Source organism: Dermacentor andersoni, chromosome 8, assembly GCF_023375885.2.
Source record: "Dermacentor andersoni chromosome 8, qqDerAnde1_hic_scaffold, whole genome shotgun sequence".
NCBI classification, from domain to species: Eukaryota; Metazoa; Arthropoda; class Arachnida; order Ixodida; family Ixodidae; genus Dermacentor; species Dermacentor andersoni.
Genome location: NC_092821.1, coordinates 125,153,308 through 125,224,788, shown reverse-complemented (window position 1 = coordinate 125,224,788; position 71,481 = coordinate 125,153,308). Strand labels below are relative to the sequence as shown.

Below are 71,481 nucleotides of genomic sequence, written 5' to 3'. Positions count from 1 at the left end.
TGCTCTTGCCTTACCGCTACTAGAGTCACCCATGCTAAAGCTTTTCCACTTGCTAGTTCCTGTCCATGTGCAATGTGTTCGTTTGATTTGGGTGCCTGGTCATAAAGGTCTGTATTGTAATGAAACTGCCGATTCACTGGCAAAGATATCACTTTCCGGCCCTGTTCTTTCTATTCTACCAGTGACAGCACAGATCACGGCGGCAAGATTTCGGATGCGATCAATTAGATTAGCCTTATCAAACCCAGATCTGACTGCTTCTCCAGATTATCAGCACCTGGAATTTCCCTGGCGTAGCGAATGCTGTTAAACAAAGATGCTTGAGGTCTCTCTCACCAAATTACGTTGCCGCATTTCCTCCCTGAATTTCTACTTAAATAGGTCGGGTTTGGTTCCCTCCCCCCTGTGTTCATTTTGTAATGAAGAGTAGACGATACAGCACTTTCTTTTACCTTGTCACCGCTTTACTGCGGCAAGAAAAAGATTGTTGGAAATACCTTTTCGAAGAATTGGCCTGGACTTGACAGAACCTGCTATTCTTTTGTTCGGGGCGTCCACTTTGGGATTCAGCCACAGGGATGCTTGCTTCGCTGTCCAATCATTTCTTAGAGAATCTAAACGAATGTCCTGCTGAATTTTTTTGTTACTATTAAATTTATTATTACTCATTCCATATGACCTTCCTGATTTTATTTTAACAGGTAATTCTACGCTATTCAATGCTAATTCCATAGATATGAGGAAATTTATTTGATTGATTGATTGAGTAACTTTTATTTTACAGTCCTGCAGAACGCGTATTAGCACGTCGCGGGCCGCTCCCACGTCGGGACCGACAGGCCTAGCCTGCCAGCCGCATCGTGGGCCTGCTGGACAGCCCAACGTTGCTCAGCCAGGAGTGGGTTGCAGAGGGCCGCCTCCCACCTAGCTGAGCTGAGGTCAGGGCTTGCTATAGAGATACATCCCCAGAGCATGTGCGAAAGTGTTGATCTATCCCCGCAAGCAGGGCACGCGTCATCAGTGTAAATCTCCGGATATATCGCATGTAACGTGAACAGGTTGGGATAGGTTTCTGTCTGCAACAGTCTGAATGTCAGTGCCTGAGGCCTAGTGAGCTTGGGGTGAGGAGGAGGGTATTGTCGCCGCGAGAGATAGAAGTGTTTAAGAAGTTCATTATATGTGGCAGGCGCGTCCCTACCATGCGTAACTCTCTCTTCGGCCGTTACAGCGCCAGCGCGGTCAGTCAGTGCGCGCGCGGCAGCGTGCGCCGTCTCATTGAGGTTCGTGGGGACACCCGCCATGTGCCCAACGTGGGCTGGGAACCAAGTAAGCAAGTGATACTTGATTCTATCCGGACCTGCCTTACGAAGCAGCCCAAAAGCCTGTTCTGAGATCACTCCACACTGCCCATTTGTTGGGCAGTGTGGACAATCACGTTAGGTTGCTGGCATACACCACAGAACTCTAAGTGTCGTTTACACAGCCTCGACCCATCACTGAAACTTACATTACCAGCGAACCTTCCACGACGCGACGCAACACTGCTGTGTCGGCTGTGGGTAGGAGCAGCATTCACCAACTCCTACAGCTATCGTATTGGAATGGCGGATTCACCAATGTGCGCTAAGTGCAAGTGTGAAGAGACCATCAGTCACCTTCTGTGCCACTGTTCTCGCTTCGATAATCAACGCGAGACTCTCCAGTGTGCCTTAAATAGACTGGATGACAGGCCATTTACGGAAGCGAAGATCTTGGGAGCCTGGCCTCACAGTTCATTGGCCCAGAAAGCAGTTCGAGCGCGTTTTCGCGACCTGAGGGCAACAGACTTGAGTGCCCGACTATAGACATCCTACACCTAAGTTCTCTCTCTCCCTCTTTCACTCCCCATTCCCCTCCCCACGTGTAGGGTAGCAAACTAGACTCAGTCTGGTTAACCCCCCTGCCTTTCCGTCTTCCCTTCTCTCTCTCCTCCCCCCCCCCACTCCACACTGAAATGCCCTAATGGCCAACCGTGAGTTGTAGATGACGTCGCTGCTGTCATCAAGCATCGCCAAGGCAATGGCCACCTGCTCGGCTATCGCCGGATCTCCGGTTCGTACAGATGCACAGTTCGTGAGTCGCTGTTTGGAATCCACCACTACTGCAGAAAAGGAGCACCCCTTCCGATATGCGGCCGCGTCAACAAAGCAGGCTCTACGCCCCTCTGTCTGGATATGTTTGAGTATGGTTGAAGCTCTTGTTTTCCTTCTACCCTTGTTATATTCAGGGTGTACATTTCTTGGTATCGGCGATACGGAGATCAAATCTCGTATGTCCCGTGGTAACTGGCATTTTCTTGGTGCTTCTGCAGATGGTGGGTAGCCGAGCTCTTGTAATATCCTCCTACCGGCGGCGGTCGTGGAGAGTCTGGCAAGTTGCGCTCTTTCCTGAGCCTCTGCAATCTCCTCCAGAGTGTTATGCACACCTAGCTGGAGGAGGCGATTGGTGTTGGTGAAGATCGGTGTACCCAGGGCTCGCTTAGTTATTTTCCTGAGCAACGTGTTGAGTTTGTTCCTCTCTGCTCTTTGCCATATGTGCATAGCCGCCACGTAGGCAAAGTGGCAAAGCACAAAGGCGCTATCAACCGTAACAGATTATCTTCTTTAAGGCCATGATGGCGGTTAGCCACCCTTCGGATGAGACGTACTGCGTTGTCCGTCTTGGTCGTGAGCTTCATTATCGTTTGCGCGTTAGAGCCAGTAGATTCGACTACCATGCCGAGTATTCTTATTGCGTCGACCCTAGGAATCTTGTCTCCCTTGCCCGTGCGAAGACAAATGGTGCTGTCAGAATTAATTTGGAGCATAAATTTCCTCTAGCCCATCTACTAGAGGAAATTTATGCTCCAAATTAATTCGGAATAGTCCACCCATTTCTTGGTCAATCCCCCATCGTGGGTAGGAGCCACACATGTGACAGGCTACCACAACCCGTGAGGGAGCACAGCGAAGCGTCGTCAGGGCAGACGGAGTGGAAAGTGAAGGACGATAGAGAAAGAGGGAGGATGTGGCCTAATAGACTCCACTGTGCGCGACAGGTGACAGTACTCAGTAAAGTTGCCAGCGTTGCAGCGAGTGCTTACAGAGTGTCTATTCCAGTGGAATTGATAAACTCCAGCAGGCTTCGCAGTGCAGGGAGCTGGGGACACACGGGGAACAGCAGGTCAGTCAGTCTCTGTGGCCGCTGGAAGGCCATGACGTCCGTGAGTGTAGATCACTATGAAGCGTTCCTGCGCCAAGGATGTGCAGGCACAGAGAAGATGCTCCAGAGTCTCGGGGTCCCCGCACATCTTGCAGGCAGGTGACCTGGCGCGGCCCTTGGCGTACAGCCGGGCCGTAGTCCAGGTGCAGCCAGTCCGCAAGCGCAGGAGTGTGGAACGGTCTCTTCTGGAGAGGCCGTTCTCTGGAAGAGGCTTGGGAGCCCTGCCACTAGCAACTCAGGGGTCAAGGTGAATGGAGGTGAGCAAGCACCGTAGCCGATATCTCGTGTAGTCTGAAGCCACTACCACTCGGTAACCCGGACTAGATCATGATGGGCAGCTTTGGCGTAGGTATCCGCCTCCTCGTTACCGGCTACCCCGACCTGTGAGGGCAGCCAGTGGAAGGATATTGGGATTCCGGCGGTGGCTAGAGCCGTTAACTTGGCAAGCAGCAGCACCCCTGTAGGTCCTGCCTGTCGTGGGTTGACGAGGGCTTGGAGCGCTCGCTTAGCCACTGGCTACTGGGGAGGATGCTCACTCAGCAAGGAGGTCGGCAGCCAGGTGCGGCCCCGCGAGCTCAGCTGCAGTAGAACTTGCTGAAAACGGGAGCTGCCTGTGACAGGCGAGAGCTGTAACTGTGCACGCCGCTGCTGCCGACCCGCTGGGGAGGACTGAACCGTCCGTGAACACCTGCAGGTGTCCTTTTAACTCCTCCTGGAGCTTGCCGGCTGCCGTCTGTTGCAGGGCTGCGGCTGGTGAATTTTAACGCGACAGTGTTAAGGAGGTCGTGTCTCAGAAAAGCAGGCGTCGGCGGCGTTGGCCGTGAGCAAAAAATGGCGGAAGGCAATTCATAAATAAAATTGGAGGACGCTTAAGCTTCGCCTTCAAGAGTGCAACGCGATAGCGTTATCGCACCCCGTTCGCACCGCCTACTCAAACGCGCTATGCCAGCCAAACGTCGTGATCGGCAGAGATAGCCGGGCCCCGACGCGACATGATGGCGGACGCGGTCATGGGGCGAGTGGCGCGTCACGTGTCGGGGCAGCGCCGTACATTGCGAGGCGGGGGTCTTCTGCGTTTACCGCAAGATGGCTCTGCGTGTGCGCAGAGCGCAGAAGAAATTTAGCGGAAACGTACTTCGCTACTCGTGAAACTGCGACTTCTGTAAGTTACATGGTCATAATTACCGATATACACCGCAGTATAACTTTCTACGGCACGTTTCTAAGGCAACACCGCATTCACTAGAGGCGATTTTGTCCCGTTTCGAAAGAACGAACTCGTGTCTGAGTGGTAGCGTCTCCCGTCTCACACTCCGGAGACCCTGGTTCGATTCCTGCCAGCCCATGTTGAAAAATATTTTTTATTTATGAAGTGCCTTCTGGGATTTAGCGCTCACGGCCAAGGCCGCTGACGCCACCGGCTTTTCTGCGACACGAGCTCCTTAACGCTGTCGCGTTAAAAACACCTTGCAAGATAGACTGGGTGGGTATCGAACCAGGGTCTGTCGGGTGTGAGATGGAGACGCTACCACTCAGCCATGAGTTCGATAGTCATTTGACATAGGGCCTCAAATGTCTTGCAAAAAATAAAAATTTTCCTATCCCAGGTACTGTGGGGATCGATGTTATGCGAAGCATTCCGCAGGTACCTGGTTACCTAACGCTGTTTGGAGTTCCGCAAGGCAGTACGAGGTGGATCAATGTGTTTGTGTAAATTGAGTAGTTGTATGCATAGAGTTTCCTACAATAATAACTGCTGGTGCTGCAAACGCTCAGCCACCATGGGAATGGTGGCTAGCACATGCATTTTTCCGATATCCTTGCTCGTAGCTTCAGACGCTCTTGTGGCTTTCTTTACTACACTCCATCTCACAAGTACTGCTGAAGGTACGAGGCGTACACAGGCAATATCCTCGCGCAGTGGAATATAGTTCCGGGTGTAACTGGCTGATTACTCGCTGCACTAGAGAGGTTTATTTTGGCTCCCCACATGATACGGTTCAGGGATATGTGACATGTTAGGATCTTTGCACATGCACGTCGTGTACCGCGAATTACTGTGGCAGTTACCGCCTCTAACCGTAATAGCCACCTTAACCGTGATCACCTAGCAAACTGCAATCCCCATACAGGGCCGACCGCCCGCTTCGATACGAATTCCTGCTTGTTACTGGCTCTGCGCCCTGTCAGCAGGAAACAAGCTGCAAAATCTGTCACTGCTAATTCTCACCTTAAGCTGAGGTCAAAGAATTAGATAAGCTTTGCCGTAATTATTGAAATCGACTGTTTGTTTTCACGCTGCTGGACTACAGACATGGTGCCGAGCCTTAAACCTGGTTTGATTTCTAGTTAGCAGATGGCGCCACAGCATTAGCACTGGCGATGCGCTGATGATGCGGAACTCTATAAAGCCTAGTTATTCACTGCATCATTAATTTGATAGCTAGCATGATGCGCGATTAAAGCAGCTAGCAAACGCTAAGTAGACGCCTCGCACACGCTTATAAAGCAAGGAATGCTTTATAAGAGCATTCGCCCTTACTGCTTGCTAAGGAGGCTGCAAGGTAACTGCAGGAAAAGTGTACAGGTGAAGCGAAGCGCCGCTGTCGCATGCATATAAACGCAGTTAAGGTTACGGTGCCAAACATTTTCTGCGTTAATCCACCAACCATCGTAAAGCACGCAAAACCCCAGGATTTAATTTTTAGTTTAGCTTTATTTCCAGCGTCTTTTGGAGCGGAGCGTAACTGTGACGGGCGCAGGGCTATTCTTACAGTCCATGTTCTGATTAGCTGCTGATCCAAAGAGTCGACAGCATGCCACAATAACCATCTAAGTCGCATTTTGGCGCTTTCTGAATCACGAATTTCTCTTTTCCTATGACAGAAACATCCCCCATGGCACAAACTTTACGGTGCGTTGTTCTTTGACGAAATGAGTGTCACAACGTGTCACTAGCACAGTTTCTACTACCCTCCACGTCTCCAGTAGCCCTGTATTCCATGAAGGGCAACACGAACAAAATGAAAATCTGTAAGGCACAATCACTATAACTTAGAGATTGGAGCTAGTTCAGAGCCACTGAAATGGGTGCATTCGTTAGTTTTTCACCTCAATTTGTAATAGCATTCTAATTCAGGTCCCAGAACGTAAATTACGAAAGTTACCAAGCTGAGAAACCGTATACAAAATGCATTCATGCCTCCCTCCAGTGTAATTGCGTGCGACAGGTCTTCATATCAGTTCTGGCTTTGTTTGCATTTCAATTATTGCTAATTGTGCGTCTGGTTGATTAGGCGAATACACGCAGGTACACACACAGGTGCACAAGAGGCATTTCGTTCGCAAGTCATTATTGTCCATCATTAATTTATGTAGTCGGTGTTTTTCACGTGCCTGAAGGTCTCAGCGCGGAATGCGATCCCCAATCACACGCTGTTCCATGCCTTTGAACCCGGAGTTCGGCGGTCCTTTGATCTTTCCGAAATCCCAAGTGTATTGGCATGTTTCACTCAGCAATGGCTAGCAGCATATGTTGCAACACTGTCGCCTCGAAATGCGCGAGAAGCAGATGCTCGCAGAATCTCCATCCCAACGATCCATATGGCATCGCCGGTGCTCGATATACTGCTCAACAAGTGTATGTTTAACGAGTGGGGTCCGGTGCACAAAGTGCTTCGCACGATTTCTCAGGTGAGCTTCTTGAACTCACATAGGCTTAGCGCTCCTGAAAGATCTTTGCGAGAGCGATGGGGAAACTGTCTTGAGGGGTTTGCAAAAGAACAAGGCGACCTGGAATAAGGTTTCTCACATAAACTGCCACTGAGACACGTGGCGTTACTATCTGTTAGTCAGTTAAATTGGATTTAGTGGCGCAAAAGTGACTAAGACTATGCTGTTATGTGGTGCTATAATATCAAATTTAAGAACAGCAAAATCTGTGTTGCTTTATAGCCTGCCAAAAATTGACACTCACCTTATATAGCATACGCCAAAGAAGGTGAAGGCGAGAGCCTGCGCGCTGAAGAGGCATTCATTAAATTACTTAACATTCACATTCGAATGCGTTGTTACTTATTACTTGTCTTCTCCCACCAAAGCTTGTGGGTTCGAGTGCCTTAATTAGGTTCCTCCTAATTAACACCAAAGATCATGGGTTCAGCTTCCATATAAGGTCGAGGGTTGGAGTGCATGAATTAACTGTATCTTAATTAACTTTGCATTTTTTTGTATGATGAGCGGCATCGGAGGCAGCTGTTGAAGGAGATGACACCCGCCGTGGTTGCTCAGTGGCTTTGGTGTGCGGCTGCAGAGCACGAGGTCACGGGATCGAATCCCGGCCACGGCGGCCGCATTTTGATGGGGGAGAAATGCGAAAACACCCGTGTACTTAGATTTAGGTGCACGTTAAGGAACCCCAGGTGGTCGAAATTTCCGGAGTCCTACACTACGGCGTGCCTCATTATCAGAAAGTGGTTTTGGCACGTAAAAGCCCATAATTTAAAAGAAAGAAGATGACGACGAACGCGCGAACTGTGGCACGAGCGCGTGTCTGCGCGATGCGAGCTCACATGGCTTTCTTTGCCCCCTTTCTAGACGACACCACCTTAAAAAAGCCGGTATGGTATGAAAAACTTTATTGGGTCCTGAAGGTCAACCCTAGGTTAACGCGGGCCGCTCCCATGTATAGGACTTCTTATAAGCTTATAAGGGCTAGAGTAGCGAGGCGGAAGCTTCAAATACAGGCCCAAGTGGCGGCACGGCATCCAAAGAAGGACCAAAGAGCCTGAAGAGAAGTGAACGGCTCGGTGGGGGCGGTCATAGCGGGCCTTTTGGGATATCTGCGAGACACAGAGACAATAACGTGCAATCTGGAAAGCTGTTTGAGCCCGAGCATCAGCATCGCGGACGTAAATGTAGATGATTAGTAGCTTTTAAGTGATAAGGAACGATCTAAAGAAGAAAAAATAAAGTGAAACGAAAATACCTATAGAGATACATAGGGTTCCTTAGAATATGCATGGGGAAGCTGTATAGTAGGGTTGGGACAACTTAAAATTTTGGGATGGGCCAAATGGAATCTGGGGGTGGACCAACTCAATTGTGATGGTGGGCCTACTTGAAATTTGGACTTGGCATGACCGAAATGTGGGCTTGGGTCAAGTTAAAATTTGGAGGTCGACCTACTTAAATTTGGGCATGGGCCCACTTGAAATTTTGGGGTGGCCCAACGTCCAATTGAACACTGCTGAGCGTCCTTCGAATTACAAGCACCTCGCGGGCAAGGGAGCGCGTTGAGATGCTTGGACGTTTTGATTGGGCTTTACCGAGACCACGACAGAGGTGCAGTCAGAACGCTGGCGAGAGCTTGCTTGCGTGGACAAGGAGCACGCACGCACACAACACAGGTTTGCGAGACCGACAGTGAGGGTGACATGGAATAGCGATGATGCACTGTCCCTTGATGCAACGCCTCACGCACTATTGCGGCAGCTGCTGTTTCCTTTCGACCGCTCTGCTTCGTCGAGACGTGCTCGTGGCCTGCGTTCCGGCTGAATTGGTACGATTGCATTGAAGGGGCTTGACGCGGCGAGAAAATCTCACAACTGTCTGCTAAAGCCTACGCATTCTTTCCGCTGGAGAGGCCATGGGTATACACGCGCATGAGCTAGGAAAAGCAAGTAAGCAAAACTAAGCAAAAGAGAAGTCACAGCCGAGCCAAACAATGCTTACGCATCAGTAGACAATTATCACAATTTCTGTACATTTGTCCTGAAAAGCTCGGAGATGTTGTATTATGTGTTCCTGTGGTGTGTCTTTCCTCTTCTGGGGGAACGTCGCTATGGTAGCTATAAAAACAGCTGAATTTGATTGATTGATTGATTGATTGATTGATTGATTGATTGATTGATTGATTGATTGATTGATTGATTGATTGATTGATTGATTGATTGATTGATTGATTGATTGATTGATTGATTGATCTATCGTAAGATCACATAGATGATCTTGGTTATTTCCAGATTGTGATAAGCTCCATGACTGAGGCCTCTAAATTTCGCCGAACATCCAACAGTATTGTACCACGAGCGCTTAACAAAACAGTGGTTCTTTTCACCTGTTAGCCCGACAAGTGGTTCACAAATATCTGGATCGTTGTTTCCAGCTTCCTTTAATGTACATTGAGTTCTCAGTATACTCCGGTTTATCCCCTGAACATGGTCGCCACGGCTAGCCGTTGTATCAACGGCCGAACCATCCAGGATTGTCGGTGGGCACTTACTACTAAAACAGCATAAGAATAGTCCGAAGCGTATGAATTCCCGTCAAGGTATTGCAAGTTTTATGATTCTTCTTCTACAAGTTAACCAGATGAATAACTCAACCTACTTAGCCTTGCTTTCGTCATCAGCTGTAAGTTTAATGGAAGAGCGACAGTGAACTCTGCAGCTACAAGTTGCTTAAGTGGTGCGTAGGTTAAAAGAGTAGGTACATTAAGTGTCAGCCTACTGGACCAGATACGATGTCATAACAAACTCACAAAGACGAGATTGTGCGAGTTCAACTCATGGCTCCGATAAGCCCTTCTAGGACGAGGTCAACATTGCAAATACGTGGTTTCCGAAGGTTCCTTTATAATAGCCGTCTCAGAGCGCGTTTTCTTGCATCCAGCCTGCTTTTGCTTCAACTACGCAGTCGACTATATACATATATCTGAAACGCCTGTTTCAACCTGTATTTGGGCGCAGCCAAAGCTATCAATCTGTAAAAGAGCACGTAGTATGGGCTGGGCGCCTCTTATCCACATCAAAACTGTCTTAGCACATACATTGTCAAATACTGTGAGAAACTGATCACACCATGCCATCTAGTTTTATAAACTCATATCCGAAGAACACGAGAACCAGCGGCACGCATTTTCATCTTCTGTAAAGCCACCATAGCGGCAGCCCAGGACATTCCGGGTGGACAAGTGCACGTTCATAATTAAGTTACGTAGAAACCAGGATCACCAAAAAAAAATGTAAGGTTTCGAGAAAGCCATTGCCTCCGGTCGAAAGCTTCAGACTTCATCAAAAATAAAAGCGGCCATAAAGGATCATTGCTGTTTTCTCGAAGGCCGTGGTTTATTTCGACTTGTTTTACTTTCGGAAAATGTCCACGACGTGCCTGCCTTTACGCGTCCTTCACTGACGCGAGAGCGATGGTTCGGGCGCGTCTCGTAGCACTGAGAAATCTTGCGAGCGAAGGAGTTTCCGGCGTACAAGTTGCGATCTTCCGAGAGAGGCAAGCCAAGTGGGAGCCCTTCAATGAAAAATTCGTCGCTCGACAACAAATTTCAGCCAGCGTCCCAACCCAAGATACAATATAACAGTATGAAACAATATCTTTCTTGGCGCTCTTTGGCCACACTTGGCCCTTGCGCCAATAAACACTACATATCATCATCAAACAATATCTTTGAATAGTTTATTCCTATGGCTTGCGCTAAATCTGAGAGCACAATCAAGTTTACGTCACCGATGTCTGATTCAATCGCCGATAAATGCTTGGTGGTCTGCTTCGAGTTCTCGTCTGTATAGCAATAATTTGGGGGCCGTTACGCTAGATTACTAACGCGCGTAAGCGGAAACATAACCACTTGAACAAAATAAACAGCCAGTGCAAATATATTTTGTTAATGGGCGTGTTATCACTCTAAACTAGCAATTCTAAGCCTCAAGGAGATTCAGCTCGCACAACAGAAGAGAAAAAAACATCATTAAGTGTGTTAAGCGTGTTCAGATCAGACAGTTTCTGTGCCGTCTGTTTTTGGCAGCATTTCGGTTTCTTTTTCTTTCGCGTACTTCATTCAGTGTGTTCTGTAACATTTCTAAAAGCGATTAAGGTTTTTCCGCGCGCTTTTTGTTTTCCTCTTTACACTATACAGAAACAGATACCAGGGTCTTGAGTGCATGAAATGCTGTAAGTAAGCATTCTGTATGTGTACCCGCCGTGGTAGTACAGGACCTATGACGTTGTGCTACTGAGCTAGAGGCTGCGGGTTCGATCCTGGCCGCGACGGCAGCAATCTGATGGGAGCGCAATGCAAGAGCCTTCGTGTGCCGTACGCAATTGGGCGCACATAAACGAACTCCAGATGGCCAAAGTTATTCCGTAGTCTCCCCACAATTGGGTGCCTCATAGTCAGATCATGGTTTGTCACGTAAAACCCAAGAATTTATTGTTATTCTGTAAATGACTTTTTTTTTTGCACTTTGTTTGACGTGCAGGAAAAGCTTTCGATCGTAGATGAGAGATGCGACACCGGCCACGGCGATCGAATCAGTTTTATAATTACGGAAGCACCTAATATTCACCACGAACCAATGTGTGCGACCAAAATTATTGTGCTTCATGCTATATTAATATGCCAAATTTAAGGCCTCAAATGTTGAGTCTAAGTACAAACCTCAAATCAGTTAAACTCGGTAGAGTATGATTTCAAATCTCTATTTCTTTTTTTTTTTTGTCAAACTTCTTGCTTCCAATTCCTCGCCAGAACCACGGTTCTGATAACGTCACTGTGATATCACATATTTTCATGCCTTCTCTGGTATTGTGCGATTTTGTCCAAAAAGGCAGCTTAAAATCTAAAGTGTTTAATGAAAACAGCACAAACGCCACAGGAGCACAGAAACAGACGACATATCTGCTACCTTCAAGCTTGCCTGGCTGAGTCCTTGTTTTCTTACAATCTCACTGTAACTAAGAGTTATAAACTTGGTGAATCACTTTCCATTTCTTATTTCTGCTCATTTTAGGACAATTTTGTCAACTTTGAGGACCTATATCGGAACTCTACTATCGACAACCGCAAGAACTTAGCGTTTTCTCCTTAGCTTTGCTATACTTTACTTGAATCGGTTCAGCTGCTGCTATAATGAACTTATGATCATACACCGCGATTTCAGGAAATAAGTGCGTCAGCAGGTGCAGTACCGCCAATCCTTTTGTTATCGAAACACGGTGCACTGAATCCGCATCGTGCTATTTATGCAATACACATATATTCTTTCACAGACCAATCGGAGTGCCAGCGGGAGCATACAGAGTAAACAACTCGATATTCTCGATTCGTCCACGCCGGGCGCAGGTGTTGCTACTTCCGGCTTTCACAGAGACGGTCCAAGAACACCAACGGTGCCATCGATCCGGCACCTCGTTAAGCAACTCGCCTTTTTATTGCGCGCTCGCTGCGCCTGCATCGCCACGTATCTAGAGCAGCCATTGTACCTGCTTTCTCTTTTTTTTTTTAGCAGTGAGCAGGTCCTTCGCCGCTGCACACCAGCATTGATAATTATGTGTGGATCAGACCTCCCGCCTAGTCTCTCTCGCGACGAGGCTTTTCTTAGCGCCTTCCGTGCCGCAAGATTATTCCGAATACTGGGCCAAAATGGCCAAATGACATTGAGAGACTCCAGTTGCCAACATGTTCTTTTTTTTTTTCATTTTGTTCCTCCGCCTGAAGAAACTAGTTCCTGCTTGCGCTGCCTCGTGGATACATCAGAAGTTTGATGTAGTAGTACTGTGGAAATCCGCAAGGTGGAGAGAAGTAATTAATAAAGGGGGAAATGAGACATCCACCCAATCGTAGCAATTGCTACAAAGGAAATACATACGGGTTCCTCTAAAGAAAGCGTCGTAGTTGAAGAGAAATCCGAGGCTTTTCTTTCGAGGAAACCATATGGGTCTTTTTTGTAGCAATTCCTACGAGTGGGTGGATGTCTCATTTTCTCTTTATTAATTACATCACGAACTCTTGACTTTGCTTTGAGTTGTTGATAAGTTCGACTTCACCCTGCCATCTGCTAGTCGCGTGGCTAGCTGAGGTGGTAGAGCTGCTGCCCAGGAACGGCGGTAGTCCCGGGTTCGTTTCCCGGACCAGGATGAATTTTTCTTCAGCAGCAAGGCTTTTCTTTCGAGGAACCTGTATGGGTCTGCTTTGTAGCAATTGCTACGATTGGGTGGATGTCTCACGTTCCCGTTATTAATCCATCAGAAGCACGACAGACCACGAAGACGAAGCCAGCTCATCCATGGCATCGCAGGAAAATAAAAAGTGCCGTGGAGGAGTAAGCTCATCCTTGGTTGTTTTTGCCATAAAGACCTGGACAGACCCTTCTAGTCCTTGGCACGGATGGTCAGAAGGATACATGTGGGCACTACGTAGACGCCAGCTGCAGCCTGTCTATATGGTCTCCGGACCGTCGACCCAGCCTTTGGTGTGACTTCTCTTTTGTCCTCGCTCAGCTGTCCTCGCATGTCTACCGCACCTCTTGTGGAATTTCCCCGCACAGCGCTCAACAAGACGACATTGCCTGTCAAAAGTGGGGCGAAGCCCAAGCCACCCACTTGACCATCTCTGAATCTATGATCCGCAGCATAGTTCCTTGTCGGATTACATCGAACCCAACCAATTACACATGTGCATATAACTCTCCTGCATTACATGTCTTATGCCACAGGGTAAACTATGCACAATAACAAGAAAGCTATGTCCAGGAAAACAAGACCCGTAACTATTAAGAAATAGTATTACACGAGAAATGCTTGAACAAGCAAATGCTCGCAGCAAAATACGGGCTTTTAGGGACGCTGTGTGTAGTTGGGAGCTCCGGATAAATTTAGACCTCACTGGTCTTTTTTTTTTTTAATATACATGAAAGGCATGGTACACGAGTACTCTCGCGTTCAGACCCCGTCGTAATGCGAACGCCGTGACTGGGTACCGAACTTGCGACCTCGTGCTGGGCAGCGGGACGTGACAGCAAGTCAATTATCGCGGCAGGTGATTTGGAGCCAACTCGGATTTCCTCATTTCAAAGCGTGTGAAATGCAGGAACGCTGTCATTCGAGAACCGCTCGGTCGAGTCGAATGATATTAATCGCATTTACGGCACTGCACGTAAAAAAATTACGACGTCTCGTAACAAATTGAAGCCCTCTCGGCAGTTAACAGCGCCCCAGAAGCTTATGTAAACCTGCATCTCTGTTTCCATTGCATCGATTCACGCCTTGGTACGTAGGACGAAGCTCGATTTTTCTTCGATGTAATGTCTGTTTTGTCTCGTTCTGGTATGGATAGGTTGCTTTGGAGAGCTTAGGTAAAGAGTACCTGGACTGCACTATGTCACTGTCGTATGAACCAAAGAGAGAGAGAGAGAGAGAGAGAGAGAGAGAGAGTGTGTGTGTGTGTGTGTGTGTGTGTGTGTGTGTGTGTGTGTGTGTGTGTGTGTGTGTGTGTGTGTGTGTGTGTGTGTGTGTGTGTGTGGAAAGGCAGGGAAATTAACCAGACGCATGACCGGTTCGCTACTCTGCACTGGGGATGGGGATAAAGAAATAACAAATTATAATGCTAACATAAATAAATTATTAAAAATTAACTAAAACTAATAAGTACAACATCTCAACGGAGAGTTATCTACTCCATCTGTTCTGCAGATTTCCTGGCACATCTTTTTCTTTAATGTACACTCAGCAGTACTCATAAACAGCAGATGAGGGGGAATGTGTCTTTGGTTGGTGTCCCTGAGTTATTAGCACTGTGCCCTGTGCACCTTTAGGTGAAACTTCTTTTATAAGAAATATGTGACGATGATCATCATGCCGATGATGGTGATCTGTTGCTCTGCTTTCTATTATGGGTGGCATGCAGGAAGGATATAACTAGCTGGGAGCACATCACGATTAAAGCCACCCAATGCGTGATCGTCACGTCAGAGCGCGCAGTGGGTTTTAATGCACTTGCTCTGCAGACAGAGCCACGGCAACGTCAGTGCAACCAATGAAATCCAGCCCCACAACCTCGCATTAATTACAAACTACTAGAAGCCTGACAATACGCTCTGTCTCAGAGGTCACGTGTTGAGCCGACACCGCGAAGGGGAAAACAAGGGAATGACGTCACGAAGAGTTCACTCTCCAAGGCACGCTGCGTGAGGTGATGCTTCCACGTGACTTAGTTGCTTCTTTCATGACGGGCGGTCGTGCGAACAACGCCCCTGAAGTTCAACACGCTGTGCACTCAAATGTGGCTCACCAGTGCAGCTCACTAAAGTCCCTTACAGCTCACAAGTAACTAGCGCCGCCTATCGTGTGGTGCCGAACATGTCCGTTTGAATGTATTGCCTCCGAAATATTGCGGCACTAGTGGTGCTCAATCATGGAGGTATCCGAAAAACCCGTTCTGCACTGTAGAAGGCGCTACTGGCGATCATTTGATCATTCTAGGCACGGGTTCGACAGTATGCTGTCTCTCAGGCGTCAATATAACTTGTCTGGCACGTCTGAAAACATCTTGTATTTGACTGGGTACAACAAATACGACGCCAACGAGCTGCTTAGGCAGTTTTTCACGTGAAAGTTTGTTGAAGTAGTCCTTGGAAGCAAAAAAAGTAATCAGAAAAGGAACGCCTGTACAAAAATTAGAACGACTTGCAAATGCAGCCACCAGCTAATTGCACACTGAAACGTTTCGTCATGCTGGGAGAACCATAAATCCTTGCAATCCTCTTGTCGAGTTAAATTTTCTGGCTACATCAGAAAACAGCCCTTTCACGACGCGAGTAAAAATACGGGAGCTAACGGCTTGTGTAACATTTAACAAATGTTCGCAGACGCTGGCAACATCGAGTACTTTACTGAAAAGGCTTATGGCACATGACAAAAAAAAATTGCCCTGCAAATACTTACACAAACTCAAATTCCATGGTGCCGAAACGGCATGAGTTAGCGCAAACTACCGAACTGACATCTTGTGCGGTAATTCAAAGAACACGAAAGTTCGTATTAAACTAAGCTAAGCTGATAAATTGTTATTCGAGAACTCCGTAATGTGGATAGCATTCTTGGCATTGTCAGACCAGTATTTGTTTCCGAATATTTATTTAAGCAACAATATGGGCCGATCCCGAAGAGAAGGCATGTCTAAAAACACCTTGGATAACTGAGCATATGTGCCGCTGGGTATGTACCAATCTTGATTATTATAGCCATAGCATATAAAATATATCATCAACAATTACTCACCCATGAAAGAATAGATTGCTAATGATCTATACAAAGTGTGTAAAATGCACATAGAATAATAAACGTCCATTCAGCGCATACAAGTAATCGTTTTCAAAGTAAAAGAATGCTATTATATAATCAGATAGTCTTCTTAGACTAAGTTATACCCGAAAATTTTCAATAATATTGCGTTAAGAGGTTGGTTACTAGCAGAAAAAGCGAAAACCAAACTTTAATACATTTCAATCCGCGCCCAACCTTAAGCACCACTACGTGACTGTGACGTCATGGGATTCAAAGTAATGCTTTTGGCCGGCTGTTGTGACTTAGTATGAGTTCTCAAAACGCAAAATTGAGTTAAATTAGATTCTGGGGCTTCATGTGTCAGAACCATGGTCTGATTATGAAGTTCGTGAATGAAGTCTCAAAAGATGTAATCAAAATTTATGACGTCACGGCGAGATGGTGCGACAGCTTGAAAGCGGCGTCGCAGTCATATTTCGTTTATGCGCCTTTTCTTATCAATCCTTACCGCCAGTGTAGGGTAGCGAACCGGACGCTCGTCTGGTTCAGCTCACTGCCTTTCTTGTGCTTGCTTTTTCTCTCTCACCCGAAAAAGGCGTTCTTTTTATAATAGATTTCTGCAATGGTAGTTAACTAATACAACTCAACTGCATTTTTTTTTATTTAGTATCATTGTAAGTACTACCTCATTCCCGACTGGTAGATCTTTCCCAGATTCGGCGCATGACTCGTTCCGGCAATCACTTCCGGCATGATAGTCCCCATGCGGGAAGTGTACACGTCGCGTCTGTAGTTGACCAGTTCACAGGCGCCTTTTCTCCAACTAATAAGGGGCATAGAATTGCTCATTCGCTACAGAAGGGATTTCTGCAGCTCGGGGCCAACGCTGATCGGGTGCGCATTCCGCCAGCTCAGAAAAGGCTTCTACGGTGCCTGTTGCAGCACCATGCGAGATTAGGCTGTTAGGCGTATGCCTGCGCGTGCGTGGCCAGTGGTTCTCAGGTGAGCGCGGAAACCCTCTCTGCTATATTTCGTTACTCTTTTTTTTTTCTCCTATTCCCTTTTTCCTTTTTTCTTGTTTTGAAAATTCTCAACTGCTTAATTAGTTTTCTAGCTATACGACGGTACCCAGCGCTGAGGGGTAATCTTTGTCCGGCATTAAGACTGTTCATTAAGAAATCTTTCTGTTTATGTTTGAGCTCTCTTCAGGGTGGTTTTTTGCTTCAAATACCAAGCCTGTTTCGTCAGCTAGTCGCCTGGTCGTGTGCGGTTCAGAACCACGCTGTTAGAAATATTTATAAATCTCCTTAGCATTTCTGTTTCCTCTGTGTTCCCGCGCCCCTCGACGCTGCCAGAGACAGGATAATGGCGCTCTCTCCCGAGCCAAATAAATAATTCCATCCCAGCTCTATATCGCGGACACTTGTAGTTAGTTTTTGGGCATGTACGTTGCTCTAGGCTGGACTTCTACACCTTAAGTGGCCTCGCCGGTTTTCCGACTGAGCTATCTCGGATGCTCGGTTGCTATAGCCAGAAGTTCAATTCCACGGAGTTTTTTTTTTCTTTTCTTTTAGAACATCGGGCTTCTAATCTAAAGGTCATAAGTTCGAACCCTCCTTTGGTACGCTACATTTCCAGGCTTGGAGTGCTACCTGATGCCGGCAAAATATGCCGACAGTGAGTGGAGCTATACTAGTCCAGGTACAACCGAATTAGGAAGACTCACAAAGCTTCAACAAAACACACTCCCTCACCAGAACAGGAATTGGCCTCCTTGGTGCAGTATTCGGACACTACCTCCCTCATGACTCCTTCAATCAACCCATGGCCTTCAGTCCCCAGAGGCTGCGGAGCACTTGACAAAGGTGGCGGTCAGACCTGTAACGCAGCAGAGGGTGCTAGCAATATCTGGACCCGGACAGGCCGCCAATAGAAACTGAACCTGGCAACGTTCAACACCCAAATACTCTTGAGTGAAGCTAGCTTAGCAGGAGTCTTTCAGGCACTATCAGACATTGTGCGGGATAATAATGGCTTTAGTGAGCTTGGAACAACTGGTGAGGCTAATACAGTGCTGACTAACGCCCACGTCCTCTGCTATAGGGGATTCCCAATTAAGCAGTATGCGTAGTAGGATTACTAATCCGTAAGGACATAGCGGGCAACATTTACAAATACTACACAATTACTGATAGGGTAGCAGTAGTCTTTATAAAGCTAAATAGGAGGTATAGAATAAAGGCAGTACAAACCTACGCTCGAGCCTCCAGTCACGACGATGAAGAAATAGACCAGTTTTATGAAGATATTAAATTAGCGATGAGAAAACGCAAACTCAATAGACTGTAGTCATGGGTGACTTCAATGCACAAGTTGGGGGAAAGTAGGCTGGTAAACAAGCAATTGGCAACTACGGCATCGATTCTAGTAACACTAGAGGAGAGATGCTGGTAGAACTGGGGGAAAGGAATAAGCTCCGAATAATGAGCACCTTCTTCAGGATGCGTAGCAACAGAAAGTGGACCTGGAAAAGCGCTAATGGTGAAACAAGAAATTAAATTAATTTCATACTTTCTGCCAATCCCAGCACAGTGCAGGATATAGAAGTGTTAGATAGGGTAAAGCACAGTGATCATACGATAGTGAGGTCTAGGATATACCTGAATATGAAGAGAGAAAGAGTGAAATTAGTCAAGAAGAAACAGGCCAACCTAGACGCAGTAAGGGCATAAGAAGACAGATTCAGGCTGGTGCTTGCAAACAAATATGCAACCTTAGAATAGAGAGATCAAAATGACATAGAAGTAATGAATTAAACTGTAACCAGGCTGGTTTCAGAAGCAGCAATTGAAGTGGGACGTGAGGCATCAAGGCGACCAGTAGGCAAGCTCTCCCAAGCAGCAAAGGGCCTAATAAAGTAACGGCAAAGATTGAAGTGTCTAACTCAAGAGATCAGATAGAATTCGCGGAACTCTCAAAACTGATTAACAAGGAGAAAGTAAGGGATATTCAAAATAATAACGTGAGGAAGGCTGAGGAAGCCGTAAAGAATGGACGCAGACTGAAATCAGTGAGAAGGAAACTTGGCATAAGACAAACCAAGATGTATGCACTGAAAGATAAGCAGGGCAATATTATCAGCAATCTCGAAGGTATAGTAAAATCAGCGGAAGAATTCCAAACTGACCTGTACTGTACCCAGAGCGGTCACGCTACCTTCATTCGAAGCAGTAATGAACAGGATACGGAGGCTTCTTCTATAACTGACGATGAAGTTACAAGGGCCTTGCAAGGCATGAACCGGGGGATAGTGACAGGAGAAGATGGAATAACAGTCAATTTAATCAAAGATGAAGGAGATATCATGCTTGAAAGGCTTGCGGCCCTTTACACTAAATGTCTCACGACTTCAATGGTCTCTTTATGTCCGTTTCTGAACCTCATTACGATGAAAGAGAAGCTGAGGAAGCCGTCACCAAAGCCGTTATCGGTCGCAACATAAGATTCGTCACATGCACAGCGCACTTCACGGTCAATAACGGGCACACAGTCCGCTGCGCCGAAGCCGTTTTGTGCGTCTCGACTCGCCCCGCACTGACCGACAAAGTCCTGCAATTGGCGCCTGTGGACGAAGCCGAGACGGCGAGCTTCGTTCTCTCTGGTTCTTGGCTCTGAGGGTGCAGGCGGGAGTCATTCGAGGAAATTCCCAGGGCAGTGTTCTATTTTAGTATATTTTCTGAGTTATAAAGCAAGGAGGCCTGCTTATGTTCTCTGATAATAAACACATCACTGAACATTTTGTTCTGCGTTTAGGTCTGCGCTTCCAGTGTCCTACCAACGCGATCTCTAGCAGCCAGCTGTTTTCAATGCGAAAGAATTGTAGGCGTGCTTGCGCGCCATCATACTGCTCTGCTACAATGGTCCTATAGTTTAGGAAACAAGGGCGTTAATCCCGTGCGCATGTGTTATGTGCTACCTTTCTCACGTTTGTCGATAATGCGGATTGGTTGTTTTTCGCGTGTAACACCAGCCATTTTAGCTTTGACAATGCCGCAGATTTTAAGGCGATTAGCATTCTTTGGAAACTCTAGCCAATGTTTGGTATGTTTGTCTGTATGCAACCTCCTTGACGCCATCTTGGGTCACTGGGCAGTCCATCGTGCTGCATCGGGACCTTAATCGGACCAACTTGGGTACTGGGTGTATGACACTGGTCATGTGGCGCTCTTCAGTGAACCTTTTTCACGCCAACTTGCGTCACTGCTTATGTGCCACTTTTCAATGAACCTCTTTGACAGTAACTTGGGACATGCGCGGACTCAGCGGTCGAGCCGCCAACTGGCGCAACATGTGCAGACAGGAGCATGAGAAAGGAGCACGGCTGCACTAAACGCCTCATACGCGATGCGTTTCGAAGGTGGAAATATGGTGCGTCGCCACAATGCTTTAACTCTAATCGCATTAATGTTGGTAGCCGTCTTGAAATTGTTTCTGCCAGAATTTTTTTGCTTTGCTATAAACGCATTCAACGCTCCCATGAATTTGTCGGATACTTCGTTTTTGAAGAAGGTTGGGCTCTGGCAGCGTTCTTATGTGGCGGATGAAACTCCTTGAAGGCCTGCTTATTGCTCTTCTACATGTCGGCCTTAATACAGTGCGCTGCAAAGTACGAACGAGTCACCGGAGTGTAGTCACTACACGCGCCCTGAGCTTTTCACTTTCTGCGGTCTCTGCTACAGGTAAACTCGCCGACACAGCAGATGCGAAGCTGAGTTGTTGCTTTACTTTTTTTTCTTGGCAAATGAAAGTCAGCTCTAGTAAAGAGCTAATGCTCTCTGCTAGAGCTTTAGTCTTCTTAACTGCAGTGCTTTAGCCATGAACGTATTGCAGTTTAAGGAATAGTTGTTACCGGATACGTTTCGGTGAAAAGCCGCGTTGGTCGCGCAATCTTGTGGAGAATGTAAGCATAAAGGGTAAGAGCTATTACAGCAGAACCTCGGTAAACAAAAATCGCTTAAACTGAATAACTCTCTCAAGTGCAAGATGCTTGAACCTCTTGTTATACACGAGTCTGGCGATACATTCGCCAGTGAACCCTCCGTATCTTTGCTGGACAGAGAGAGAGATCATGGGGTCCAGGGGTGGGGGTCCAAGGGTGGCGGGGGCTGGAAGACTAACACCCTAGTCCCCGCCTTCTTCAGACGGCAGCCAGTCCTTGCATTCTGGCGGCTTCTTCGGCCATCCCGACGACCCAGAGCCACTCTTCTGCAGGTCCAAGCCGAGCATCGAAGTCTCCCACTGCTCAGCCGTAGTTATGAAGCGTTTAGTGTTAGTGCGGTGGGTGTTGGTGGGCGAGGTCTTGGGGCCTTCCCAGATAATGTTATCGAGGTCAGCGAAGTCCTCGCACGCTTTGCAGATTGGGGAGTACGCATCGGGGTAAATGCAATTGTATAGCACTGGGTTTAGGAAATTTCGCGTGTGAAGTAGTCGCCAAGTGGTGGATTCAGATTTATTCAGTGTTTTATATGCTGGGGGGTAGCGAGTTTATATCTTCATTGTGAATTGTGAATGTCATGCTCTCGTGCTGTTGGTGATGACTGCATATAAGTAGGCAACCTTTCACCACGAATAAGCACTATGGTTGCTAGGCAACGCTCGTGCACGCCGTATCCTCTTGTCCGGCACAAAAGTGTCGTTTCATTGCATACGTACGTACCAACGAGCCCACTCATTTTAATTTGCTTTGTGGAAAGTTAACTGCAGTAGTGCGAATTTATTCTACTGCAGTTGCTTGGAGCAGTTTCGCCCCTTCTTATAAAGGGGTACTTAACTGAAAGCCTGTTTCAGAAATCAGAAATGCGCGGATGCCAAACTTTGAATTGTTGGTATACGCCTACGCACGCAGCAGTGTTCACTCCAGTCTGCCCAATGCATCCGACAAGAAGAGAGGTATGTAATAAAAACTATTTGAGGACACTGCGACCGAACAAGCAGTCAAAACATGTTACCAGAGATGCTACTGCGCTTCATGGATCCGGCAACGCGTTAATTCGTATATGAGAATACCTTTTGGAGACGCTTAAACGCTCTATATTAATCATAACTTGCGAAAAAGGCAAGTAAAGAACGATGCAGGCACGCAGACAGCGCAGCAAGCGTTTGCCAATTTTTTCCGATCGCTCCACAGAGAATTGACGAAGTGCGTCGGAAGTGCGCAGCTCTCGTGCCTCCCACGCACACGTCCGTCGCGCGCCTGTCACGTGGCCAGGTTCACGCAGTCTGCCATGTCCGCTGTGGTCGTGTACCTTGTCCTGAAGAAGTTGAGGACATTGCGGATCATGTGCAGCCTTGAGAACGGCCCGCCCTTCGAGCCGCACGTGTTGGAAAAGTCGGCGTAGTCGAGGTCGAAAACCGCGATCCCGAATTTCATGGAGGTACCTTGCGCCCTGATTGTGCACAGCTGTCGAAGAGCGCGAAGAACAAGAGAAGTGTTAGTTTGACACTACGATAAAACGGCCCGAAAATCGACAACAGAACTTGCGGTATATCTGACGTGCTGTCGCGTCGATACCGAAACCCGTTATCCGAATGACAGCATTGGTTGACTACATAAATATAGTCGCTCCTACAAAGAAGCTTCGTAGTTGCATTAGTCAATTATCTTTCAGTGACACGCTGCAGAAATTTACTACAGAAATGTTTAATTTACAGCAATTCTTTTTCTTTAATTTATGACAGACACACGGCGTTTAAACAACCATTTTACATGTTACCGCAGTAATACTTACTAAATTAAATAAAGCGACTCTCCTTACTACGGCTTAAAATATTGTGCTATCCTTGGGGTCAAAAGAAAATGGAAGGTCTATTTCGTCAGTTTCAGTTTATTTGAGATTTTATTTACGCTGAACCTGCGTTCTAACTGCAACGGTAGTGAGATCGCGTGTATCGGAAAAAGAATACGAGCTGTCTTTTTATTGTAAACAATTTTTTTTAATCACCCATGGCGTATTGCACAATTATATTTCTTGAAATAGATTACTGTCAGAGGCGGACATTATTCACATGATAAATCAAACTTAATATGTCACTAATTAAAAAGTTTTGCGGACTCTCTTTAAACAAATTACAGCACATATTGGTATTAATGAATTATAGCGGTGACGCCAAAAGACATATGCACTTGAAACAAATAATGAGGATGATGTCAGTTTCCAGATATGGGGTGCCAAATTTGCGACGAAATGCACCGCTGGTGTTCCACTAACTTTGAGCTTCAAGTTATTATACGGCGTTTTGAAAAAAAGTTAGTGGAACAGAACTTCATTTTTACTGCAAGATTGACAGCACTTATCTCAATATTCATTCAGTGTTTGGGAAAATATTGCTGGAGCGTAATTCGGGCGTTAGTCCAGACTACCCTGTAAGTACCGAGATAAGGCGCCAGATCCCACCAAGACCCACGCGCTTGTCGTTGGGGAGCAGCATGTGCCAACCTCAAAGCTAGAGCGCAAGTTTGGAGCTTGCTAGTAAGTGGTGTCCTAAACAGGTTGATCATGACGTGTTTCCTGGCTCTGCAATCGCTTTTGGTGCGTGCAGCGTCCAAAACCATAGCCTGCGAGATCGGTTCTTTACTAAAAGAAAGCGGTCGTGGATGCCAGATATGGGCCATGTTTTGGGCCACACAAAGACTATGCAGATAGTCTTAAGTGCATGTATTTCGGCAGGCCACAACAGGGCAATATACTGCAATATACAACAGGGCAATATACAATATAACTTGCTGCTACAGCAGCATACGAGTTCAGAGCTCCGTCTTCAAGTCTGTTTACTTTTTCCGTCCTTTTCCAGGAAATGGCATAGACGCAACGTCCCAGTTGGGACAGCGGTATGATTTACTACTTTTGTGAAAGAAAGAAAATACTGCATAAATTGGTGATAATTATACATTGACGATGAATACTAATATTTGAGAAGGGGGCGTGCTAGTTCATCTTGACACAATATAATATAAGCGCAAAGAAACACGCCGACAAAAAAGCTAACTTCTACCGTGTGTCCTCCTATTTCTTCGCGTTCCATTTGAGTAGTATCTGGTCATAACGCAGTCAGTGCACCGGTTAAGGGGGCGACTTGTGCTCAATCCGCACGGCCTCCCGCACGGCCTCCCGCACGAGTGCGGACGTGCGGGAACTGCACATCTAGCGCACAGATGTACAACTTTATTTGCACTGGCTCGGCATGAGCAGTGCAAACCTAAATTTGTGCGCCTCTGTGCGAAATGTGCAGTTTTCCTTACGTTTGCACGCGCGCAGAGGGAGTGCGGGAAGCCGTGCGGATTGAGCGTGAACAGTTCCCAATCAAAACGGGTGCTATGGTAGTCCATAAAAACAAGTCTGTCTAGTTTAATCTATTTAGATAGGAGCTCCCGAGCCTAAGCTTTCAAGAAGTAGCCTTCTATGTCGGCTTTAACTAAGAGCTCCCTTATTGAGATGCGTGTGAAACGTGTAAATGCTCTCACTAAAATACCCTAGAGGCGATTTCAACAAAATTCATTGCATTTAATGAAACACTTTCACTTTATCAGATCTAGGACGCAGGATTTTGATTTAACAATACTAGTTTAGCGCAACCAGGATAAGGACCAGGGAAAAACGCCTGAACGCATAGACACCGTTGTGCCGCGTCTGTGTTCATCTACTTTTCTTGCGCTTCGCTAGTATTCCAAGTTGGCCCAACAAGGGTACATTGCAACACAAGCCAATTTGGCTTAGGAGGAAGCTTGAGACTAAAGAGCCCCTATATATATATATATATATATATATATATATGGTAACGGATAAATTGGTTTTCTCGGCAGCCGCTGTACTGAACTTGGTTAGGTTTGTTGTGTCTCAAAAAAAGATTGTGACTCTGGGAAGATTTTTTTATTTAGACTACTGAACTTACAACAAATTTTCTTCGAAGTTGTAAAATTAAGAAACCCTTAACACTCAAGTTCACAACCATCACTAAGCGATGAAGAAGGATATCATAATTATTAAGCCAGCACTTAACAGTATATCTAAAGCGAGCAAACTGATGCAGTGGACACTGCTATGAAATACATCAATCAATTGTGAGTGGCACTTCGGTAAAGCCTATAGTAACAATTTAATATAATATGTAAATTCATATGTCCGATTTGTCTGTTAGGTATACTTCGACGATGCGGTTTCCTGAACCGAGCAGTTATTGCAGATATCGATATCGCACAAACAAATTGCACGATGCATGTTTTTGGTGTAGAGGGACTGATTCTTGAACCTCGCGCTTCAACTTTTCTTAAATTTATCAACGTTCTGGAACATTTTGTTAAATATTTCAGACTAAACCGTAATTCTGCATCTTGCAATTACCATAATTTAGGTTTATCTGTGGAATGCAACATATTTTTCATATCGGTCAAGGAGTTGTCTCATAACAGCCTTGTTGCGTTTACAGCATTTCTGACTTATGGTATTTCCCTCTGGGTCCGACTTCTGTGTACTTGTTGCCATACACAGTGCTATATTTGAAATGAATAAACAAACGTGCATTTGAATAGGTACATCGGAATTGGCGTTGACGTAAACCTTCCTTCTAAGCCTACGAGATTTCTAAAAACAACATCAAAAAAGTAAGAAAACTCGGAGCACAATCTTTACAAATCCATAACCCAGCATCAAAAACTTAAGTTCAACCTCAATGAAAAATTGACTGAGAAATCGGCTCCACTAGCATGGCGCTATTTGACCATGTCTATCACTTGCGCCACTAAAATACATGTCATTATCAGAAACTGATAAAACGTTAAATTGCATCTGTTAGAGCATCTCAAGTGGACAAATTTTCTATATAATTTTATGAGGTTACTTGGAATAATTGCTCTGTTTAGAGAGGTATTACAAAAGCGTAACATGCAAATTGGTGGCATATTTCAGAGCTTTGCATAATAAATCAATTCTTGTCGCTTCATGTATCTCAACAAGGGCAGTTTATAGAATTGCAATATTGTTATTAATCGCCGAGTTATTTGAATGCTTCAGTATAGCTTTAATCATGCAATTTTGAAACTCTTTTCCTTAAAAATTGATCGCGAACATCAAAAAGCTACTTACAGTCCGTATATTTTGACTTTTCTTTTAAGTGCAGCAAACAATGAAATATGGTACAGTGAGAAATTATGAATTATTTCTCCATTTCCACGTATTAAGACAGGTATTGGCAGGGTAAAGCTATCTATTAAGAGGAAGCTTTAGCTCGTGTGCTCCTATTTAAATACGTGTAAAAGGAGAATTCATTTTTCTCAGCAACCACTGCACCAAATTTGATGAGGCTTATTGCGTTTAAAAGAAAAACTTAAAATCTAGTGACTGTTGGTCTCGAATTTTCGATTTATGTCTTTACTTTTTCATAAAAAATGGCAAAAATTGAACATTTCCAAAAAGCGAAACAATAATGTTTATAACTCTAACTCAGCAACAATAATGATAATACGATTCTGTGAGTTGCATCTGGTAGTACATCTAAAGCAGACAAAATTTATGTGTTACACATGAATCTCAAAAATTGTAGTAATATGGAAATACAGCTTCTGCATAACCCTTGTAAACAACGTAACAATTCACGTAAGATATAAAATGACGTATCGAATTTGTCCGCTTCGAATGATCTAATGGAGGCTGTTTACAAAACCGCGATATCTGCTCTTGATGCAGAGCTATGAGCTTGTAAACATCGTGCTATTTTTTTTCAAACTTACGAATTTTTGAAAATCTTTTTAAGAACATTCAGGACCTAAATCGAAATTCCGCTTCCAACAGTCACTAGAATTTAACTTTCTCTCTCAAATGCAGCAAATTTCATTGAAATAAGTCCAGGGGTTATCCCAGAAAAACGTTTTTGCGTTTTACATGCATTTGAATAGGCCGCGTCGGAGTTGGGCCCGAGCTAAAGCTTCCTCTTAATGCCACACGCTCACAGAGCGTTCAGCTCCTGTTGATATCTCTATATCTGTATTTCGCCCGTGAATTTAGCCGTTGTGCGGTGGATCGCACCTTCTTGCAGAGTCCCACTCGGTCGTCGTAAGAGAAGACTTGAGGCTCGACGGCGTGGAGAATTCGAGTCCCGTCCACCTGATGATCGTAGATTGGCGTCGTTTTGTATCCTGGATTGTTGCACACCTGTCCCATGAGGAGCACAAAAAAAAAGAACGCCGCTTAAACGCAATGGCTTAAGTGACGAACATTTCCGTAGGAGCACCTTAGAGACGACGATACTTGAAAATGATTTCACTCCAATACCTATGGATCTGTTCGGACAGCTTTATAGCCAGCGGTTTAGTCAAAAGCCAAGTGTCATTCGTCAAAAGAGATATCCGACGATGTTCTGAAATACGGCAGCAGCATTTCTGTCCCAAGGCTGTTGTGTTTTCGCGACGACGAACGGAATTTTCGGCGCCCATGGCTGAAGCATACAGGTTGTAGTGGCTGAGTCACCCACAGCGGGCAGCCCGGTAGCTTTCGCGTTGCGCTGCAAAAGCTCCTGGTTGTGGGTTCGATCCCGGCCACGGCGGCGGCATTCAGACAGGGGAATAATGCAAAAAACGTTAGCATACTTGTATTTAGCTTCATGCTAAAAATTCTCATGTGCTCGGAGTTGTTTCGGAGTCCCCCGCTACGGCTTCCCTCGTAATGAAATCGCGTTTTTGCAGGGAAAAAAAAACAAATTTTTTTGCGTCGACTGAGCTTGGGCTGTTTCGGTTATGCGTCGCATGCTCGCCACACCTTTCCTGAATTTCTCTTATCTGTTTCGGTCACAAAGTATAATGGGCGGTCAATAAATGCATTGGTTAGACAATATTATTCCAAGGCACTGTGGACTAAAATGTAAAAACTTCAATGTGCTCATTTGATCCTCTGTGCATTTTCTATAGCGAGACCTCATGATTGCATTAATGAACTTTACACTTATTTGCGTTTCTTCATGGGATCGAATCACCGTCCAAACTACGAGTGGAATTTTAAGGAACGCTAAAGAGGAACGGTGCATCAGTTTATATCGACAAATAATTATTGAAAACGCTGATTTCGTTGATTTTCAGGTAATAAGTTGGTTGTTAGAAGAGAAAATGACGGTCAGAGTTTTATTGTTGTTTTTATTATTTTAATTTCGCACCGAAACACCAGGGCTGGTAGTTTGGTGCGACGTCACGGATTGCTATATATTTTTTGCATTTCCGCTGTTACGGTTCAGTTAAATGCACTTGGAAGTTTGCTACGTTCAGTTTATGGCTGTTTTAGAATGCGCTATAATATATTTTTACCAATAAAAGTTTAACAAGGCCCGAGCAGACGGCGTCAAAATATGACGTCACGGCGGTCTAGTACTAAAACTTCCAAGACTGTGTCGCCAACCGTCTTTGGTTTTTAATCGTTTTCGGGCTTACCGAGGGTCTTCTCGCAGCAAGAAGGGCTTTGTTGGTATTGTGGAAGGATCACTTACAAACACAGCTGAAACTGCTTCTCTCTTTAATATCATTTTAATTATAGGCTGCAGGCCTATACGAGGAGCGATGAACTATTTATTCGTCATTGCTGATAGAACGCAGCACATCGGACAGATCGTCAGACAGGGTGCGCACGGTGAAGTGGCCGCGTGTGGCCGTGCTACACGCGACCATGGGCATTGTGTGTTCGGCATTGAGTATTGTGTGTTCGCAGTACACATTGCTCTTTTCATTCCTTGCCACTGCTGGACAGGGCTAGCGTACTCCCAAAGTGTACACTAGAACAGGGTAGTGTATACACTAGTCAAATTGCACACATGTGGGCACTCTTTGAAGGAAAGGCGTACTTAATAATGGTGTGGGATTGAGCTTGTTGGGAAAACAAGCTTTAAAGTTTGAATAACAGCGCGAGGACAGCAGAAGGGACAGAAGAGAGAACAGAGCGCTTTGTTCTCTCTTCTGTCTCCTCTGCTGTCCTTGCGCTTTTATACAAGCATTAAAGCAGGCGTACTTGTTCCTCATTTTGATAAACTTTAGTTGCTATTTGGGGAAATACTTTGGCGACTTCACGTGCGCCATTTTGTCGTCTTATGCACAGCTTCCACATTCCTGCTAGAGATAAGCGGATCGAGATAAAGCACAGCTTATCACCGTGCCGGCTGTGCAACGATGTATGACGTTCTCTACGACGCCAGTGCATATCCCTTTCTGTTACGTGTCTGTGCTTGGTCTCGGTGCAGAGTGCATACTTCCTTTAGCCTCCATGTGCCGTAATTGCTCGAACATAATAAGCGATTTTTTTTTTCAGGAGAAATTTGCTAAAGAGGGCATGCACGTTAGATTAGTGACCATTAGCGACGTTAAGTGTTAGTGAGAAGTTCTCGTCACTGGCATTAAAAAGATTCTGTATTGAAGCACAACCAACGCGTTGCAGCACTCCTACAAGCCTCGATCGCTTCGTGCCCATGCCGCGAATTCGTCATGCTAGGTGCATATAGTGCCTATATTCTACAGGGGCCATATTTAGGCTATATTAGTCTGCAACACATTTAACAAGTGTGGTAGATCAAATGTCGCAGGTGACACAAAAGATGAGATGATAAGTACGGTTGATACTGACAGGAATAAGAAGTGTTCCGACAGGGACAGCGAGCGGTGCCCATTTTCTGTAGCTCGGCTACAATTATTCTTCAAGTAAACCTAAAAGGTATTACTCTCGCTTACAGTTAAACACAGCCGAGTGAATGATCGAGGACATAGCATTTATAATTTCTTCACGTATGAACACCATGTCATGTTTTGCGATCGAGGACAACGCACTTTTTTCATTTCTGGACGTGAAAATAGGGTTCACGTTGTAATCCCGTAATTGCGACAATTCTGTGGTGCAGCGAGTCTTCACGAGGCTAGTGGCGGTGACGATTAAGCTCGATCTGGCTCACCTGGGCGTAGCTGGCGAACGAAGCCATGGGGGGGTCGGTCTTGCATGGCGTGAAGAAATCGTACTGATCTGGCACCGTGGACTCCGCCAAGCGACCCTTCATGGTCACTGATAACGCGAACTTCAGCGCCAAGCTTGACGCCGACAGCTTCTTGATGCTCTCGAGCCCCGCTGTCTGCGCCGAACAAGCCAGGCCCGAGGAAAGGACAATCGTTAGCAATGCTTAGAAAGCTCTTTCACCAAAGCTTCAATAGAACTGTCGCAGCATAGCTGCGTTCTTCTCAAGCACCCCTACCTGCACTGGTCGCTCATGATATTTGCGCTCATAAGACTTCAAGGGTTCCCTCCCCCCCATTTCTTTTTTGTTAGAATGTTCTCGCAGTATTATTAGCATTTTTCTCTATATAAGCTTTTGCAATTGACACGCATCGCTCGTCCAGTGAACTTCCTGAGCTATTCTTGCGTGTTTGCCCGCAACTTACAATGAATAATTTCCAACTTGTAGACGCTTATCCACTTCAACGTCAGTCCCCGCACACACTTTTTGTTTAGCTCATCATAACACGTGATTCTACTCATAACAAGTGATTCTACTACGACTGCCTCAAGTCATTAAAGGAGTAATGACGTGGTATTTCCATGACGTCAGGCTTTTGCTCACAAACCAGGGGACTGTTCATTACCGGGAGTGCGATTATCAGCCTGTTTTGAAGGACTGCAAGGTGGTCGCCAGGCTCCTCCAACGAGGTGACAAGATAAATTATTCAGGCGGTAGAAATTAAACACCTGGGAATGGAATGCGTCAGTTCTCATTCAATAGGGCTAACAAAACAAAAGGAGCTAGATTATGTATCGGAAGGTCCGCGGCAATAAATTACCATTTCTTCGCCTGTGCGTGTCACGTACCGTTCGTACAACCGACTTTTTTTTTTAAGGTTCTTTCTCGTGTTCTGTTATTTTGGGACCAACCGAAGTACTTGTACGTCGTCTGTGAATAAATTTCACTGTCATGGCTATTCAAATTTCAGCAGAAAGCTTGCGCTTGAGTCGGTCGTGTCTCTTTTCGACATACCCTAGTTTGTGCCCAAGAACCTGCCTTCGTGGAATGCTACAAACTCGTCCACGTACACCAGAACCTTTCTCACGTGGTATTTGGAACTCTTCTTACTTTCAGCCTTAAACGAAGTTTCGGCAACTCGAAACCTTAGAAAAAAAATACTTGCAAGCCTCAGGCTGACCTTACTAATTTAATACAATTGCTTTTCTCCTGCAAGCTTTCGTTTCGTTTCCTAGGAGGTGACTGTCATAACGTCATCACACAGAGCGTGGTCAGGTGAGTGCAGGGCATCGCGATGTTTTGGGCTCTGGCTCACTCTGTCGTCTATTATGTCGCTACTTGTTGTGAAGCCATATGTACCAACAAAACAAAGTGATCGTTTCCGCTGACCGAAGTTCCTAACAGCGGTGCATAAATCAGAAGCTTCGTCGTAATCGCCGTTGTTAACTAGCGAGACGTCGCTGATTATCTTTTGAATAACTTTAGAGAGCACGTTGCAATTGCAGAATTTATGTCAATCAGTAGTCAAAGCATGACGTCTTGCTGGAGGCCCTCTGCCATGCACAATTTGCGACGAAACAGTACTGAAAATCCGTACTGAATTTCATTGCTGTTTCAGTTTAGATGTTTCCGCACTGCGCAACAAAACGCAGCAAAGAAGAGTTAACTGAAACGGTCATCATGTTCACGGCACATTTGGAGTCCGTATTTCTCCAAACTGCTGCTAAGAATCAACGTTAGAGCACAAGGTTATGGATTAACTACTGGTTTAGTGCGCGCCGCTAAACAAAAGATTAGGAGAAACGCCCCGTTTCAGAACCCACACATGGAAGCCTTGTTGACAATGTAATCTCAGGTATCTCTCTCTCTCTCTCTCTCCCTCTCTCTCTCTCTCTCTCTATTTCCTTAGCTTTGGTACCCGTCTTCATCTTGCTATATTTCTTTCCTACCAGACAATATTCATTAGACTCAGTTTCAAGAATATTCTTTTACTTTGGGATTTCTGCGTAACGCATTTCGTTTAACTCCATTTTATGGCTTGTTGCCAATTATTCACTGCTGTCCTGCAATCTACCAGTCTGCCAGCTTAGCCCAGACTGCATCTGAAAGTCGGTGGGTGCCCGGGTTTGATCGCGTGGAAAGGAGGCTTTCTGAAGTGACGCATTCTTTCTCTCATCCCCCTCTCTGCCGTAAACGGCTGCTGTCTGGCCGAGTAAAATGAGCCTATAGGAGACAGTGCAATCAAAGGAGGCAAGTTGGTGGGCTGGTTATGATACCAGCACTGAAACCCTTTGCAAGGGTTTCAACGCTGTTAGTAACACCACCAGATCCGTGTTGCACTTTTTAAGTATGACTGGGCTCGGCGACCGCCTTTAATTACGTGGTGACCGCTGTTATGAGCGCGCGCTCATCACTTGCTATTCCTTTCTCTCTTCTTTCTATTCCCCCTAACCCCTCTGTATGGTAAAAAACCGGTTGCAACCTGGCTATTCTCCCTTCCTTTACCTTTTCTCTCTCGTAACGCATATCGATACTGGAGGCAGTTTGGGGTCACAGCACCCTGCACGCGCCATGTCATCTAGCATTAGACTTTAGGAACTTCGTGTTAATCTGATGTACCCCACAAGTGGAACTTAGTCTTACAAGTCCTCCAACTTACGTTGGTCGATCAGTGCTGCTACTCCAACCGATTCAAAAGCTTTTGTATCCATAGGAAAGTAGTTGAACTGTTGAAGGTTAGATGTATGTGATAAGGTCTTGCAAATGTAAATGAGTGAACGAAAGCTATGTGTTCGCAGCAGCATGTCATATCGGGACTATCTGGAAGCCATCACTTGACAGAATCATCCTCCGGGGGCTTCTGACCATTTCTTTTGTCCATGTACAATGCTATCTTTCTTGAATGATCTTCAACGATTTCTTCTAGCGTAAGATGCTTGACACTCACCATGTCGTGCTGGTAGCTGTCTTCGGCGCCCCGAGGTCTCTGCAGCAGCGTCGGTGGCACGATGCGACAGCTGGGTAACGAGTTGTCTCCTCGATCGAAGTGCCCGAAAGCGATGAACAGGTCAGGCTTAAACAAGCCCCTGCGCGCGGGGGGCAGAGACCAACTTTACTTAAGCCTTTCTAGCCTATGGTGGCGATTTCGCCACATACGAGCTCTGTGTCGGCTCCCTTAATTCGAACGGGACGCTTAGGCGAAAGCCAGTCTCATTTAGTCGTCATGCGTAGTCGTTCGACGTATCTGCGTATCGCCATCTCCGAAAACAGCGCTCCACACGCGGGGTTTCCAACTTTACACCTTGAGTATTTGGTGAGTGCTTCGCATTTATCGACGACATCGACAACGCGCGCATCGCATAAACGAAAATAGTTTGTTAGGTTTCGTTAGGTTGAGTTACGAAACTATGGAGGCGTTCAATGTAGCCCAACCAGTACATGGGCAACGGAGACGAAGAGTAACAACACGAACAAATAGATCAGGTGCAAATAAAATGTATTCAAGTGCAAAAAAAAAAAAAAATGCGATCGTCACCCTTATGTGTACATGTAAACTGCATCGCCGGTTCCACGAAATATTGAAGTGTGGAGTAAATATATTGCTTGGAAGGTGCCGCAGATCTGAACGTATTCGCCATTGAAGAAGCGGAGTTTCTGTGACCAACGGCCACGGAACACCGCTTGCGCTAGCGACTAAGATATATCGCATTCGTGCGCCACAAGGATGCAAAAATGGGATTTAGCGAACCCCTATGGCTACAAGCTGTAGTTGCGACACATGAAGTAGTTTCTGTAGAAAGCATCGCAAATCAAACACGAACTGCACATTACAAAATCACACTACTTCAATAGCATTCGCAGACTTCCCTGTTAAGGAATGGAACGCCATATAATATAGTAGCCTTGGTGCACTGAAATAGCTTATGAGATCTACCGTATACCTTGAAAACCGTAGACGAAAATTGAGGCGCGTGTATTCCCCTTGGGTAACATGTGGACGACGCATATTGGCTATTTTACCAGGCTATTTACGTCACCACAAAAAAAAAGCTTACTAAATTGTCGCTACGAGTCCAAAAAGGCAAAGTTGATGGCACCCAAATACCTCCTAATTTTCCCTACTTCTTTCGTTAAGTTACCAACACCCACCGTGCTTGTCAAGCAGCGGTGCCGCCAAACGATAGCGTGAGGCGACAGACAGAGAACGGTTGCGACGGCACGTAATGCCCATGCACGAGATCCACCCACGTGCGCAATGCGTGGGTCTGGATGCACTGCGCAACCGCATTAAGCGGAAGCTCGGGCCCAACTCCGACGCGGCCCATTCACGTACATGCAAAACGCAAGGAGACTTTCTTGAGATAACCCCTGGACTGATTTTGATGAAATTTGTTGAGAAAGTTGAATTCTAGCGACTGTTGCAAGCGGAATTTCGATGTAAAGCCTGAATTTTGTGAAAAATATTTTGAGAAATTCGATATTTCGAAAAATATAGAAGCACGAAGTTTATAAATTAATAGCTCTTCATCAAGAAGAGATATCGCAGTTGTGTAAACGGAATCCATTAGATCATTCAAAGCGAACAAATTTGACATGTCAATTTATATATTACGTGAATTTGTTACGTTGTGTTCAAGGGTTCTGCAAAAGAAGTATTTCCATATTACTGGCTTTTTTTTTATTCATGTGTAACATATCAATTTTGTCCGCTTTATATGTACTATTAGATGCAACTCAGATAATTGTGATATCATATTTCATTGCTAAGTTACGAAGTTGTAAACGTGATAGTTTTGTTTTCTCAAAATGTCCGATGTTTGCCAATCTTTAACAAATATTTACCACCTAAATCAGAAATTAGAAATTAACAGTCACTAGATTTTAAGTTTTTCTGTTAAATGCAACAGACCTCGTGAAATTTGGTGCAGTGGTTGCTGAAAAAACCGAATGAACCTTTTACATGTATTTACATAGGAGCAGCCGAGCTAAAGCCTCTTCTTAAATGCTTGAGGATTCAACAACGTGAAATGACGGAGAAGTTATAAAACGCAAGACGCATGAACACATTGCAATTTTATTTTTTCTCGTTTGGCTGCTGTTAACACCGTGTCTTTTTTTTTTTTTTGCAGGCTCAGATTGAATTTTCAGTGACCTTACTAAGTCAAGATAGGGGGCGACAGGTGAAAACAGGCTGTTAGATAAGAGCTCCATAAACAGGAGTAACGTACCTCAGACAGGCTGGCCGACGTATCGATAGTTAGAATGATAGGCCCACCTACCTAAACGTCAGCCAGGCTGTCCGAGGTACATTGTCCCTGTTTATAGGATTTTTTATCCTACAGTTAACTTACGTGAAATTTCTGATGTAGAAGTTAGCCCAGACGTCGTCCGGAACACTTGCTGCGAAAACTGTGAAGACCTTGCGGCCTTGAATCATAAGTTCCGAAGAAAAACGGTCACGCAGGAGCTGCAATGAAATCGAATTGTTCTCACGCCATTCTACTTAGCATCAGAAGGTCAACAACCTCAACAGCACTTTACAGGGAGCAGCCCATGTATCCACACGCACACAGGCTACATGTATTTATATACACGTGGACCGCGGGTTGCACGTGCTATATTGCACTTCATTCTCTTCCTATAGCGTATATACATCGACTTGGCTTCGGTACTACTTTTTTTTCCTCTGAACGATTCGAATTTGAAAGAACCATTAACACTGAACAATGACTTAATGTGACGTCATTGGTGCTATTAAACTATTTCAAGCACAGAACTATGTTTCTTGAGATACATATGCAAACTGGAGAGCCAGGTGCTCACGAGGGTTTGCACAGGATTTAGTAAAGCAATTTAGGGCGATGGCCCCTGAAGGAAGCCGAACGCCAGACCGGCGAACACTTGTGCCCATTTGAACCAGTGGGTGCCCGGTGGCGGTGGGAGTCGAACCCACAACCTCCCGCAGCGTAAGCGGGCCCTCTACAACTACGCCATGTCAGAATCGCCCAGTTAATCAGCTGGTTGATCTTCGCTCAAGTTTCGCACACATGGGTTCTGCCTTTGGTTAACAACACTTCGGTGGGCATTTCATGTCTGTTTTATTCAGCACAAAGCCGATGTGTGCGTCGTCTACTGTGACGCCGATGAAAACAGAGCCTTCACCAACGGTATATGGTGGTTCCATCTGTCATATCCATGTTTAGACTTTCACAGTATGGACTCCGAAATCAGATGGAGCGTGTTGTCTACCCCAATTTTGGAGGCCACATTCAATTATAACGGCGCCATTTGAGCGGAATGGCATTTCTAGAGCGGAGCTTCTTTCGCCTCTTCCTTCGACTTTTCCACTGCTGCTGTCGCTGTCAGGCACACCGCGTCTGGGGATGGTTGTGAGCGTTTACATGCACTGCCGGAGCGCGTCAGAGACTCGTCTGAGATCTGTTATGGACCGTTTTATAGCGTCGCCACAATGCCCTCTGGAGGTCCCGGTAATCGCCAAAATACCTTCCAGGCTGGTGTAATCATGCAATAGCACTCCGCAAAAGCACTGCGGAATCAGCAGTGCTTACCTTGGTACTCATTCGCAACAGTCCAGAAGCGATGTAGACTGAACGATAAAGAGGTGTGGGGCGGACGTAGAGAATGGACAGAACTGACATAGCCACGAAACGGGGTAATAGCAGCAATGCCATTCTTCGCTCGTGTCAGCTCGCATACATGGGGGGAGCGCGAAACAGGGGAAAGGGGAAGTCAGAGAACGTGCCTCACTTGAGGTACGTTCACTAAGGAAAACACTACCTCTAGACATGGCAAAGTTGCGGATAAACTGGATAAATGTAAAATTAGGTTACGGTGCGATGAAATACTGCACCTTCCTGCTATTTCTGAAAAATAAATACAGCGCAGCTTTGTTTGGCGGACAACTAAGGCTCGGCTTGGGGAGACAAAGGTGCATTAAACCACCGTCGCGTCAAGACAACAGTACGCGAGCGGCCGCTCCCCAAATGAACACTTCTGTGCCTGCTGCAGTAGCTTGATGGATATGGCATTGCTCAAGATGCCTCTCCTAACGGCCTGCTTCGTTATCCGATTGTAGTTTTGGCACGTAAAGTCCCTCAACTCAATTAATATTTAACGTTTCTGCTGTAATTCCATATGCCGTGAGATGCAATGACAATACTAACTTTCTCGGAAGCTGTGAACTATGGCGCACAACAACGCCTCGAGCAAACACTTTCTGCTGCGTGTTCTATGTTCTACGCAAACAAACAGCAGCAGTGCGCGAAACGTAACATTTGACGTCAACTTGATCACCACTCTCGAATTGCAGTAAACGCTGAAGGACCTAAACATTGGCCGTCAACATCACCGCCAATTATCCTCAGTCAATGCAAACTGTAAAGGAAGCTTCCATTACGTCGATATCCGCAAGGCGTTGAATCCGCATCATTTTTTTTATTTAGTGGCCTCGCTGCATACGACGTTCGAATGGTCTCTATTTTGAACAAAACATGCAAGTAATACTAATAAAAGTGATAAACTGAACCCACGGCCAAATACGACCTCTGTATAAAAAATTTGGAGGACGCTTAAGCTTCGCCTTCAAGAGTGGAACGCGACAGCGTTCCCGTCGACCCGCCAAGGGGTGTAAGACGCGCTACGGCGCAGCGACTACGCGCCCCGCATCGGACGCGGTGAGCGTCGAGCAACGCAGCGTTCGGCGCGACAACAAAATGTGCGCCTGAGAAAGCGACGCACGCCTGAACCTTAGAAACAGCTCGTTTCTAAGGCAACACCGCGTTCACTAGAGGCGCTTTTGTACCGCTTTGAAGCATCGAACTCGTGGCTCAGTACAATAGAGAGAAAAAAAAAAACTCGTGGCTCAGTGGTAACGTCTCCGTCTCACACTCCGGAGACCCTGGTTCGATTCCCACCTTGCGAGTTGTTTTTTTATTCATGAAGTGCCTGCTGGGATTTATCACTCACGGCCAACGCCGCCGACGCCAACACCGCGCCGACGACGCCGGCTTTTCTGCGACACGAGCTCCTTAACGCTTTCGCGTTAAAACATAGGCCGAGACCAACCAGCGGTATACCTGGAGCTCCTATTTATGCGTCACTCGTATAATGAAGCCAAAAATATTGAAAAGCATAAGGAATCGCGAAGAAAAAGAAAGACGTCGAATACAAAGAATAATACTTTTTCCGTAGGAAATACGGAAATCCTGCAGGTGAACTCGTGTTAATGTCTACTCGTGGTAATGTGGTACCTATACGCACAAAAAAAAAAGAAAACTTCACAAACAGCTTTTCTGTTCTCTTACACAAAGAACAGCCATAAGTTTACGCACTCCTGCTGCTTTTGTTGGGCACTCGCGTCTTCACAACATTTCACGCCATCTTCACTTTCAGATGCAAGAGAAATTCCGTAGTTTTCGTCTAGCTAGCAAAAAAAAGCAAGAAAAAGAAAAGTACACAGGCGTTAGGGAAGAGGCACATAGCTACTGGGTCATTCCACGCCAAATCAACCAACGTTTTTTCGACCATCACAGATATAGCTGCAAAAATTTCCACATGTTTGTTGGAGTTCAAAACTCATCCTCGACATTTATTTTTCCTTGCCAAAAATTTTGTAGAATTTTGACGACAATTTGTTTTCCCTGCCAAGCTGAGCTAGACGGTATCAATCAACATTTTTTCTCAAAAACACGCTGTATGATCCGCTCCTTCAAATTGCGTTGATTGCAACCCAAAGATGCGATGTGACTGCAAAAATTGGCTATTTCATAAATATTTGAATATTTCGATTGATTCTGGCCCTAGCAAAAGCGTGTAAAATTGCAAAGTCTGAGTTTTTTTCTCGGAACGTAGAAAAGCCTGGAAGTATCATATAACATATATACTGGTAGCCCAGTTAACATAGTACAGCCGAAAAATATTTAAAGTATCGAAGGTTTAGCAGTTCGCATGGAAAAAAATTGTAAAGTTTCATTTTTTTTTTGCAAAAAGCTCCATATTCAAGGTAAAAAAAAGTGCCTTTGTGGTCGGCCTAAAAATATATGCATTATATCATTAGATAGCCCTACGTGTCTACCATGCATGTGAGAAGTTATAAAAAGCTATTATTTTTTAAACGCAAGAAATGATTTTTTGAATTTTCGTGTCAGCACCGGCTTTTTTCCGACGCGAGTCAAGCTAGGTAGAGCACTGATTCGGGTGCTCCGTGGCCCAGGCTTGCTGGCCTGGGATCCAGACGACAAAGCTAGCATCGTCTGCAACGCAGACGAAAGGGAGACGGTGTGATCATCTGCATTTCATTGCAAACAGACGCACGCTTCAGTGCAATGCGGCTTGTGCTTGGTGTGTGCCAGGTAAACCATCCTCCAATTGCACATGGAATTTCACGACCACCTAATTTCCCCAGAGAGTCCTGCAAGTTTGAAAGGTATGTTTCATACATTCATAAATTGAAATATTTACAAATAAGTATAAATTAAACGCAGGAAGAGCACTCGCATCATTCACGCAAAGCATTATAAATAAAATCTCGCCCTCAAATCGGTGAATTTATTTTCTATTTTCAGATGAACGCCTTCTGCCCTGCTCACTGGGACCCAGAGACTGTCATAAGACGACACAAGTGAAAAACACCTTCCTGATTAGAACTAACAGCCTAGATGAACGTGAACTTAGTCTTCTGGTATTGCGTGCTAAAAGCGACAAGGACCCGCCGTGGTTGCTCAGTGGCTATGGTGTTGGGCTGCTGAGCACGAGGTCGCGGGATCGAATCCCGGCCACGGCGGCCGCATTTCGATGGGGGCGAAATGCGAAAACGCCCGTGTACTTAGATTTAGGTGCACGTTAAAGAACCCCAGGCGGTCGAAATTTCCGGAGTCCTCCACTACGGCGTGCCTCATAATCAGAAAGTGGTTTTGGCACGTAAAACCCCATAATTTAATATTTTTTTAAAGCGACAAGGACAGTTTAGAAACAGTATGCGCGCACCATTATTACGTCTATACTAAGGAGTTCACGACACTATGTGCGTCAAAGATGTGCTCAGAACCTTTCTCCGACCATGGGTCAAACAGTCGGGGTACGTGGGTCATATCTCAGGGCCTCGCTACAGCAGTGTCTCTCTTGGGGCTGGTTCCTGGTGAAAGACTCTGTCCACAATGTAAAGTCAGGTGTTTCCAAATGCGGGCGCAGTTAGACACAGCCAATAAGAGCTTGGCAGATTGTGAAACAATATGCGAGTCTACATTTGAAGGGAATTCCTCCACCTCAACAAACTGTGCTGCACCACGCGATGGGACTGGAAGGACCTCGAGCAGAAAACGGAAGCGCCATGAGGAAGAAGCGGCTGTCACAGGTGGCACCTTGCCCAATGATGATAGTAAGGATGCTCAAGTGCAAGGCGTAGCCTATGAAATGGCACAAACCACCGCACTTGCGGAAGACTATAAAAAGCTTCTTGAAGACGTGAGAGATCGATTCGTACGAGAAAGAAAACGGTCGAAAAAAAATTCTCTTCTGGCGTTGGCGCCTCGTTCATGGTCCCGAAAAAAAGTTGCTGAGTACTTTGGTGCATCGGAAAGTCAAGTTCGCATTGCTATGAAAATCAGGCAACAGGGAGGAATTTTGGGCTCTCCTACATCAAAGTTAAGTGGACCGCTAGACGACAGAACAATAAGAAGCATAATAAAGTTCTATGAGGATGAACATACATCCGTCTGTCTTCCAGGCAAGAAAGACGTCATCCGAGGCAAGCAAAAAAGATTGCTGCTAATGAATCTTAAGGAAGCGCACGAGGAATGGAAGAAAAGTAACACAGAGCTGAAGTGCGGCTTTTCTAAGTTCGCCTACCTGAGGCCACGCCACTGTTTACCAATTGCCGGTGCTCCGGGAACGCACTCCGTTTGCGTTTGCATTTACCACCAAAATGTAAAATTGATGTTGCAGTCCTTGGGCATTTTACAAACAATCGATTCGCTCCTTCAGATGACTGTGTGTGAGATAACGAATGAGTGCTGTATGACCGGTGTATGCAGCAATTGCCCAGGAGATTCGTCACTCAAATCGCTAATATTGAGCTCTCCTGCACTGAACCGGGATTTGGCAGCAAGTATTTCTGACCGCCAGTGGGCTAGTGGAGTGCGCTTTCGATTGGAAACAATGTTGTTTACCCATAATGACTGTAGACCGTCTCCTTGAGATGATAAGCGACTTAAAATCGCATTACTTTGTCAGCAAGCTCCAAGCTCGGCACCTACGCAAGTTGAAGACCGCTCTCACGCCTGCAGAAGCCATAGTTATAATGGATTTCTCTGAAAACTACAGCTTTCTCATTCAGAGGGCCCCACAGTCAATATACTGGGACAACTCTCAAGCAACAGTACACCCGATTGTAGTCTACTCTCGCTCGACGAACTGTGCTGACGAACCACATGTACAATCGTGCGTAGTGATATCCGACTGCCTCGACCATACAACTACCGCTGTATCGACATTTCAGCAGGTGCTGATGGATCAACTTAAAGTAGACATTCCGCTGCTAACAAGAAAGATTTTAGTTTGGATGCTACATGGCATTTTTTGCCATATCACACGGAAAAAGTGCCTGTGATGGGGTGGGTGGCACACTGAAATGGTTGGCTGCCAAGGCAAGCCTACAAAGGCCTTTCTCAAGGCAGATTTTGACACCGTTTGAGCTGTACGAGTGGGCATGTGAAAGCCTTTTACATATAAAACCAATTTGGGTGCCGGAGAGTGCAATATCTAAGGTGGAGGTAGAACTGTCATTGAGGTTTGCGAATGCTATGCGCCTTAAAGGAACCAGGTCCTTACATTATTTTCAGCCGACGTCACTTTCTCAACTAAAAGTTGCGTTCACGTCTTCGTCGAAGACAAGAAGTGTTAAAGCTGTTCGACAGCCGGCACCTGCTCGGCTATAAAGGAAGGAAGGATAAAGTGGAGAAGGAAGGCAGGGAGGTTAACCAGTTTAGCCTAACCGGTTTGCTACCCTACACATGGGAGCGGGATGGGGGGGTGAAAGATGGGGAGAAGAGATCGAGAACACATAACATAAAAGTGATACGGGCTATATTCAGGCTAATGTATACAAACGCGGTTGACATTAAATTTTCGTAGCCACGGAAAAAAAAAAAGTCAGGGATACGGCGTTGGAAATCGCCTGTCTTGCTTTGCATACAATAAAAAAGCCACAAGCCTCTTCCTGAATAGTTTCTTGGGCTCACTTTGTTGCCAATATGTCTTTGCAGGACGGTTACGCTTCAAATATGTACGCTGTTTACGTGATCCACATACTGATAATTAAAAAAATCATTTTTAGCGTTTAAAAAATAATACCTTTTTATAACTTCCCACATGCATAGTAGACACGATTGGCTATATAATGATGTAATGCATATGTTTTTAGGCCGAACGCCAAGGCACCTTTTTTTTACCTTGAATATGGAGCTTTTTGCAAAAAAATAGGACTTTACAATTTTTTCCATGCGAACGGCTAAACCTTCGATACTTTAAATATTTTTCAGCCTTACTATGTTAACTGGGCTACCGTTATATATTTTATGTGACTTCCAGGTTTTTCTACGTTCCGAGAAAAAAACTCAAACTTTGCAATTTTACACGCTTTTGCTAGGGCCAGAACCAATCGAAGTATTCAAATATTTATAAAATTTGCAATTTTAGCAGTCACATCGCATCTTTGAGTTGCCACAAACGCAATTTGAAGGAATGGATCATACAGTGTGTCTTTGAGAAAAAATGTTGATCGATGCCGTCTAGCTCAGCTTGGCAGGAAAAACAAATTGCCGTCAAAATTCTATAAAATTTTTGCAAGGAAAATTAAACATGGAGGATGAGTTTTGAACTCTAACCAACATGTGGAAATTTTTTCAGCTATATCTGTGACGGTCGAAAAAACGTTGGTTGATTTGGCGTGGAATGACCCTACTGCTATCCGCAAATGGGAGCAACAAGCTTTGACAATAGTGAATGCTTCTCAAAAGTCATAAATACAAGCTTAGAGGCAGGAAAAAACAGTCAAAGGGGTGCTTTATCACTGCTAATTACCACGCATTAAACATTTAAATGGTACGGGCATTACATTTCCGACTTTTTTTTTGTCTGTGTTTGTTGGTTTTTGCAAATTCTGGTTTAGACCATTGTATGAATATTAATTCGAAAGTGTCAGCGCGCGCCCCATAATTTATTGTGCATTTACGCGAACACGTTTCCGTTTTGGTGCTAGAAGGGGGCCTGCTCACGACGCCACGATTCACCAACTCGCTTCGTTACTGGGATTGTTGTAGGAAAGTCGAGTCAGCGCAGCCCCCCCCCCCCCCCCAAAAAAAAAAAAGAAGAACGTGCGCGGCATTACTCTTTATTTCCTTTTTTATTAGCAACACTACCATACTTGGTTTATTGCCACATGGAGCCAGCAAATTCTGCTGCGTGTCATGATGTCACTGGAGTGTTCGCTATTTCGAGCGTACCAAAATTAAATAAGTACGGTCCTTCTGAGTCGCGAGATGCGTGGTATATGTGGTTCCGACAACACTGAAAATGCGTGAATGTCGACCTCGAAACTATATACAAATGCCCGCGAGCCTCGGAACAACCTTAACAATTTACTATAACAGCTGTTCCAACGGGGAGCTTTGGTTCCGTTTTCCACGAGGTGCATCTGTCGCGATGTCACGACCTCGTCAGGCTTTACCGCCTTTTGTCGCAGTTCCCTCTTTCATCTTTGAAAGAAAATAAACCTCAACTTCAACTTCAACTTCAGGTAGTGGTCACGTGGGAGCCAGACACGGCATCGTCTCGACGCTCGCTCGGACGTGCAGTGGCGCCCCTCGTTACGCGGCCCAACGTAGCACCAAGCAAGCAGAAGCGAGTACCGAGATCGCACACCGCTATATCCTGCTCCCATGCCGCGGCCTTCTGTGTCATGACGTCACGACAAACACAGCTGCCGGGAAACGAATCTGGGTCTGGTTTCCCGAAAGCTATTACCGTAAATTACTCGAGACTCTCCGAGACTTGCCGCTGTGCTCTTTTCTTGGATTTCGAGTTGTGAATCCTTCTATTAAAGCAAAAATAAAGATACGAAGATATTGAGAGTTCACATAACTTAAGTTTCTCTCTCTCTCTTTCTTTACTTATTTCACTTTTTCTGACTTTCTTTCTCTTTGTCCTATTTTTTCGTTGACTCTTGTTTCTGAAACAGTGAACGCACTGCATTGCGCACTTTGCTGCACCCTGATGATCGACACAGGAAAAGGCCTGGTCCACATTCCTATGAGCACATACTGTAGGCATACCTTAAGGCATCCCAGGGCAGATATTACTTCACGTTCCACCGGGTCCACGGTGTGCGTGTCCAGGATACCGATGTGGTAGATTGAGTTATCCCAGAAGGGCTTCATCGGCTTGTAATCCGAGGTGCTGGTGTTCAGGTAAATCTCCAGGAAATAGACAACACTACGTCATGAGAAACGGCACTCGTCACTCCGCGCCTCACAACCGTGCGCTATAGCGCAGGTCGCATCATTAAAACAATATTAGGTGCATGTTCCTTTCCAGCGAGCTAATGGTGACGGCATACGTAGAACAATGGTTGCAGATTAGTAAGAAAGGTCTAAAAGAAAACTAAGGCGGAATACTAGAGGGAAAAACAACTCGAAAAACATAGAAAGTCTTTAAAAATATAAATGTCTGCCAAAGCACTAGGGACCCTTGAGATTCTTGAAACTTTAATGAAGGTGACGAAGTTAAAGTGATGAGACTTACGCTAACGAAGTCTGTTAGCGCAAGTCTCACCGTTAGCGTAAGTCTCAAACTATTCAAGCAATATGATTATAAAAGCTGATATTGCGGTTAATGTAACGAAAAACGTGCGCTTCTGTGCAGTCGCTGTCCGCGATATCAGTGTTCGCGTTTGCTGCAACAGTTTGCGTTTTCTCGGTGCTTGTTTGCCTTTATAAGTAGCCTTACATTGCGAATACGGGCACGTCCCTCTAAGGCAATTTATTTTTGAGTTAGCTTTTGTAGACCGGCCCAATGAGGTTTATAGAGTCAAGTAAAAAAAAAGAAAGAATTGTATATTCATCAGGAATACAAAGGAATCGTCCGACGAAAGCGTCCCTTAGTGGAACAAGCTGGACGAAGGCAGCAATAATCGGGAAACACCAAAAGGGACACTATACAGAAAAAGAATTTGAGCCATCTTTTAAAGTCACCCATCCAAAATACAAGAAATAAACGTTTACCACGTGAAACACGGTAATCCAGAAAATACTCCAGAATAGCAGACAGGGGGCGATGACACTTGGACGTTCCCGCACCAGCCCGTTTTGATGTCATGGGTCTTGACAGCGTCAGCTCAGGCCTAGGTGATTTTTTTTATTAATAAAAGGGGACTACAAGGTATTCTGTAACGGAGTTAAAGAACGAGTTTATCACGTTTCAAAACGATGCGTTAAGCTAAAACGGCTCAATGCAAAAAATATTTTTTAAATTAGTGACGTCACACTAACGTTAAGATACAAAAGTTCTGGCGCGAAATTAAAAAAAAAAATTGCCTTCGTTTTCGCCGCTAATAATCAACCTGTCATTGCCATATTACGGAAAATGCAGCTTTGGAAGAGTGATTTATCAGTCTAAGCTAATTTAGTGCTTTTCCTTACAGTTCATTTAATGGTACATTCACCCACCGTGGTTGTTTAGTGGCGTTGGGCTGCTAAGCACGAGGTCGCGGGATCGAATGCCGGCTCGTGCCGGCAACGGCGGCCGCATTTCGCTGGGGGCGACATGCGAAAAATACCCGTGTAGATTTAGGTGCACGTTAAAGAACCCCCGGTGATCCGAATTTCCGGAGTCCCCCACTACGGCGTGCCTCATGATTGGGTCGTGGTTTTGGCATTTAAAACCTCATAATTACTATCAAAGGTACATTCAGCTGGCACGTCGTATTTGAGCGTTCCAGAGCGCTCAGGTGCCACGCCGGGAACACATTCGGCTGATTATTTAAGTTCGGCTGATTAATTCAGAGTGCTAGGAGGTGCTCTCACCTTCGACCTGGGAGTGCGATCGTGATCCGGTGGAATTCCAGTCACGTGGTTTTCGCAGCTTCCGTTGCCGACGTAGCGTTTGCCGGGGCCAGGAGGGGGGCTTCTGTAAGAGTCCACCTAGTGGACTGTGCATTTGCGCCGCTGCTGATTGGATGCAGCTGTGCGAGTGAGGACGAGACGAGCGGTCCTAGCCAATCAGCAGCGGGCGAAATGGACAGTCCACTAGGTGCACTCTTACAGAATGCCCCCCCAGGTCTAGGCGTATGCGCGCCTTGTTTGTTTGCAACAGAAGAAGTGCTGACGTGTTTTCTGGTCTGCTCTACGATTGCTCTTGCGAGCACATAGTTCCTCACAATATACCAGAGGAAACTCTAGCTGGTGCTGCAACCGTTGAACCGCCATGGTAATGATGGGAAGTACATGGATTTGTCCTATCTTCGTGCTCTTGGATTCGTTCATTACGCTTTCATGGTAAGGGCTGTAACAGCGCACACAAGACACGGACAACAGAAGGAACAAAACGACGACACAGCACAGACTCTCAACTGATTTTTATTGAAGATACGTCTAATATATATATATATATATATACGAGCCATTTGATAATAACCATGACATGCAGAAGATACATATGATATGCGCCGAGGCAACTGTGACAAATCGACACATAATCAAAATCGACATAGGTAATGCAGTTCCTTGTCATAAAGAGTGATAGAAGGTTCACTGATACACGCTTTGTCCCTAATCCTTATATTATGAGCTTCGGTGATTTCCCTTGTCAATTGGCTTGCGTGCTTAAAAATCACACCAGTTTTTTTTTTTTTTTTTTTTTTAATTCAGGGCGACAACCGCAAGACTTGCAATGCTCCGGGAGATGAAGTGGCGCAGCCCCTTGAAGAGATAGCTCATGCTCCCGAAGTCGAACATTCACACATCGCTTCGTTTGTCCCACGTACTCTCGACCTCAAGATAATGAAATGGCATACACGACCTGCTTAGCACAATTGATGTATCTGTTCACATGTTTGACAGTGCATTTTCCCTTCACTTGCTTTTCCTTCAGCAAATTATCAAGTAACGGGCATATGCGACCTATCTTTTGTTTCGCAGAAAAACGAACATCAATGTTGTACCTCGAACCAACGTTCTTAAGCCCGTGCGCTAGCTTGTGTACATACGGTACAACTGCGTTTTTTCTTTTTTCTTCTAATTTGGTTTGAATTCCTTTGGTCATTTGTGCTCTTGACTCCGCGAACTATACTTTCACTCACAGATGAAATGATCGCTTCGGGGTAACCAGCGTGCAGTAAACGAGTTACCTGATCAGAAAAAGCAGCCTTCGTCATATGAAAACACGACTTTTTTAATGCAGCATTCAGGATAGATTTCGCTATAGCCCGCTTCACTACTTTGGAAGGACCGCATTTATAGTTCAAATGTGTTTCGCGATTTCTACGAAGGAATCTTCGGAGCATGAAAATAGTTGATCCTTTCCGGATAGCCAATTCAGATAGTGTGTACCTGGAAGACAGTTCGCTGAACATTCGGTGTGCCTTCAGCGTAGATGTAGAAAACCTGTATTACTCCCTTCCACATGGCCAGGTTATGAAATGTGTTAAATACTGCATAGTGCGATACAATGACGAACAAGCCTTCATCAATGGTTGCGGTATCTCGGTAGAAGCCTTTTTCGAACTCCTTTCCTTTTACTTGAGATCTACCTTTGTTTCATGGAAAGGGGGTCTGTATATACCAAAATCGGGGGTATGTATTGGCTCGTGCGTAGCTTCTATCATTAGTGACATATTTCTAGGTTACATTGATAGGCAATTAGAGGGCCACCTTGCTAAACTTTCCAATAGGGTTGATGATATCGTTATATTTTTTACCGGCGACATTCACGCCGGAGGTGTTGATGAAATTTTAACGTTATTTAGGCAGCACGGCACGGGCATTGATTTTACTTGCCAAGTCCCTAACGACCATCAACTGCAGTTTCTCGACCTGAGAATAATTTTTGGTAAATATCATGTGTGCTGGAAATATGGTCCCAGGTCGGTTAAGCCCATTTTGAACTATAAATCCGGTCATACCAAAGTAGTGAAGCGGGCTACAGCGAAATCTATCCTGAATGCTGCATTAAAAAAGTCGTGTTTTCATATGACGAAGGCTGCTTTTTCTGATCAGGTAACTCGTTTACTGCACGCTGGTTACCCCGAAGCGATCATTTCATCTGTGAGTGAAAGTATAGTTCGCGGAGTCAAGAGCACAAATGACCAAAGGAATTCAAACCAAATTAGAAGAAAAAAGAAAAAACGCAGTTGTACCGTATGTACACAAGCTAGCGCACGGGCTTAAGAACGTTGGTTCAAGGTACAACATTGATGTTCGTTTTTCTGCGAAACAAAAGATAGGTCGCATATGCCCGTTACTTGATAATTTGCTGAAGGAAAAGCAAGTGAAGGGAAAATGCACAGTCAAACATGTGAACAGATACATCAATTGTGCTAAGCAGGTCGTGTATGCCATTCCATTATCTTGAGGTCGAGAGTGCGTGGGACAAACGAAGCGATGTGTGAGTGTTAGACTTCGTTAGCATGAGCTATCTCTTCAAGGGGTTGCGACACTTCATCTCCCGGAGCATTGCAAGTCGTGCGGTTGTCGCCCTGAATTAAAAAAAAAACTAGTGTCATTTTTAAGCACGCAAGCCAGTTGACAAGGGAAATCGCCGAAGCTCACAATACAAAGATTAGGGACAAAGCGTGTATCAGTGAACCTTCTATCGCTCTTTATGACAAGGAACTGCATTACGTAGGTCAATTTTGATTATGTGTCAATTTGTCACCCTTGCCTCGACGCATATCTGTATCTTGTGCATGTCATGGTTATTATCAAATGGCTCCTGTATATATATATATATATATGCATATATGTTAGACATATCTTCAATAAAAATCAGTTGAGTGTGAGCGCTGTGTCGTCGTTGTATTCCTTCTGTTGTCCTTGTCTTGCGTGCGCTGTTACAACCCTTACCATGAATCCCAACCAACTGGCCCAACTTGCCGTTCTGATGCATTACGCTTTATATGCCTTCATTGTTGTAAATTTCAGATCATTCTATACTCTTTCTGCACCGCCATTTTCTTAAATAAACGTATATATATATATATTGTTACGCATGAAGAAAACGAAGACCGGTAAACGTGCTTGCGGTCCCGAGTAGAGGAAGGAAGAAGAGAACGACGCTGAGTTGATTAACCAGCTGGCCGCTGGCGTCCGCGCTCGTTCATTCCCACTGAGCGTTGGCCCTGTCCTGTTCTCTGCGGGGTATTGGTCAAGTATCGGGCGGTTTAATTTTCGTTAGTTTTGTTTTGTACTTTCCTCTTATTGTGAGTTCCTAATGTCTCTTTCTTCTCCCGGCCAGAGATCTTTCCTCTGGACGGCTTCGCTTCCCACTAATGACATGCCTATAGAGGCTTTCTTGCGCAGTGGCATTAACAGCATTCCAGTGGCCCTAGTGCCGACCAATGGGGCATTCATCCGCGTGAAGAATCCCAAGGTGATTCAAGAAGAGCTGCGGAAAGCAACCCCGCATTTCCAAAGCATAACCGATGTCTGACAATTTGGCAGAGACGCATTCTATGCTGTTCGCCTGACCAGACCTGCGTCTCCGACCTTCTGAAGTGTGAAATGTTCGCGAATCACCCGGTGAGGCCTTTTATTCCCGCTCATCTAGCTTGCTTTAAGGGGCTACTTCGTGGAGTAGACGCGAGTCTGTGTGCTTCCGAAGTCTTACAGATGTTCTCCCCGGCAGGTGCCGTCTCCGTCTACCAATGTTCACGCGTTTGCGAGAATCAAAGAACCCCCACAGAGTCGGTTATTGTCACCTTTGCAGGCACAAATAGGCCGTCAGAGATCAAGGCGTGGCCATTAATATACAGTGTGGAAGCAATTTCTCCCCGCCCACTGCAATGCGTTCAGTGTTGGCGATATGGCCACAGTATTAAGGGATGTCGATCAAAGCTTCGGTGCCGCATTTGCGGAGAAGGCCACGATGGAAAAACGTGTTCCTCTCAGAGCGAACGATGCTGTTTGTGTGAAGGCTCCCACCCTGCAGACTGTGCGCAATGCCCTGCGAGTGACCAAGAGCTCGAAATTCTACAAATTATAGAAGGGAAACGGTGTTCGCGTCGTGAAGCTCGTGCACTTTCATTAGAGAAATCATATGGCTATGCTGAAGCTGCTGCTCGTCACTCCAAAGCAATGGATGCATCTCTTGGTGACGTAGCTGCTGCCGTTGAGAAAGCTGTCGCAAAAGCCCTTGACAGTTTACTTACGAACCTTTCAGAGACCGTTGGACAAGTTCTCACCTCTCAGTTGTCGCAACTTTTGCATGTTACTGCGCGTCCAAGTGTTGCCTCTGAAATCACAGTCTCCGATGAGAACATAGAGAAACACGTATCGGTAAAGGCCTCGCCTCGCAGTACTGATGCCTCCGAAGCTCCCGCAACTCATGTAGAACATGAGGGCTTTCACAGTCACGAATCCGGTTCAGATACCATGGAGAACATGGATTTGGATGCTAGAACTTGTAAACGTCGTGCTTCTCCATACACCCAGAGAGCTACTACCCTCCACAAACTAAAAGCTAAAAAGAGTGAAAATAAGAGCTTGTCAAAGGATGATATCCTAAAGGATAACATTCTACAGACGGCAGTTAATACTGCCGGAATATCGTCAACATAGGAAGCTTGAAAGTGCTGCAGTGGAACTGTCGTTCCATTTTTGCTGCAGCCGCTGATCTCTTACATTTCTGTGAAGATCTTTCTCCTGATTTGATTATTCTGCAAGAAACTTGGTTATCCACCGAAAAGAGATATCATTTAAAGAATTATCGCAGTTTTCGTCTAGATCGTCCTTCTTGTAGAGGGGGATTAGCATTTTTCATCTCAACAAAAATTTGCCATAGAGCTAAAATTAGTCACCAGTCATTCTCCACTGAAAGTGAGATTCTAGCATTGGATGTAACGCTTCCTGGATGCGCCCCATTTTCAATAATCAATGTTTATTTCCCTACAGGAGTCCGCAATACAGGCTCTCTTGATGCCGCGGTTGCAGCATGCAGAAAGGATATAATCATAGCTGGTGATTTTAATTCTCACCACGTATCATGGGGTTATCAATCCGACTCTTGTGGTAAACGATTGTTAGACTGGGTTTCGTCAAATAACCTTAATTGTGTAAATTCGAGAACCCCAACTTATGTATCCGGCAAATCGCGTTCTGTGTTAGACCTAACTTTTTCCAGTTCGGGATGTGTAATTTCCTCCTGGTCTGCTATTACCTCGGCCACAAATAGCGACCATCTTCCAATAACTTTTGAAATAACGCGCCCAAGTAATTTGGTTGAAAAGCATGTCCGCACCTATGTTAACTATAGTAAATTTCTAGTTTCACTGTGATCAGCTTTAGAAAAACAGGTTGGCCTAAATGATGAAATGAAGGCAGTTAATTTGTGTCAAGTACTAAGTGGCAGTTATAAAAAATGCAAGTTCAGTATGCAGTCAACTAAAGGTTGTACTTATTCGCCATGGTGGAATCCGGACTGTGCACGCGAGTATAGAAGAAGAAACGCAGCCTGGCGAAAGTTACTGTATAATCAATGTCCACGTAATTGGAATGACTATAAGTTTGCTGCAGCTGCATTCAGGCAGACAGTTGACAAAGCGAAAGAAAATTATAACACCAACCGTTACAGTTACCTCTCGCAGTCTAGTAATAAAAAAGCCCTATTTCGGTTTCTACGGGCTAAAAAGATTGTTTCTGCCCCAATAAATGTAGAGTCAGTTAGCTTAACTTCCACTGAATTAGTTCAGTCACTGGAGGATATTACAAAAGGCTTAGAGCGTCGATTCACATCACTTCGCCCCTATCATATACCGGCACCTGAATCAGCTAACGAGTACATAACGGTCACATTAGAAGAATTAATGAGAGAGGTAAAGATGCTGCCAGCTTCAGCCCCTGGTCCTGTGATGGCATAACTACAGCAATGATAAAAGTATTATTCGAATTGTCTCCCCAGGATTTGCCTAATTTTATAAATTACTCGATCAAGAATGCATGGATCCATCCAGATTGGAAGGTTGCCAAAATAATTCCACTACTCAAAAAGCCAGGCGATGGATATTCAATAGACAACATTAGACCGATTTCTCTGACCTCAAATCTTGTAAAGCTAATCGAGAGGGTTCTTTATGGTCACATCGATAGCTGGATAGGCGAGAACCAAATATTAAGAGATTCTCAAATAGGATTCAGGGCCGGCTGCTCAATTTGGTGTGCTCATGTTGACTCGGAGAGTAGAATTCAACTCGCTCGCCGCAACAACCAGTACGCGGCCGTAGTGACATTAGACATTGCGAAGGCGTATGACAGTGTCGACCACAGTACTTTAATCAACAAACTCAATAGTGTGAATCTTCCACAGTACCTAATTGCATGGATTCAAAATTTTCTAAGCGGACGAACATTTTATTGCTATCAAAACGGTGTTTCTTCTAAAAGTTACAAACAGACAAGGGGCGTTCCTCAAGGTGCCGTACTTTCCCCAGTATTATTCAATATTTTACTAAATCACATCCCGACACATCATGACGTACAGGTATACGTATACGCTGATGATATCTCATTTTTCACGATATCGAATGATATACATAGCCTATATAAAACTTTGCAGTCATATTTGAATCAGAATGAAATTTGGCTAAAAGGAATACAAACGTCGCTAAATGTCAACAAAAGTGCGATCATTATCTTTCCCTTAACTTTTCCTATCCGAATAACACTGTCATATGGCCAGGAGATTATTCCGCAGGTACATTCTTTAAAATATCTGGGAATGATTTACACCGAAAAGCTTAATTGGCAGACACACATAGAATACATCGCATCTAAGGGAGCACGCGCTGTTGGTTTATAACGAAGAGTCTGCAGCAGTCGTTTTGGAATGCGCAGGGAGACCTTGCTGATGATTTATTGTATGTATGTCCGCCCCATTCTAGAGTTTGGATGCGTGTTGTTTTCAGGAGGTCCCACGTATAAGTTACGTCCTCTGGTTCTTTTAGAACGTGAATCACTACGTCTGTGTCTCGGCCTTCCAAAATTTGTAGCCAATAATATTTTGTATCATGAAACTCACCTGCCTTCTCTTCAAACTCGATTTCGTATACTGACAGTCCAAACATTTCTAAACATCTATGCTTCTCCCCAGAGACACTCCTACTATATTTTTACTCGAGAACGAACTGCATTCTTTGAGAATCAATGGTCCATACTGCATTGCCCCCAGGTAGTTTTTGTGCAGAAGCTATTAGAGCCATTACAAGTATCAATCCGTGATGTGGCTTTTCAAAATTTGCCTACTTCGACAGTAAGAGTTGAATTTGGCGATATATTTCCCAATAACGCAGAGCTCCTACCTATTCGATACATAAAAGGTTTATTAGATGACCACCTTGAAAACCTCCAAATAAATGCAGTAATAGCCACAGATGCTTCTGTCAGTGAGGAGACGGCCGGAGTGGGCATTTTTTCGTCATCATTAAATTGGTCTTTCCCTCTTCGACTACCGGACTTTACGCCAATATTTCAAGCAGAGTTATTGGCGATCATCCTAGCTCTACGGAAACTTCCCACATCTATTTATTCGCCATAGTCTTAACCGACTCCTTGTCTGTTTGCTCCGCTTTATCTGTACCCAATTCAAATATCATTCTCCGAGAATTTCATTCATTGGTTCCCCAACATTTACGCCTCATCCACCTGGTATGGGTGCCAGGGCACGTGGGGCTCACTTTAAACGAGTCAGCAGGCGCACTAGCAGAGGCATCTCTTTAAGGCCCGGTACTGAGGATCCTAAAACCTTCGGCATACGTCACTTCTGCAAGATTTTAAAAATTTTCCATTCAAGAACATGCGAAATCATATGTGTTAGGTAACGCCGATTTTCAGCACCTTAGATTTCCTTGGCACAGCGGATGGTGTGCAACAAGAAAATTTGAAGTTTCATTTACGCGTATGCGTTGCCGAATACCACGGCTTAATTTCTATCCCCATAGGTCTGGTGCCTTGTGAATGTCTCGTGCTGAAGATGCCCTCTCGGTGAGCGCATATTTCACCCCTCATCTTTTAAGAGGTTCAATACATACAAGCATTTGTCTAGCAAACCAGATTTTTTTTCAAGGGAATTTTCCACGTCTCAGTAATTTCTCTCGTCGTATTCGAGTGCTGATTGCCGTGTTATAGTTTGTTAACGAAGCTTTCCCTCAAGTCTAAATATTTTAAGGCAGTTTTCCTAGCCTCTAAAGCCGCTCGAGTTCGCTCTTCTCCTTGAGCGGCCATTTTTCCTAGAAAGTATGCCTTCCAACTACTCCGCCCTTAAACTGGCTCTCTCAACTACTACACGCAGAGACAAAGCAACAGCGCGCGCATTAGATCGCATAGATGAGATGAATATTTACAATTATTATTAGAGTTATAATTATATTCGAGTACTGATTGCCGTGCTATCGTTTGCTAACGAAGCTTTCCCTCAAGTCTAAATATTTTAAGGCAGTTTGTCGTGTGCGTATCATGGCCACGCACGCTTATATCGCCTTCCGTTTCTCTACCACGGGATGCGCTTTAAAACCACGGTGCTGTAATTTTGCTTCAGAGACTTTCCTTCCCTCCCTCCTTCTCCACCCTTAAACTGGCTCTCTTAACTACTACACACAGAACAAAGCAACAGCGCGCGCATTAGATCCCATAGATGAGATGAATATTTACAATTAGTATTAGGGTTATAATTATATTCGAGTGCTGATTGCTGTGCTATCGTTTGTTACCGAAGCTTTCCCTCAAGTTTAAATATTTTAAGGCAGTTTGTCGTGTGCGTATCATGGCTACGCACGCTTATATCGCATTCCGTTTCTCTACCACGGGTGCGCTTTAAAACCACGGCGCTGCAGTTTTTGCTTTTCTCTTCTTTCTTCTTCTCCGCCCTTAAACTGGCTCTCTTAACTGTACTACACGCAGAGACAAAGAAACAGCGCGCGCATGCGATCCCATAGATGAGATGAATATATATATATATATATATATATATATATATATATATATATATATATATATATATAGAAAACTATCAGTCATAGCTCTCGTAGTATAGCCCTCTGGGCCGTTTCCTTTTTTTTCGAAAGTAGTCCTATTAGGGTTATTATAATTACACGAAGGTATTTCGCCCTCATCAGCAGCAGTCCTTGGTATAGTTATTCTGGCGGCTAGCTTCCCACGCTATGCGTGCCGCCATCGCACCTGGTTAAGCTTTTCCTAGACGCTAGAGTTATGCTTTGTCCGCGCAACCTTGAGCGATCGGAAAGCGCGTTTCCCCCTCTTGGCCGGCGGAGAAGGGAGGCTTCGTTCCGGCCGCGAAGCTCTCCACATCTCTGTAAGGTGCCTTGGGGATGTCTCGTGCTGAAGATGCCCTCTCGGTGAGCGCATATTTCACCCCTCATCTTTTAAGAGATTCAATACATACAAGCATTTGTCTAGCAAACCAGATTTTTTTTCAAGGGAATTTTCCACGTCTCAGTAATTTCTCTCGTCGTATTCGAGTGCTTATTGCCGTGTTATAGTTTGTTAACGAAGCTTTCCCTCAAGTCTAAATATTTTAAGGCAGTTTTCCTAGCCTCTAAAGCCGCTCGAGTTCGCTCTTCTCCTCGAGCGGCCATTTTTCCTAGAAAGTATGCCTTCCAACCACTCGCAAAAACCGACTATCGCGGACAACATGAGTCTCTTTCCACTTAAGTGTGAGGCTCGGAGCAGGAGCTGTGGCGCTTGAAAGTAGCCTGGGGCCTGACGAACCAACCGACTGAGCTATCTTTCCGGGCAACATCGAAGGGTCACAAGTTCAAATCACCTGTTATGTTCCTTTTTTTTTTTCCGCCCCTTTTTTTTCTTTTTTTTTTCTTTCTTTTAATGTCTGTTCCTTTATTTTATCACTGTACAGGAACCCTCCTAAAAAAAAAAAAAGAAGAAATATATATATCTTCAAATATGTATGCCCTCACACTCACATGTGCAGGTCATAAATACCAGGTTCTCTAGCCGAGTGCCATCCATGCGGTATAACCGAGCTCAGATTGGTCCACCTTGACTGACCAAGTAGGGCACCACTGTAGGTTAAATGAGGCGTACAACTCCTGCGGGACCCGCCGTGGTTGCTCAGTGGTTATGGTGTTAGACTGCTGAGCACGAGGTCGCGGGATCGGACCCCGACCACGGCGGTCGCATTTCGATGGGGGCGAAATGCGAAAACACCCGTGTACTTAGAATTAGGTGCACGTTAAAGAACCCCAGGTGGTCGAAATTTTCGGAGTCCTCCACTACGGCGTGCATAATCAGAAAGTGGTTTTGTCACGTAAAACCCCATAAATTAATTTTTAATTTAACTCCTACGGGGACGGTAGAGTATCCGTCTCCAGTGCAAGAGGACCGTGATTCAAATCCCGGTGCCGCGCTATTCTCCACCGGAAAATACAAAAAAAAAACGTGTGTTGAGAAAATTGCACAAACAGGCCTGGAGTGCGGCCTGATCCCGGTGACCAGAACCGGTAACGCACTCTCTCACCAGAGCAGGATTGGCCACCCTGGTGCAGTACTTGGCCACAACCTCCTATATGAATACAACAATCGAACCCCGGCCCTCAGTCCCCAGCAGCCGCGAAGCGACTGACCACGGCGGCGGTCAGATCTGTGACGCTGCAGAGGGTGCTAAGAATACCTGGCTCCGGACAGGCCGCCATTGGAATCTGAACCTGGCAACGTTTAACGTTAGAACGCTATCTAGTGAGGCGAGTCTAGCAGTGTTATTGGAGGAATTAGAGGGTAGTAAATGGGATATAATAGGGCTCAGTGAGGTTAGGAGGACAAAAGAAGCATATACAGTGCTAAAAAGCGGGCATGTACTGTGTTACCGGGGCTTAGCGGAGAGACGAGAACTAGGAGTCGGATTCCTGATTAATAAGGAAATAGCTGGTAACATACAGGAATTCTATAGCATTAACGAGAGGGTGGCATGTCTTGTTGTGAAACTTAATAAGAGGTACAAAATGAAGGTTGTACAGGTCTACGCTCCTACATCTAGTCATGATGACCAGGAAGTCGAAAGCTTTTATGAAGACGTAGAATCGGCGATGGGTAAAGTCAAAACAAAATACACTATACTGATGGGCGACTTCAATGCCAGGGTAGGCAAGAAGCAGGCTGGAGACAAGTCAGTGGGGGAATATGGCATAGGCTCTAGGAATAGCAGAGGAGAATTATTAGTAGAGTTTGCAGAACAGAATAATATGCGTATAATGAATACCTTTTTCCGCAAGCGGGTTAGCCGAAAGTGGACGTGGAGGAGCCCGAATGGTGAGACTAGAAATGAAATCGACTTCATACTCTGCGCGAACCCTGGCATCATTCAAGATGTAGACGTGCTCGGCAAGGTACGCTGCAGTGACCATAGGATGGTAAGAACTCGAATTAGCCTAGACTTGAGGAGGGAACGAAAGAAACTGGTACACAAGAAGCCAATCAATGAGTTAGCGGTAAGAGGGAAACTAGAGGAATTCCGGATCAAACTACAGAACAGGTATTCGGCTTTAACTCAGGAAGAGGACCTTAGTGTTGAAGCAATGAACGACAATCTCATGGGCATCATTAAGGAGTGCGCAATAGAAGTCGGTGGTAACGCCGTTAGACAGGAAACCAGTAAGCTATCGCAGGAGACGAAAGATCTGATCAAGAAACGCCAATGTATGAAAGCCTCTAATCCTACAGCTAGAATAGAACTGGCAGAACTTTCTAAGTTAATCAACAAGCGTAAGACAGCGGACATCAGGAACTATAATATGGACAGAATTGAACAGGCTCTCAGGAACGGAGGAAGCCTAAAAACAGTGAAGAAGAAACTAGGAATAGGCAAGAATCAGACGTGTGCGTTAAGAGACAAAGCCGGCAATATCGTTACTAATATGGACGAGATAGTTCAAGTGGCTGAGGAGTTCTATAGAGATTTATACAGTACCAGTGGCACCCACGACGATAGTGGAAGAGAGAATAGCCTAGAGGAATTCGAAATCCCACAGGTAACGCCAGAAGAAGTAAAGAAAGCCTTAGGAGCTATGCAAAGGGGGAAGGCAGCTGGGGAGGATCAGGTAACAGCAGATTTGTTGAAGGATGGTGGTCAGATTGTTCTAGAGAAACTGGCCACCCTGTATACGCAATGCCTCATAACCTCGAGCGTACCGGAATCTTGGAAGAACGCTAACATAATCCTAATCCATAAGAAAGGGGACGCCAAAGACTTGAAAAATTATAGACCGATCAGCTTACTGTCCGTTGCCTACAAAGTATTTACTAAGGTAATCGCAAATAGAATCAGGAACACCTTAGACTTCTGTCAACCAAAGGACCAGGCAGGATTCCGTAAAGGCTACTCAACAATAGACCATATTCACACTATCAATCAAGTGATAGAGAAATGTGCAGAATATAACCAACCCTTATATATAGCTTTCATTGATTACGAGAAAGCGTTTGATTCAGTCGAAACCTCAGCAGTCATGGAGGCATTACGGAATCAGGGTGTAGATGAGCCATATGTAAAAATACTGGAAGATATCTATAGCGGCTCCACAGCCACCGTAGTCCTCCACAAAGAAAGCAACAAAATCCCTATAAAGAAAGGCGTCAGACAGGGAGATACGATATCTCCAATGCTATTCACAGCATGTATACAGGAGGTATTCAGAGGCCTGGAGTGGGAAGAATTGGGGATAAAAGTTGATGGAGAATACCTTAGCAACTTGCGATTCGCTGATGATATTGCCTTGCTTAGTAACTCAGGAGACCAATTGCAATGCATGCTCACTGACCTGGAGAGGCAAAGCAGAAGGGTGGGTCTGAAAATTAATCTGCAGAAAACTAAAGTACTGTTTAACAGTCTCGGAAGAGAACAGCAGTTTACGATAGGTAGCGAAACACTGGAAGTGGTAAGGGAATACATCTACTTAGGGCAGGTAGTGACCACGGATCCGGATCATGAGACTGAAATAACCAGAAGAATAAGAATGGGTTGGGGTGCGTTTGGCAGGCATTCTCAAATCATGAACAGTAGGTTGCCACTATCCCTCAAAAGGAAAGTGTACAACAGCTGTGTGTTACCAGTACTCACATATGGGGCAGAAACCTGGAGGCTTACGAAAAGGGTTCTGCTGAAATTGAGAACGACGCAACGAGCTATGGAAAGAAGAATGATGGGTGTAACGTTAAGGGATAAGAAAAGAGCAGATTGGGTGAGGCAACAAACGCGGGTAAACGACATCTTAGTTGAAATCAAGAAAAAGAAATGGGCATGGGCCGGACATGTAATGAGGAGGGAAGATAACCGATGGTCACTAAGAGCTACGGACTGGATTCCAAGAGAAGGGAAGCGTAGCAGGGGGCGGCAGAAAGTTAGGTGGGCAGATGACATTAAGACGTTTGCAGGGACAACATGGCCACAATTAGTACATGACCGGGGTAGTTGGAGAAGTATGGGAGAGGCCTTTGCCCTGCAGTGGGCGTAACTAGGCTGATGATGATGATGATGTCTGGTTTGGCACCTTCTCCTAAATGTTTTTACTGCAATGAACCCGAAACTATGGATCATTTCTTTATAGAGTGTCGTAGGTTCAACGTGCATAGAAAACGAATTCTAGAAGGTCCCTTCCGCCAACTTGGATTAGCCATTACGCTACCTATCATTCTGTCTCTGGGGGCGTCGGCACTAGGACACTGTAATAGGAACGTATGTGATGCCATTTAAAATTTTTAATGGAAACAAGGAGACATCCATGCTAAGTTTAATGTTTCATTTTTTACAACAAGAAACCAAAAATATTAACTTCTAATTTTAAGAAACTATAGCATGAAAATTATTATTAACGATTAGATTTCATTTAATATCTCATTTTCAGTAAAAACAAATCCTATTTAGGTATTTATTCTTTTTCAACCCACTGGCACCCGATTCATGGCCAATCCCCCGTAGTGGGTTGTGCTATAACTACAGGCACCAAACCAAACCAAACTGGCCGCTCTTGCGCTCACCTTCGCGACCTAAAGTAAACGGTCCCCTTCATCCGTAAGGGTTAAAAACGGTCTCGTTCGCGCGTAACAAAGTGGTGGAGGTGCGGGGTACAGCTCACAACAACGGAACCGTCACTGCCGCAGCTTCGTCGAAGCCGTCGACTTGCCGGCCTCCCGCCATCAGCCGTGACCGTCTTCAAGATGCCAGAAGAAGGAGCCGCTCCGAGGGCAGCGCCTAGCAGTCCACTGCCATACTACCGAGTTCCACCCACCTTCGGAGGCAAAGCGGGGGAACATGCCGACGAGTGGCTCGTCCACTACCGCTCAGCTCACCGCTCAGCTCACCAATGTGGTGTTCTCCCTGACCGATACCGCCCTCGTGTGGTACGAGAACCTCGAGGAGGCGCTTACGACGTGGGAACATTTTGTTGATTAGCTAAAGGCGTGTTTTGTGGACTCAGTGTCCAAAAAGAAGCGTGCGGAGCAGACACTGTCGCAACGGGCGCAGCTACCAGGTGAGACATGCACAACATATATCGAAGAAGTGTTAAAGCTGTGCAAGGTGGTCAGTGCTCGCATGTCGGAAGAAGATAAAGTTAGACATTTGCTGAAAGGAGTGACTGAGGATGTGTACAATTTTCTAATTGGAAAGGAGAGCCTCAGTTCTGTGTCTGACGTCATTCGGCACAGCAGAACTTTTGAAACGCTCAAGATGCGTCGGATTGCGCCAAAGTTTCGTCGGTTGGCAAACGTTACGACGGTTGCCAGTGTGGACACGAGTCTTTGCCTCGACCTCCCTTCCACCATCCGACAGATTGTCCGTGAGGAACTTTCCCGCCGCGAGGAGTTGTTGCATTCACCTGCTGACCACCATAACGTGTACACGTCACGTGAGGCTATGACGACGCCACATTCGGCCCCTTGGCAACCGATGGTTACCGCAGCGGCCGTAGAGTAGAGCGCAGCCCCACAGTCGAGGATGACAACACGCCCTCCGACTCCGCTCTATGACCAACGCGCTCAACGCATGCCTCCTCGACGCCCGATGTATCGTCGTGACACACGCCACGAACCAACCCACTACACGCGGGAAATTGATAATATCCGCTTCATCGACGAACAACCAAGGTTCGACGAACAACCATCGACGAACAACCTCTCCCGGTGTGTTATTCCTGCGGTGTCCCGGGTCATATATCGCGGTTTTGCAACCAGCGTATGAGCACGTGGTATGGCCAGCCCTCAGAGTTTTCTCGGCCCTCCGAACGGCCACACGGTGCCCCGTGGCCAGCACACGTATCATCTGGCGACGAGTATTGGCTGAGCAGCTCCCGGAATCGCTCCCCGGCATCTGACAGGAGTTTGAAACCCCCACCGCAACGTCGTGCTCCCCGTTCTCCCTCAACGCGGCGTCGCACCCCGTCCCCTTCGTCACCGGAAAACTGGCTAGCGCGGCCGATGGAGGTGAGGTCGCTGGAGACATGCTACTGACAGAAATACCTCCTGTGTTGATGCTGAAAAACGAAGTGCGCGTTCTTGTAGATAATGTCCCTGTGATGGCTCTGGTGGACACAGGTGCAACAATTTCGGTTATGAGTGTCTCTTTTAAACACGTGTTAGGGCGAAAGGTTTTGTTTAAATGGGACGAAGATTCAAAGTTCTGTGGAGTTAGTGGCGAGCCGTTGCGACCTATTGGGGTGTGTAGTGCTGACGTGTTTTTGGGAGGCCATGTTATTACGACAGAGTTTGTAATTATTCCTCGGTCGACCCATGATGTTATTCTCGGCATGGACTTCTTGCGGGAGTGTGGTGCTACTGTCGGCTGCCGCACAGGGAAGGTATTCATAAGTGGTAGGATTCCATCGGGACTCCTGGAGAACCCTGTAGATCGCGAAGCTACACTGTGTGTTTGTGGTGATACGGTCATACCTGCATCATCTACCGTTTGCGTTCCCGTTGTCTGTTGCGGCGCACATTCCGGCAGCTTCGAAGCTACCGTAGAACCGATGCACTTTAACTGTGTGAAGAAGAATGTGTTGGTGCCACATTGTGTGGTGTCGATCAAAGGCTGACGCACTGGCTTATGGACAGTAAACTGTTCTAAGAAGCCCGTTATACTACCAGACGGCATGAAATTAGCCTTCGCCAGGGAACACGCGTCCTTATCAGTGGCTGAACTTACAGATGTGCCGGAAGAACCTGATGGCCACAGTTCGGAAACAGCCCTTTTGTCGATGGTAAATAAATTGCTCAGCACGAGTGAACGCCGAACGTTAGTGCGTGTGCTTTCGAAGCACGTTTCAGTATTCGACTTTGCGCAGAAGGACAAAATACCTGCAATCCCTGCGTCTCGAACGCGCCATACCATCAACACGGGTTCGGCAAATCCGATTAGACAAAAGCCATATCGTGTTTCACCATCAGAGCGCCAGATGATCAACGAACAAGTGCACGAAATGATGAAAAAGGGAGCCGTACAAGAGTCAGCGAGTCCGTGGGCAGCTCCAGTGATTCTTGTTAAAAAAAAGATTGATCTTGGAGATTTTGCGTCGACCATCGCCGTTTGAATGCTGTAACAAAAAAGGACATGTACCCACTCCCACGTATTGATGACGCTATAGAATGCCTTCATTCCGCCTCTTACTTTTCCTCAGTAGATTTACGATCTGGCTATTGGCAAATTCCGATGCATCCTGACGACAAGGAGAAGACTGCCTTTGTAACCTCTGTCGGGCTCTTCGAATTTAATGTGATGCCATTTGGATTGTGCAACGCTCCGGCAACTTTCGAGAGATTTATGGACACTGTTCTGCGCGGCTTGAAGTGGAACATCTGCCTGTGCTACCTCGACGACGTCGTCATCTTTGGCCGCACCTTCAGCGAACACAACTCGCGTCTGGATATTGTCCTGAACTGCATCAGAAACACTGGTCTAGTTTTAAACTCTAAGAAATGTCACTTCGGTGAACGCCAAACCCTTGTGCTTGGGCACCTTGTCGACAAGTATGGCATCCGTCCTGATCGCCAGAAAACAGCAGCCGTTGAAGCGTTCAGTGCACCGCGCTCTGTCAAGGAGCTCCGTAGTTTTCTGGGGCTTTGTTCCTATTTCCGCCGATTTATTCCTAAATTCGCCGACGTCGCGTATCCGCTGACATGCCTGCTACGAAAGGACGCCCCCTTTGAGTGGACTCCGGAGTACGACTCTTCTTTTCGTCAGTTGAAGTTTCTGCTGACGTCACGACCGGTTCTTCAGCACTTCAGTCCTTATGCTCCAACGGAGCTCCATACGGATGCCAGTGGCATAGGTATTGGTGCCGTCCTAGTTCAACGCTACAGTGACCGCGAACACGTGATCGCATATGCAAGCCGCTTATTAAGTAGGCCTGAGCAGAATTACACTGTCACGGAACAAGAATGCCTCGCGGTAATATTTGCGGTTCAGCGGTTTCGTTCTTACCTGTATGGATGCCCCTTTACAGTGGTCACTGACCACCACTCATTGTGTTGGCTTGTGAATCTTCGTGACCCTTGTGGCCGCCGTGCGCGCTGGGCGCTCCGACTGCAAGAATACAGCTTCACCGTATCTTATAAGAGCGGTCGACGACACGCTGATGCGGAGTGCTTCTCGCGTATGCCACTTAGCACTACGGACTGTGACGCCGACCACTTCGATCACCTCGTGGCTTCTGTGTCGCCGTGTTTTCCAGACTTCGACTGCTTCAAAGCCGAACAGCAAAAAGACGATAACTTAACACAGCTCTTCAAGGCTGCGACCGCCTCGACGACAGCAAACCATTTCTGTGTACGTGATGGACGCCTGTATAAGAACTTTTCCAGCACTGGCGCACGTTTCGTCCTAGTGGTACCGGAGAGCCTTCGCACAGAGATTCTGAGTGGCCGATGACCCTACGTCTGGCCATTTAGGTTCGGCGAAGACGCTCTACCGGATTCAGGAGCGCTTTTATTGGCCTGGAATGCGACAGTCTGTTGAGACGTATGTGGCCAGCTGCATGCAGTGTCAGCGCCACAAACGGCCATCTACTGCTCCAGCTGCTCTCCTGCAGCCGATCCCGCCTCCAAGCACGCCTTTCCAACAAGTGGGCATTGACTTCGTAGGTCCATTTCCAAAATCAGCCAAGGGAAACCGTTGGATAGTTGTTTGCGTCGACTACCTCAAGCGCTACTGCGAGACGGCGGCCGTGCCCTCCGCAACTGCCACTGACGTTTCAACATTCCTACTGCAATATGTGATCCTGCGACATGCTCCGCCTCGCGTGATCATCAGCGACCGTGGACGACAATTCACAGCGGACGTCGTAGAGGAGCTGCTTCCTTTGTGTGAATCCCACTTGCGTCACTCGACACCATACCATCCAAAAACGAATGGGCTTACGGAGCGCACCAACCGAACACTTGTAAACATGCTATCTATGTATGTTTCATCCGACCACAAGAACTTGGATGACGTACTGCCTTTTATCACGTACGCGTTCAACACCGCCAAGCACGAGACTACCGGCTATAGCCCTTTCTTCCTGCTGTACGCACGGCCACCCCGGTACACAATCGACACTGTTTTCCCTTTCTATATATATAGTCATGAAAATCCCACTGTCGCCGAGACTCTCTGCCTTGCCGAAGAAGCTCGTCGTATTGCTCGTTTGCGCACTTTGGCATCGCAGGACAGATCAAAAGAACGCTACGACGTTCGCCACCGTCCGGTCACCTATCGCCCCGGTGATTTAGTCTGGCTGTGGACTCCAGTACGGAAACGCGGTTTATGCCAAAAGCTTTTGGCCACATCCGATGGACCGTACGTTATTAACAGACTCACGGAAGTCACGTATAAGATAGCTCGCCTCACGGCGAGTGGTAGAAGAGCTGCCAAGACACAAGTGGTCCATGTCGCCCGCTTGAAATTGTTCACGCCAAGGCAAATGGATTGACTCGCCCGGCGGGCTTCGTCTGCGACGAGGGGAATGTTACGCATGAAGAAAACGAAGACTGGTAAACGTGCTTGCGGTCCCGAGTAGAGGAAGGAAGAAGAGAACGACGCTGAGTTGATTAACCAGCTGGCCGCTCTTGCACTCACCTTCGCGACCTAAAGTAAACGGTCCCCTTCATCCGTAAGGGTTAAAAACGGTCTCGTTCGCGCGTAACAATATATATATATATATATATATATATATATATATATATATATATATATATATATATATATATATATATATAGAAGACGCTACGAACACGCACAATCGCTACTAATTGGAACCGTTGAGCTTGTCGAGGTGGCCAAGCGTCTCAGGGCACTGCCTTGCCTGCGATAAATGCATAAGGGTGTTATATTGACACGTGTACTTATCTTTATCGGGCGACCACGTTTCGCCGCCTAACAAATGTTATCGCACAGCGCGGGACGCGCCTGCATGTATCCGAAGTTTCTGGAAAGGTATCGATGCTTCTATCCGTTGTCTGTTGTCGCCGAACCTTGTGTTATCTGATTTCATCGCCTGACGCGAATGGTGTAGAACTCTGTGGAAGGCACTCGGGTCCCAACAATTAGTCTGGAACGTTCGACGACTGCTCTATAAAAGCCGACGCGCTTCACCCGCTAATCAGATTTTCGACGATCGCCGACCGTGTTCGCCGCTATCGTTGTGCCACAAGTGTAGTCTGTTTTGTGGGTACAAGTTCGCCCAATAAAAGTTAGTTTTGTCGTTCACAGTATTGCTACTGTGTTATTCAACGTCACCACCACGTGACATCTGGCGGAGGTGCTGGGTACGCATCTCCAGAGTTTTCTCGATCGTCGATGCCTCGGCAGAAAACTCAGCTACGGTCTTTGGCGGGTTGTGAATAAGTCCGGCGAAAAGTTCTTGCTTGACGCCTCGCATCAGGAAGCGGACTTTTTTCTCCTCCGACATTTCCGGGTCGGCGTGCCGGAAAAGACAGGCCATCTCCTCCGTGAAGATCGCGATCGTCTCGTTTGGCAGCTGCACTCTGGTTTCTAGTAGTGCTTGGGCTCGCTCTTTTCGCACGACGCTTGTAAACGTTTGCAAGAAGCCGCTTCGGAACAGGTCCCACGTCGTTAAGGTGGCTTCTCGATTCTCGAACCAGGTCCTGGCGGCGTCTTCCAATGCGAAATAGACATGCCGCAGCTTCTCGTCGTTGTCCCAACTGTTAAACGTAGCGACCCTCTCATACGTCTCCAGCCAGCTTTCCGGGTCCTCAAATGTGGAACCGCGGAACGTCGGTGGCTCCCTGGGCTGCGGCAGAACTATTGGGGCTGCTCCGGCTGCCATTGGGGCTGTCTTCTTGGTCGTCTCTGGACGAACTTCTCTAACGATCTTCTTGGTCGTCTCTGGTAGAATTCCGTGTTCCGGGGGCAGCTGCTGTAGCCGGCGGCTTGCTCGATGTTCCGGGACGGCGCTGGTGTTGTCTTTGCGGTCCAGGCTTGGATTACGGCTTGTCGGGGACGTCCGGTACATGAACGTAAAGCACCTCCACCAGATGTCACGTGGTGGTGACGTTGAATAACACAGTAGCAATACTGTGAACGACAAAACTAACTTTTATTGGGCGAACCTGTGCCCACAAAACAGGCTACATTTATAGCACAACGACGTACGTCAACGTACGTTGCTAGCATATCGGGGTGGACTTGTTGGGACCGTTTCCGACATCAGCTTCCGCAAATAAGTGGATCGTCGTGGTGACGGACCATCTCACCCGCTTCGCTGAAACTAAAGCTCTACCAAAAGGCAGCGCAGCCGAAGTGGCGAAATTTTTCGTCGAGAACATCCTGCTGCGACATGGTGTTCCAGAAGTCCTCATCACCGACAGAGAAACGGCTTTTACAGCAGAGCTCACCCAAGCCATTCTGATACAGCCAGACAAGCCACAGAAGGACAACTGCCTACCACCCGCAGACGAATGGTCTCACGGAGCGCCTCAACAAGACAATCGCCGACATGCTAGCAATGTACGTCGACGTCGAGCACAAGACGTGGGAAGCGGTCCTGCCGTACGTAACCTTTGCTTACAACACGGCGGTTGAAGAAACAACACAGCTGATCACGCCGTTTAAGCTGATTTACGGCAGGAACCCGACGACGACGCTCGACGCCGTGCTGCCGCACGTCACTGACGAAGAGAATGTTGACGTCGCTAGCTATCTCCAGCGCGCCGAAGAAGCCCACGCGCTTCACCCGCTGATCAGATTTTCGACGATCGCCGACCGTGTTCGCCGCTATCGTTGTGCTATAAGTGTAGCCTGTTTTGTGGGCACACGTTCGCCCAATAAAAGTTAGTTTTGTCGTTCACAGTATTGCTACTGTGTTATTCAACGTCACCACCACGTGACATCTGGGCGATGAAATCAGATAACACAAGGTTCGGCGACAACAGACAGCGGATAGAAGCATCGATAACTTTCCAGAAACTTCGGATACATGCAGGCGCGTCCCGCGCTGTGCGATAACATTTGTTAGGCGGCGAAACGTGGTCGCCCGATAAAGATAAGTACACGTGTCAATATGTTGATTGTCGATGTATGCGTCCGTGGCCTGATGGCTTCAATATCGGGCGTCTGCTCTAGATGTCCGGTGTTCGAATCCTGTCGTTGGACAATTTTAATAATGTTTACTTGATTATTTATTACGCAGTACATTTTTAAACTGACGAGTTTACAAAGCCACGAAGCCGTTTGAAGTAAGAAGGACGAGGTTTAGGCAAATCCACGCACTTCCTATAATTCCCATGCCGAGTCAACCACTCCCGATGCAACTCCCGTAGACACGTAGTTCCCGCTAGTTGTTATTGTATTAAACTCTATGCTCGCGAGCGGCTGCACATTCGTCTCGGCCACGCCTTCTCTGGCCGCGGTCAAGAGCGGGTGCCGCGTCGCTGCAACCCTGAGTCAGAGCCCGGTCAGAGCCGACTGCACCGCAAGTGCACGTGCGAATCACTCACCTGAAGGTGACGCCGATGCCGAACGCCGTGATGCGGTACGTCGGTGCGACGTCCATGAAGGTCCGCAAGTTGGGGTCGAATTGCTCGGGCGAAACTATCGAGTTGCGGCCCTCCCTGTAGAGCGAGTCGTAGAAGATGTACTCGCACAGGCCGTCCGGGGGGAACATCTCCGTCGAGTTGAGCGTCGTGCCCATCGTGCACACCAGGGGCTGGTCGTCCATCACTGCTCGCGGTGCGGACAGCGCGACAAAGGCTGTGAGGTAACACTCGGCGCGTGCTGACCTCAGTGGTGCGCGTACACTGCATGGTGTTCTATTTTGTGCATTGGCCAGTGAAGTCTAGTAGTACCTCTGCTATCAAAGACAACTTAGGCCGTCTGCAGCTGGACCATCAGATTATGGCACACGACTCACTGTTCTGTGAATAGTACTGTACAATATTTCATTGTCTGCTATTCCTCTACTGTGATGACAGACAGACAGACAGACAGACAGACAGACAGACAGACAGACAGACAGACAGACAGACAGACAGACAGACAGCTACAGACAGACAGACAGGATTGCGAGCGATGGACCTACTTTGCGAGGGCTCTGCCGTTGACGCAACAGGCGTGGTGGTCGCGATGGTTGTTTTCTCCGTGGTTGCCACGGGCGTCGCCTGGGTTACCACCACCTTGACGTCACCGCCACGAAAAATGATATTGGGAAACGTGGTCTCGATCGCCGCAGTCGCATAAGAACCTGCGAGTGTGAATTGAGTCGTGCGCAATCGCTATCGCATGGCACAAAGAGAGAAAGTCGACAGCACTTGCCGCGTCACTTTCGTCACCTTGTCGTTCTCCCGCGTGCGAGAAGAGCATCCTCATACGTGTGGAACACGTTCCACTGTTCTCAGCACCATTGTTCTCATGCAAGAATTCTAGACACGAACATCTGGTGCACAATTCAAACGACTTCCGACCCACTTCCGACATGAGTATGGAGACCGCAAGCCCTCTAATGCTGTCATTAAGGCATATATTTGCGACAAATATGGCTCTAGCAGCCATCGTCACGTTCCTCGGTCACCCTTTGTATATGGCGCGCTGCGGCGCTTGTCACTCGTACCTCGTGCCGCGAGCTTCGAGTGTAGAAAAAGTAAAGAATAAATAAAATATTCTGCTCCTGCCACCGGCGGGAACGGCTGTCAGCCTTTTCGCTCGTTGACACGCATATTGTTGTGGGGGACCGAACCTCGGTCCCTGTACAGCCGTTTAGGCCGGTTATATAGGCTCGATTAAAAAAGAACCTTCCACTGCAGAATCTTGGTTTGAGCTAGTTTGTAGCCGGCTCATATTCAAAGATATATTACGGCGCAGACTAGACGGGTATTTTGTTTTCAATGAGAACGATAAATCTCTCTTTAAGCACAGTGAAGTTATTGCTCTGTTTTATGCATTCACCAACAAAAGTAACTGCAACGCCAATGCAGTTCTCCGCAAAGTTCGGGAATTAATATATCGAAACTGGTATCACCCTGATAATTCGTTCCATTTGGATCCGCCTTGAGAACTACACGGCTAGAATTTCCAAATTGCAATATGGGCCAAAAGGTAAGTAGTTAGAAACTTAATTAGGGAATTATTGTTAATTAGTCGATTGTGTGTTTCACTTTTTTCTGCAAGTAGTGCCCGCCGCTTCAAGTTGACCAGCTCATGAACTAGAATTACGATCTGCCACAGATGACGTTTAAAAAATTTTTTAAATGTTTGCTGAAACACCCGGTATATACAGGGCGTCCCAACTATAAGGTAATTTACAACTTCTCGCTGGGCGTGTTGGTGCATGGCTACGTTATGAATAGTTGCGTGTATGAAAGGACGAACACAGGAAAAAAAAGAACAAGGTGGACGCAAAAAGCGCTGCTCCCCTCTACCTCGTTTATTTTTTTTTCTGTGTTTGTCCTTCTATAGGCGCCACCCTTCCTAACATATCCTAACTACCATGCTCCAAGATTTAAAAATCTGCAGATGCCACGTAGCTGAACAGAACCAAGGTAATGTTGTTTGCCGTCGCTGGGAGATACTCAGATTATTCATTGCATTCCACCTAAATACATAATTAGTCTTCATTAATTAGTCAACTTCTCAACTATTAGATGAAAAGTATCAATGAGAAAATTATATGCTGACAAGAAAAATCCCGGTGCAGCTTTCTGTGGCTCAATGCGTACTACATAGAGCTTGAAAGAAGCCCACGAATACACGCGAAATTGCCGCGCGACACGCCGCTCGAGGCACTCGTGCGTGTATTCGCGAGCTTCTCTCACACTCGAAAAAAAAGAACACTTTCACGTGCGCACAACGGTCCTGAGTACAGGAGGAGGCAAAACGCTGTTCTCGCTCTGCTGCCGAGCTGATTGTGCGGAGGAGAGAGAAGTGGTTCTTGAAGGGGTAAGGAAAGGTTGACGCTATTTTCTGCAGCCCTTGCGGGAGCACGGCTCAGCGTCAACAGAGGTGGGGGGGATAGTGGGAGAAAAGGAGATAGGAGAGTAGTGGGTTAAAGTGTCGCCATGGCAGCGGCTGAGCAGTCCGGCAGGAAGGGCCCAGTGGGTCCGGTAGGAATGGTAATCTGGTGAAAGGCCAGGGGGTGGTGATCCAGCAGGAGCCAGATGGTTGGAGCAGCTCGAGCAGCCTAGAGTGGTTTGGATAGCCGTGAGGCTATCCGTCTTTGCAGAAAATCCTAGTCTCGCCGAGAGCCCCGACGAGTCGAGGTGCTCGACGACACTTAGGAGGGCTGGTAGCTCTTTGCAACCAGGGAATAGTATGTCTTCCTGCCGTGCAGAAGGAAGCCCCAGACGTCGGAACTCCTGCGGGAAGCGGTCACGCTGCTGCAGGTAAGCAGGGCAGGCCAGCAGGAGG

The 71,481-nt window shown here is 46.2% G+C and overlaps 1 protein-coding gene across 1 annotated transcript; it reads right to left on the bottom strand.

Annotated features, from left to right (window-relative positions):
* Positions 1–22,489: 22,489 nt before the first annotated feature.
* LOC126526062 (uncharacterized) lies at positions 22,490–70,488 on the bottom strand. The gene is made up of 8 exons (XM_050174058.2): positions 69,161–70,488; positions 68,580–68,802; positions 44,694–44,853; positions 35,697–35,812; positions 33,293–33,431; positions 30,289–30,462; positions 27,396–27,521; positions 22,490–22,777 (listed from the first exon to the last, which is right to left on the bottom strand). Coding segments are annotated over exons 1-8 (1,143 nt in total). The 5' UTR covers positions 69,162–70,488; the 3' UTR covers positions 22,490–22,573.
* Between the last annotated feature and the right edge of the window lie 993 nt (positions 70,489–71,481).

Coding starts and splice junctions, on each gene's coding strand:
- LOC126526062 (XM_050174058.2), bottom strand. Junction 33,432..35,696: donor TTCTACATCAGAAATTTCAC/GTAAGTTAACTG, acceptor CCCCGCGCGCAG/GGGCTTGTTTAAGCCTGACC. Junction 27,522..30,288: donor CGTTCGCCAGCTACGCCCAG/GTGAGCCAGATC, acceptor CTCATGGGACAG/GTGTGCAACAATCCAGGATA.